Here is a 71,888-nt window from a genome sequence, read left to right as displayed (position 1 = left end):
GCATGCACGGACTAATTGCTTCCTCCTGTTTGCATATAATCAATCACTTCCAGAGTTTGGAACCACTGGCCAGCAGCAGAATGGAGCGGGAAGATGACAAGATTGGGACGCGCCTCAAAGGTCTGGGCTGCTCAATCCTTCATGCTCAAGTCTTTCCTGTCCTGAAAAAACAGGACCAACCCTTCCTTTATCCCTCATCCCCCTTGCCCATCCCTCTCTCCTCCCCTTCCCAGCAAACTTCTTGAAGGAATCATCTGTCCTCACGGGCTCTATTTTTTTCCTCTCTGTTTCTCTTTGTCCATTATCACCTCCACGGTCCCCCGAACACCCCCTGCCCAGATCCACACTCCGTGATTCTCTGTCCCACGCCTGGTCCTTGTCCGACACCACCATCCACCCAGTTGTATGTGTCAGGAACATGAGCTTCATCCGCCTTCCTCCTTCTCCATCAGCTGTGTACCCAGGACATCCCTATGTCCTTTGATTTTACCACTCAAATGTATCTCGACTCCATCTGCCCCTCACTATGGCCAGCAGCCAGGCCTGAACCCCATCAGCTCCAACCGCGACAACTGCGGGGGCCACATCACTGGCCCCCGTGCACACTCTCTAAGCCCCTTCAGCCGTGCACCACACTGCAGCCAGAAAGACTGGTCCGTGCAAAACATGGCCGGGTCCTGCCCCGTGCCCTCCCCTCCCCTGATTAGAACCTTTCCAGAGCCTTCCACTACTCTGCTAGATAAAGACCCCAATCCTTACCATGCCTGCAAGGCCCTGTCCAGGTGGTCTGGACTCTGTCACCTCTCCAGGCACCACCGCCTCCCTGTCTGCACTTCCTCGAATGTGCGGTGGTGGTGCGCCCTCCCATGCACAGCCTTTGCCTCTGCAACTCTGTCTTTATGACGCCCCCCGCCCCACCTCTAGTACCCGCTGCTCGTCCTCACGGAAGCCATTCCTGAGCCCTGGCCCAAGTCAGCTCTCTTGCAGAACCTCCACACCCTGGCTCAGTTAGGAAACTCACCTGCACCTTCCTGTGAGAGCAGGGACCACCTCTGCTCTTGCTGGGCTCCAAATCCTCAATATCCAGTATGTGACCACCTCCATAAGGACTTTTGCCTTGGTCCTGGCACCTTTTGGGGGCCTGGCCCAGACCTGGAACGGGGCTGGATCCTCTTTGCCACTACCTGCCTGTGTGACTCCAGGCAAATGCCGTTACCTCTCTGGGGCGCTGCTCAGCGTGGGGGAGGCCTCCAGGGGCTTCTCAACATCAAGGATGATGTGGCAGAGTGTTCACTATTCTTATTAATCTTAATAACAGCCCTCGAAATAAGTTCTATTATTATCTACACTTTATAAATGAGGAGAATCAGGTGGGGGTGGTGGGGACGTGATTTGTCCACGATGCCCCAGCTACAAAGCGGCAGACCCAGGATTCAAACCCAGATCTGTGGTTCCAGAGCCCTTGGGCTTCATCTTGAGGCAGCTGGGAGAGGGGAGAGAGGGGGTACTCAGATGAGTGGGAGGTCCAGACTCGGGGCTGGTTGGCAACGAGGGAGAGCAGATGCCATACTGGGCAACAATTTGTGGGTTATCCCTGGGGGCGTGCTGGCCCTTCCCTGAGCTGTGTGTCTTTGGGAGGTCACTTCACCCTTCTGAGCCTCAGGTCCCGGTCTGAAAAATGGGACACCACCGCCTGCTCTTTAAGGGGTGTGGTGATTAAAAGGGTGCCTGGCACACAGGAGGCCCTCATGCATCACAGCCTTTTACCCACTGTTCTCCACCCGGCCCCAGGACCTTCCTCAGGGAGGAGGAGGGATCGGGCTGGGGCTCATTTTCAGAAAGAGGAGCATTAATATCCCCGATATTAAAAAATAACCTTATCATCGTTCTGCCTGTCGGGAGGAGATGAGCCCACATCAGCGCTCTGACAGATGGGAGCAGCTCTCTGTGTTTGCGGGTGTTTGCGGGAGAGAGTCAGACAGAGAAGGAGGGAGGGAGAGAGACGCAGGGAGACACAGAGAGACACACACACACACAGAGACCCTGTGTGTGTGTGTGTGTGTGTGTGTGTGTGTAGGAGAATGAGAGTGTCTGGGTGACATGACTTGCCGGGGTTGGGTGTGAGTGTGGGGCTAGGGGTGGGTGGGTAGTGATGGCACCTCTCCAGAGCAGGAATAGCTGTAGGAGGGTGACTTGGTGATACCCAACACTGAATGTATTGACATGCTAAGGAGCTCTAAAGATCTGTGTCTGACTTTCATTAAGGCCGCTGAGGCAGAGGGTGTGACGGGAGGGGCAGGGCTCCCTCACTGCCTGGGAAGGTCTGATTACAGGAGGCCGAGCCAGGGTCGTGACCAGCACCGAGGCCTCTCTCACCCGCACCACGGCTGCCACGACCGCTGCCTTCACCACCGTCACCGCAGCACGGGGGCAGCCCTGGCCCCACCTTGCTTGGTCACTGAGCAGCCTCAGTCACTGCTCCTCCAAACTGAAGGGTGCCCCGCAGTGCTGCACCAGGCCTCCTTCCTGGGCCCACGTGCTCCTCTGTCATACGGGCAAGGAACCTGGTGCACTTTCATCCCATTCTCTCCACCCAATTTTCTGAGGCCCAGAAGTGTTAGGATGGGGAGTGCTGTGCTGCATGCTGGGGGGGGGTGCACACCAACGGCGCTGAGGGAACTGCTTGTCTTCCAGTACAGAGAGACCTAGAATAGATCCTTTCATGGCCATGGTGGCAACACTGACAAGCTACTTAAGAGCCCAAAGGAGGGAGAGCTAAACAGGGCGGTAATGATGTGCACATGGGGAGGAGGGGGGAGGCGTCACAGGCCCAGAGAAGGCAAATGATTTCCCCAAGGTCACACAGCCAGCAGCAAATCTGGGACCAGAACCCAATCTCCTGGCTCTTTGTCCAGTGCTATGGCCCTCACAGGAGTGGTGTGCTCTCACCACAGAGCAGCCAGGACATGGAGAGGGGACCAGGCCGTGGGTTTGCTCACATGCCAGCCTCAGGGAGAGGTGGGGTGGATCTATGTGCTGCTTCTCAGTGGCGGGGGAAATGAGCAGCAGGAAGGGGTCATCATCTATGAGGTGCCAGCTGGGGGCTGGATGCTTTGCAGTTCCCCTCTCCAGTCACCCCACACCGAGCTTGCAGGGGTATCATACCATTTACTTTAGGTTCCCTGGAGGCTCGGAGAGGGAGAGCAAGCTGTCCAAGGTCACCCAGCCAGGAAGTAGCCGAAATGAGATGTGAACCCAAGGATATCTGACGCTCAAACCAGTGTATGTCACTCTCAGCCAGACGACTCCCTGGGGCGGGGTTCTTGGGAAGGAGACAGAGTGTAACTCGGAAGCTGGAGACCCATCTGTGTCTGGGGTCACTTAGAAGGAGCTCCCAAGAGTCCAGTTTAGTTTGTAATTGTCCCAGATGCAGATTTACTCCCTGGGATGTGACTGGAAGAGCCCAGGGCTGCTGGAGGCCCAGGCTGTTTGAATTCCGGCCAAGCTGTTCCCAACCCTGGCCCAAGGTCATTTGTTCGGGGAAGAAAGACAGCTTCTCAGCCCTGTGCGCCCTGCCCTCCCTGCTCTGAGCTGGGAGCTGGGGGAGGCTGAAGGACAATGTTCCTGGTGAAAGCAGATTACCCAGTGAGGGGCCGGCTGGGCGGGATGGCACTGTGGTGACAGGTCCATCAGGGCCTCTCCAGGGGGATATTTCCTGGGGCTGCCGGTGACAGGCCTGGGCTGCGGAGGGAGTGCTGATGAGGGGGAGACAGGCCGGCCCCTCGCCTGGAGACAGCGATGGGCAGGGGCTCAGCCTCTCTGAGCCTCCTCCCCAGACGCCCAAGGAATCGCCCAGCCACCGTCCCTGTTCTGGTTTGGGACCACCCAGTGAATCCATCCCCCTCTTGAACTCCATCACCTCCCTCTCTCCTTGCCACTCCTCCAGTCCCGCTTCCACCTGCAGGCAGGGTAATCTTTCTAAAGTGCGACACTCCCCTGATTACCACCTGCAGCCATCCCACTGCCCCAGGAGAAAGCCCTGGCTCCTTGGGCTGAGCAGCGAAGCCCTTCATGGCCTGGCTTCTGCTCTTTGTGGTCACACCCTGCACTCTTCTCCTATTTGCGCTGGGCCTTTGCACACGCCTCTGTCTCCTAACACCCACCCCTCGCCCTGCCACTTCCCCAGGGGGCCTAATTCTTCTTCTCCAGTAGGTCTCAGCTTGGACATCGCCTCCTGCTTGAAGCCTTCTCTGAATTGAAGCCCAGAAGTCTGCGTTAGGTGCCCCCCTCCCAGTGTCCCTGGCACTCACCCCTTAATCATCCTTGTCATCCTAACAGCTCACGGGGGTAAATTCTCAAGCTGTGCAGGGTGTGCGCTAAGTGTTGTGTCCATGTTGCTTCATTCCATCCTGGCAGCCACCAGAGTGGGGTAGATGCCTGTTTGTCTGTCTCATCCACCTTATGATCACCCACTTTATAAAGGAGGAAATGGGGGCTCCAGGTGGGAATGATGTGCTCAAAGGTACCAGCTGCTGAGTGGCTGCTGTGAGCCAAGAATTCAAGGATCCTGATTACCTACGTTCTATCTTACATCCTACCCTCGGTATCTCGGCTTCTGGGGGCTGGTCCCGAGCTCTAGCTGGAAGTAGCCCTGGTAAGTCAGACTGTAGCCAGGGCCACCCCTCCCAGCAGCCCTGGGCTTCTGGGCCCTGACAGATCTGAGCAGCTTCTAGCTGGCGGCAGGAAGGGGCCGCTTTGCCCAGTGCGGCTGGGAATTCACAGCCCACTCCTCGGACTCTCTCAGCTCCATTTCTGCAACCCCTCAGCTGACTCTGGAGTTCCTGACCTCACCCAGCTGTGACCTCCTGGCTTCCAGATCGGATCTCGTCTCCCGCTTGGCCCGGATCCCCATCTCCACACTCAGATCTGCCTCTGGCCCAGCCCACCTCCAGCCTGCTGGCTCTGTGCCAGCAGCTGGGGTTCCCACCCAAGGCCCTGCCCCACCACCGCTGTCAGTCTGGCTTTGAACCCCAACGTGGGAGCTCAGCGCTCTGACCCCACCTCCTCTCCCCACCACTGCCGAGGGGCTGGGGTGCTGGGGATGATGAAGTTGTCTCCGAAGGAGGAAGCTAAAGGTGTGACGAGCCCGTGAAATCCCAGATGACAGCCGTGCCCACTGTGGCCATTACACACAGAGCTTTAACGCCCCCGAAATACACCCGGGGCACTTGTCAGCAGCTGCTGCTCGTCACACGTGCACATGCGAGCCGTGCACACGTGTGCAAATGCGTGCACGCACACAGGCTCAGCGAGCAGCCCGGAAGGGTAGGATAGGGAACCCCGGCAGATGGTTTCAGCAGTCCCCTTGGCCTCAGGATGGGGAGAAAGGGGTGCAGGGTGGGTCCCAGGCCTCTTTCCATAGTCTGCATCCCTCGCGGTCTCTTCCTCTTTCAGATAGCACTTTATATTTGCATAGCACTCCCTCATCCCCTGCATCCTTCTGAAACGGCTTTGATGTGGGTCAGATGCGATCTAATATCCCCCCCTCCCCCCGCTTGTCCCACAGCACAGCCTCCGAATACGCAGCACAGTGCCCGGCACACGGCAGGCACCGGGAGGTGTGTGTTGGCTGAGTGCATTCAGTTGCTGCAGCCATCAGGGAGATTCCTAACCGAGACCCTATTGCGCTTGGTCTGAGGCTCATTTGGTTGAGTTGAAAGCCCTGGATGGGGAGTCTGGGCTCTGAGTTCTGGCCTTGACACTAACTCCTGTGTGACCTTGGCTTCTTGTATGACCAAGGCGTCCCCCTTTTTGGTGTCAGTTTCCTTATCTGAAAAGTCCTTGTCCTGCCCTGGTCATCGGCGCATCCGTGATGGTTGTCTGAATCACGTGGTGAATACTGGCTGGCCTGTGGCCCCTGCAGCCTGGCCTCAGGGCCGAGGAGGCTCTTTGAGGGGTGTTTCCTCGGTTGACAATCATCTTTGTTCACGTAGCGCTAAGCACGCTGCACGTAGTAGATACTCAGGGAAGTCTGGCTAGTCTGAACTCAGCCACCAAATCCTGCAAGAGTGAATTTTTAAGAAGCGTTCAGAAATCCCTTCTTCTGTGTCAGTTCCCCACACAGAGAGTTCTGTGGCCTGGCTCTTGCTTACCTCTTCAGCCGCAGGTCTCACCACTCCTCTGTCCCCACACGAAGCAGTAACCACACTGAACTTCAGTTTCCGCAGTCTGCCGTGGCTCCCCAGCGCCCCTCCGCCAGTCCCTCGGCTGGCACACTCCTCTTCCCCTTGCCCTATCCCTTCGCCTGGTGAACTCAACTTCAAACTACTCAAACTTCAGGTGTCCAAAACGCCTTCCCTGGTTCCCCGCCCTGGGTGGGCGCGTCCTCAGGCTGCTCAGCCTCCTGAACTTCTGCCATCACAGAACTCACCTCTGTGACATGTCCGTTGCTGGGCGCCTTCTCCAGCCACCTTGAACTTGGGAGAGCTGGGGTGGTGTCCTCTCCAAGGGAAACTCAGGGTTGGGGGGGTTCTGGCATACACCCATGTCCCCCCACTGGTTCCCACTGCATGATTTGAGTGCCCTCCTGGCTCTTCAGGCAGCCGAGGGCCTGCCACATGTGGCCATTTCTGGGGCCAAGACCCCTCCACGGGACTGCTTGCCCAGTGGGCTCCACCCCTATGCCAGAGCCACATGCAGCTGGGGACTGTCCTTCTACAGTGCCAGGCACAGGGCCGGTGCCCAAATGTCAGCCATGCCCTCCTGGGTGCCTTTTCCAAACACAGCGGGTCCCTCTCACATTCCCAAGGGCCTCGGGGCTCAATCTTCCCATCTCAGTCTCATGACTTTTGCCCGTTTCAGGGATCATCTTGCAGCCATAACGGGAAGAAGAGTCCAAGGACTTTTCAAGTTCCTGAGCAGAAAACTTCCTGTCCTTGCCGGTGGTAGCTTGTGTCAAGACCAAACTCAAAGGATTATCTGCAGTGGGAAAGGTCAGACGGGTGGGGGAACAGCAATGGTGGAAAAGCAGGCAGGCCCGGCGGGCAGGGAGGGTGCTCCAGGCAGGCGGCGGGAATAGCGAGGGGCCCGCAGACACCTCGCGTCACAAGGGCGGGCGGAAGGCTGCCAGGGAAACTGAAGTGCAGGCCACCGGCGAAGGGCAGGCTCGGGACAGAGCTCCAGACCCTGGGATCGGACACGCAGGAGGGCCGGCGGACGAGGGTGTGGGAGAGCCGCTGGGGAGGAAACTGAGCTGCTTAATAACTCTGTCAAATGGGGGTAATCCCAGCAGCTTCGTCCCAGGGTTGTTCTGAGGATGGAATGAGTGGACGTAGACACAGCTCTGAGAGGCAGGCCTGGTGTGTAAGTCGGTGAAGATGCTGGTGACTACCCACGCTTTTGCTCTTACTGTTGAAGTGACGGTGGTTATTTATCGAGCAGTGTGCTGGCCCCAGTCATGGGATGGCTCCTTTCATCCTTGCCACACCGTGTGGGTAAATACTCTCACCCCGGGCGTGGAGGAAACCCCGAGAGGTGGAGTCAGCTGCCAGGGAGCAGCAGAGGGAAGGGGCCCTGGAAGAAGAATCTGTGCGGAGCCCGCATCACACCTCCTCCCAGGGCCTCAGGCTCTCCGTCCAGGACTCCTTCCTCTGTTTCTTGCTGCCTCTCCACAAGTCCATGGCAGACTGATCCCCTGGGGAGAGGTGGGGAGCCCATGGGGCAGTGGGATCTCAGCCTGGTGAGGCTGGCGGCTGACCCAGGGAGCCCCCAGGGGGGACCATGTGACAGGGCATGTCTGGGGGTGGCCTGGCAGGGAGGGGCCCCCACTCCAGGCCCGGGGATGGTGGCCCTGCCCAAACCCTCTGCCCAGCCCTCATTTCCAACAGAGACTCATTTAAGAGCAATGACCAGCTTGCGAGGGGACTTCAAAGATAGTATTTGATGTGTTTTAGCAGCTTCAGCAAAACTCTAATTTGAATTTCAGGCGCTGGTGTGTGATTTCCTTGGTGACAGCTCCGAGGGAGGCTTGGGCTCGGCTGTCATCCAGCAGCGGGGCCTCTCGCTGGCTGCCGCTGCCGCCACCCACATTCCCGGGGAGGAGAAACAGGAGGCTGAGAGGAGCTGGGGCTCCACTGAAGCTCAGGGAGGAGAAGAATAAACAAGTGACAGGGAGAGAGGGGAAGGGGGTGGCGAGAGCAGATGCAGAGGAGCAGAGACGGGGGAGGAGAAGGGGGAAGAGGAAGAGGAGGCTGGAGAGGATGAGGCTGAGGCCAGAGACCTTGGGAGAGACAGAGCCCCAGAGATCAACCCTGACAGGAGGGGAAAGAGGAAGACCCAGAGGGAACAAGGCGAGAGAAGGAGAGAGGGAGAGTCAGAAAGGGGCAGAGAGACAGGCTGAGGGAGCCAGCGAGAGAGCCTCACACAGAGCCCAAGGACGGAGGTGGAGACAGGGATGCAAGGACAGGGGAGGGCAGGAAAGAGACAGGAGGGCAGGATGAACAGACAGATGAGAGCCCTGGGATGATGCTCTTTCACGAAGCGCCCAGGGCCAGGCCCGGGGCCCTGGGGTCCCAGCAAACACGTGGGGTGCCGGATCCCGGGTGTGGGGAGGGGCGTAGCTCAGGGCACTGGGTGGGGCAGGAGAAGAAAGTTCTCCCTCCCCCTCACACCTTAGCTGAGCTGAGGGAGCTAAGTGTGTCTCCAGATCCCAGAGTACTGCTGTGAACCCATCCTCCCTCCACTGCCCCGACCCCCAGCAAAGGGGCAGCTTGCAAGCAGGAATGATAATGCCTAATCCCAAGGCAGTGTGTGTGTCCCAGGGAGATTGTGGTCCCCTCTACCCCAACAAAGACAAACTCGCACATACGCGTGATGGCCGGGAAGGAGAGGGAAAGGGAGAGGCAGAATGAGAGAGGGTTCAAGGCGCAAGGAAAAGAGTCACTTCATCTCTCTGAGCCTCAGTTTCCTCCTGTGGGAAAAATCAGGATCAGAATATCACACATCCCCCCGGGCTCTTGGGAGGGTAAATGCGATGATTCATGTAAAGGGTTTAGCCCAGCACCTGGCTCAGTTGAAGGGACACACACTCAGAAATGGAACCCGGGTCCTGAGATCTATTTTCCCCATGACACCACCCCCTCCTGGGGACGAGGAAGGCAGTGCCCTTCTCCCCTCCGTCCTCTCTTCCCATGCTGGGCAGAGAGAAGCCTTACAGGGCTGCATGTACCTTGAAGCCCTCGTAGGACTCCCCCAGCCTCAGAGGGAGCTCTTGGTGTCACAGGCCCTATAGCTGCTGTCCAGACTGGCTCTCAGCAGGTGGGGAGGGATGGGGAGAGAGAAGGCAGCCCACAGACCCAGGCGGGGGCCACAGCTCTCCTGGATGCGTGAGAGCAGAGGCTGGGGGTCAGGACAAGGTGAGAACTCCAGCCCAGCACCATCCAATATGGCAGCCACTAGTCCCACGTGGCTACTGATCACTTGAAAAGTAGATAGTCTGAACTGAGATGATTTAGTACGAAAAAAAGGTCAAATATCTCATTAGTATTTTTACATTGATTACACATTAAGATGAAAATAATTTGGATGTATTGGGTTAAATAAAATATATTGTTAAATTAATTTCACCTGTTTTTTTCTTACCCTTTTCACATGGCTGATAGAAAATTTAAAATGACACTTGTGGCTTGTATCGTATTTCTATTGGTTTCAGAACATCTGAGCTGGAAGAACCACTAGACGTCCTAGAAGGGAAGGGACTTGTTCCAGGTCACACAGCCAGAAAGGAGTGTCCAGAAGGTGGAACTTAGGTCTCAGGGACAGAATTGGAAAGACAAACACTAGTCTCCTCTGGTGTCACCTGGGCCACTGGACGGGATGAGAAGGCAAAACTTCCGAGAGTTCTAACAACTGCGAGGTGGATTAGCGGCTTGAAAATGCTCCAACTACGGCCATCAGAAGATCTTGACCCGAGGCTCTCACCAAGGATGGGGACCAGAGGGTTAATGATGCCACAGCCACTGAAGGGGGTGCTCATTTAAAGAGGTGGGAAAAAAAGGCAAAGCTGAACTCTGGGCAATTGTGAAGGCTGCAGTCTTTACCTGCTTAATAAAAGGCAGAGTGGAAGTACTGCAAATAGGACCTGCTCTGGGCCTCAGGCCCCAGGGACCCAGCAGAGGGCTGGGCGGAGAACAAAGCCAGTGTCTCCAGGCAGCAGACCGGGGCCAGTCCGTTAGCCTCTCTGGTGCCAGCTTCCTCGTTTCTGGCCTAGTGTCCAAGAGTGCAGCCTTTGGAATCCCATGGACCTGGATGGACACTGGCTACCCTATCAGAGGCCCTGAGCAAATTACTACTGAATGACTCTGAGGCCCCACTTCCTCTTTGAAAAACTGTGCCTAGCTCCTAACTTCAAGGATTGCTGGGAGGATGGGTGGGTGGCAGCTGTGAAGGGCTCAGGCCCTCTGGGCAGATGGGCATGGGAAGTATTCATTTGCTCAGCAAGCACTTTCTGGGCTCCTGCCCTGTCATAGGCGCTGGGAATCCAACAGTGAGCTACACAGGCCAGGTCCCTGCCCCTATGCTGCCTATAGCGTAGGTGAGGAGACAGACCAATGAGTAGAGACATTTATAAAAATGTGGATGGAGACAAGTGCGATGAAAACGACTAAAGGAGAGTGAAAGGATGGAGAGTGATATGGGACCGTTTTAGGCAGCGTGGACAGGGGAGGCTCTCTGGGAAGGTGACACTGAGCTACAATTAATATTATTAGAATCCGAGAACCCTGGTGCTGGGAAGGTCCACAGAGGCTACGGGGCTCCCCCTGCCCCCACCAGGAAGGGGTGCTCTTCCTGCACAGCTGAGATGGCAGCTCTGGCATTGGACTTCTGGGTTACAACCCCAGTTCCACCTCCTAGTAGCTGTGTGACCTTGGCTAAGTGCCTCCATTTCTTCCCCTGTGCAATGGGGATGATAACACAGAACGAGGCTGTGCTGGCCTCCTGTGAGAGCCAGCGAGGCAGTTGGTCCACCTGCAGATCCGGACTCTGGCCCGGCCCTGTCCGGCAAGGCAGACCCAGAGACAGCGGCCCCTGGGGTCAGGGAAAGGCTAGGTTGCAACAGAGGCATGAAGGAGGGCTTCCTGAAAAAGCTGCCATCTGAGTCACAGCTCGGAATGCCTTCCAGCGGAAGCAGGAGTCGGCCAGGGAAAGGGGAAGGACAGGCACTCTGGCCTTCGGGACAGCACAAACAGAGGCTCAGGGAGCGGGGGGCCGTTCTTCCTTCTTGCCCCAGTAGCGGGGTCAGGCACAGTGCGTTTGGGGCTACTGGCAGTTTGAAAACGTGGAGAGTGAGGTTTGAGGCCGGGAATCGTGAGTGATGAGGCTGGAGAGGCTGGCCAAGGTCAGGTTGCAGAGAGCCCTGTCCGCCCAGCTGAGTCGCCAGGACTTCATCTTGGGCTCTCTTGGGGGTTGGAGCCAGGGCACGATGTGACCCCATCCATGTCCTAAGCAGATCCCTCTGATAGTTGCAGGTCTGTGAAGACAGCTGTATGGCCCCGTGGGCCTTCCTTTTTCCAGCCTGGGATCTCCAGGGCCTCCGGCTGCCCCAAGCCCACCTCTTCAGCGGGTGCTCTGCTTGTAAACGGCGCCCAGAGAGTGAGGGATCGTGGCTCTCAGACGGACGTCCCAGGGCCGCCCTGGCTGAGCATCCAGCGCATCTGCCTCCCTAAACCCACCCCTGTCTGTGTCTTCTCACGCCCCACCCATGCCTGTTTTCAGCCAGTGGGTTCAAATCTTGGCTCCCCCACTAACTACCTGTGTGGCCTTGGCAAGTGACTAACTTCTCTGTGCCTCAGTCTCCTCACCTAAAAAATGGGGAGGAATCTCCTCACCACGGGGGCGGAGGTGTGAGTAGATGAGCTCATGTGTCTGTAGGCTGAGACTGGCGGCTCCTATGTGTTTTCCCATATCCATCGCCCTTGTGAAGTAGGCGGGGGAAGAGATTGTACTTATCTCCCGTTTTAGAGATAGAGGATGCTGACTCAGTACATCAGGGGCACTGCTGGGACCAAGAGTCAGGTATTTTGGCACCTGGTCTGGAATTCTTTCTACCATATCTGCTTGTCATCAAGAGCAGTATTTCAAGTTGAGGGATGGAGCTCTAGTGGGAGGATTCCAGGCATCTTCCCGTGGTGATGTTATTTTTGAGCTGAGGGTCTGAAAGAAAGAAGTTCTCAGCCTGCCCTCAACCCACTCTTCACCCCGTTTACCCTGCTCACTCGGCCCCTGGACGGGGAGCTGGGATCCAGCAGGCTGCCCTTGCCCAGAGCTACCTAGTCACCTGTCCAGCCCTGCTTGGCCCTGTCTTTGGAGCCTTCCTGATGCTAGAGCCCCATCCCCACTCCTACCCCTGGCCCCAGCACGGCACTTGTCATTGGGTATAATGATTGCCTAGTTTCTTGCCTGTCCTACACTAGATTGTAGCTTAAGGGCAGTGTCTCTGAGCTTGGCCACCTCTGTCCCCAGCACCAGGACTGAGCCCTGTTATTGTGTGGCCAAATGAGTGTGTGCTCCAAGCCCTTACCCTCCCTCCCTCCCTCTCTTAACCAGTGTGAGGGGTACACTGGTCTTTTGGCTGTGCCATGCGGCTTGTGGGACCTTAGTTCCCTGACTGGGGATCGAACCCAGGCCACGGCAGTGAAAGTGCCGTGTCCTAACCACTGAGCTGCCAGGGGCCTCCCCTAACTCTCTTTTTCATTATTGTTCCCCAAGGAGCCTTTTAAGACATCCTCTCCCCTAATCTCCATGCTCATGAAATTTTAATACCACAGATACACTGTATCTGTATATTTGTGTATGTAATTTTCACATATCTGCGCTTTATACGTAAAAAAGAGTAAGATTTTTTTCACTCTCCAGTTGCCAATTATCATCCCCCTTAACCTTAACCCACGTCACTCGTGAGTCCTGTGGACTCCAAACCACACTGGCTAGATTGACTTAATTGCTTCCCCACAGTCAATCACTTCTTGGTGGAAGATGAACACAGCAAAATTTGGGTTAGGGCCCATTTGCTGGTCAGATGGGTGCTATGGGAACAGGAAGCCAACGTGGACCCCAACCCCAGCTCCATCCACCCCAGCTGTGGGGCCCAGCTCAGGGGAGGCCGAGGGAAAGTTGGCCTCAAGAGTTTACGGGAGGTCTGAGTTGGTTGAGCGCTTCAAGATTGTCTGGTCTGAACTCATTTTCCCAAAGGAGAGATTGAGGCCAAGGGAGGCATGGGGGAGTGGGAGGCCTGGAGAATTTATAACCGGACTGTGAGCCTGATGACGGGGGGACATGTCTTACTAATTCCTGTATCCCCAGCACCTGACACCATGTCTGACACAGGTTAGATGTGCAGGGCATGGTGGATAAACAGGTGAACGGGTGGATGGATGGATGGATGGATGAATGGGTGGATGGATGGATGCATGGATGGATGGATGGACGGACAGGTGGAAAGATGCACAAAGGAAGGGCAGATTGTGACACCTGGGTCTCTGGAAAGCTCTGGTGATGCTAGGTGCCACCTGGGCCTCAGAAAACAAAATAAGAATGCTGGACAAGGTGATCACTAACGTCCCTGACTCCAGACCCATGTTTCAACTGCCTACTCTGCAACTCTCCTTGGATGTTTAACTGAAATCTCACTTAACATGTCCCCAAGTGAATTCCTTATTTTTCCTCCAAAACCTGCCCCTCACTCTTCTCCCCTCCACAGCATATGGCAACTTCATGCTCCCACTTTCAGACCAAAAATCTTGGGAATCATCCTTAAGTCCTCTTTTTTCCCCTCAGATCCCACGTCTAATCCATCAGCAAACCCTGTCTGCTCTACTTTCAGCATCTGACCACTCCTCACCAGCACCCTGGTCCAAGCCAACATCATTTTCCTTCCTTGGCTAACAAATGAGCCACTCGGAAACTTATTTAGGTTGCAGCCCCATTTTAATTTTTTATCTTTACGAAATTCTTCTGTGACGCAATATTGCAATAACCCCTAAGTAATCTCCCAGCACCCACCCTCTCTCCCTGTTTATTCTCTACACAGCAGCCGCAGCACTCGATCAGACCCTCACAACGCCCTAGAAGGTCCTGTGGAGTCTGGGCCTGACTCCTTTTCTAACTTGATCTCCTACTACTCTCTCCCTGGCCCACTCTGCTCCAGCCCACTGGCCTCCTCTGTACCCCTCACACTGGCCACGTGCCCTCGCCTCAGAGCCCTTGCATGGGCTGTTCCCACTGCTGGGGATGCTCTCCCCTAGACATTCACACGGCCAGGCTCTCAAAGCCATCAGGTCTTTGCTGGAATCATGTAATAAGTGAGGCCTTTCCCAGCCCCCTATCTAAACCTCTGCCATGCCTCCTGCCCCCGCTGCCAATTTAATTTTTCTCTTTGACGCTCAGCAATGCCCAGCAGACTATATATATACTCATCTATTGTCTGTCTCTTCTACTAAAATATGAGCTCCACGAGAGCAGGGGTTTTATTCTGTTCTGTCCACTGAGGTGTCTCCAGCACCTAGAACCCTGTCTCAGCTACAGTGAGTGCTTGATAGATGCCTGTCATCAAATGACTGAATTCTAGGAGGTTAGTGCTGTGAGGGGCATGGCAGGGGACCAGGCCTGTCTCAGGAAGCCTTAGGCATCACCTTTGTTCTTTTGCACCTTCATTTGCCGCTTTTACTCAGTCGCTCAGTAGAGGCACAGGGCTCTATGGAGGGTTAAGACATGAACACAGACAGATACTGCATAATTCCACCTCTGTGAGAAACTTAGACTAGCCAGAGTCAGAGACAGGAAGCAGAATAGAATGGTGGCTTCCAGGAGGAGTGGGGAATGGGGGGGTGACGCTAACAGGAACGGGGCTTCCTTCAGGGGTGATGAAAATGTTCAATGGGGACACAGTTTCAGTATGAAATGATGAGAAAGTTCTGGAGATGGACAGTGGTGATGGTGGCACAACAATGTGAATGTAGTTCACACTGAACTTTACACTTAAAAATGGCTAAAATGGGGCTTCCCTGGTGGCGCAGTGGTTGAGAGTCCGCCTGCTGATGCAGGGGACACGGGTTTGTGCCCTGGTCCGGGAAGATCCCACATGCCGCAGAGCGGCTGGGCCCGTGAGCCACGGCCACTGAGCCTGCGCATCCGGAGCCTGTGCTCCACGACGGGAGAGGCCGCAGCAGTGAGAGGCCCATGTACTGCCAAAAAAAAAAAGGCTAAAATGATAAGTGTTATGTATATTTTGCCACAAAAAAAAGTTTTTAAAAAAAAGACATGAACACAAATTACCATATGATCAATATTGTGGGTCATACAGGGTATCAGAAAAGTCCAAGGGAAGACAATTTTGGCTGAGGTAACTGAAGGAAACTTTCTGGAGTGAGAGACATTTGGGCTGGGCCTTGAAGGATAGGGAAAAGCTGGGTGGAAAAGGCTGGCAGGGGGCATGGGTGGGTGATGGGGACAGCTTGGGCCAAGGCCTGCAGGTAAGCTTGCCCCTGAGCGTGTATGCTTGGCTGGGGTACACAGGGCTCCATGCTGGGAATCTTGAATCCCTGTCACTTCTCCCTTCCACCCGGCAGTCTGTGCATGAGCCCCCAGTAAGGTTCGTGGGGAAGCTTCTGACCAGAAGATGGGGGCAACCTGTGGAGTCCAGGGGATCCTATCTCCTCAGGCCTCCTTAGTGGTGGGTTGAGGAACCCCCCATAAACCTGGGGTTCTGGTCTCAGTTGCCCAGCCAGCCAGCCAGGCCTCTCCCTGTTAGTGCTAAGGCCACAGTCTAACTAAGGTCAGGGGTGGAACTCCTAGCAGGACTCCCTCCTCCTGTTACCCTGTGGGCATCAGAGTCTAGACTATGAAGCACAGTCTCCTGCAACAGCTGGCCTTTCTGGGGTCGGGTCCAGGGAAGCTAATAATAACCGCTTATGGAGTCCCTTCTCTGCCTGGCACATAACGGCCTTCACGGGTGTAATTTTATAATCCTAAGAGGCAGGCAAGGACTATTATCCTTCCCATTTCATAGATAAGGACAGTAAGGCTCAGAGAGGTTAAGTGCTTTGCCCAGAGCCAGAGAGCTGGGCAGTGGCAGGGCTGACATTAGACCACATGACTCCACAGCCCTGACTCTCAGCCCTTGGGCTACCCCAAGCCCTAGGCTTGCTTCAGACCAGGGCTCGCAGGGCCACTGTGCTGATGGCCCTCTAATCCTGGGGCGGCTCCTCCCCACAAGCTCCAGGAAGCTTCCCTCTCCCAGGCCTAGATGCTTTTGTTGCCTGTCCCTGCCAGCTCCTCCCCGCTGTGCCAGAGGTCCCTCCTACGGTGAGGAGAGGCAGGGCTGTACCAGCTGGATGACGCCACAGGAGGCTCTCTTTGGTATAGCTCTTGGCACCTGCGCCAGCGTCTTGGCCCAAAGAGGACACGTTCCCCTTCTTCCAACCTCTCTTCCTTGAGAGCAGGGTAACAAGGTACTGCTGGGTGTTGTGCGTGCAGCCCCGAAGCCCATCAGGGCCTTCCCTGCGCACTCGCCACGTGGCAGCCCCTTGCCCAGCTCAGGCCTCACGGCACTGTGCGGGCAGCACCAGGACAGGTGAGGAACCAGAGGTTCAGAGGTAAGTCACACAATGTGAAAGCAGTAGGGTCAGGCCCAGATCCTGATTTCTCTACTACTTGTGCCATATAAGGAATCATAGGACACTGGAGAAGGGCCCTCAGAGGTCACCTAATCCACTCGCTGGGGTGGGTGGGGCTGAAGAGACCTGTCCAAGGTCACGCAGCTCGTGAGTGACCAGGAATTTAGTTTTCCCATGACTCTCATTATAAACGTGCTGGCACGTTGCCACATATCTTATTAGCTCCAAGAGAAACAAAACTTGCATTTAAGATTGTGGTAGGCTTTTTAAAAAATGTGTTTGAGGCCAGTGCCTTCCACTACAATAGTTGTCAGAAAGCCACAGACACACAAAGGTGAGCCTGTCCCCCCAAAGCATGCGTGGCCCCTGGCGCCCACCTCCTGTGCGGACAGTGTCTGGTGCCCAGGCAGCGTGCTCAGTGCAATGTCTTCTCAAGGACAGGACAGGGAGAGGGCTTCCTGGCTGCCCCCATGGCACCTTCTAACTTCAGTTTAGCTCTGGTCTAGAGCCGGAGAGAAACAGGAGTAAGAACTGGGCATTTTGTATTTATACCAGCGTGTCTCTTCCAGCAGGAGGTTACCAGCTTGGACGAGTTTCTCAACCCTTTTGAGCATCAACGTGCTCGTCTGTGGAATGGGGTAACAGTAACAGCAGGATCAGTCACGATGGTGTAGAGCCCCTGGTACGATAAACGGTGGAGACGACGACGAGGATGAAGATGGGGGGCACAGAGCAGCGATGGCACTGACCATACGAGTGTAAAGCAAGGGACAGCCCTATTGAACGAAACTAAGTGTTCTGAGCCCCGCAGCCAGTGTCTACCACTCACTCACGTGCACCTCCCTCCTGACACGGCACGGGGGGAAGGTCATGGGTGTTGGAGCCTGACAGACCTGGGTTTGAATTTAGGCTCAGCCACTTGCCATATGACGCTCATCCCTGGCCCTCCAGCTAGTTCTATGCCATCCAGACGATAACCACCAGCCACACACGACTATTTAAATTAAAACGTAAAATTCAGCTTCTCAGTCACACTGGCCATGTTTCAAGTGCTCAAAGCCACATCTGACTAGTGGCTCCCGCATGGCACGGTGCAGAGAAGACCGCTTCCCTCATCACAGGGAGTCCTCCTGGACAGTGCTCACCTGTGCCCTGAACGTGGACGTGGCGCCTGCACGGGGGATGCTGCACACATGGCCTGGCAGGGCAGAGGGCCACAAGGGGCGCTCAGCCCGTCCCTGCTGCGAGCACTCTGGCTGAGCCCTGAGTCTCCTCCCTCACCTGGCCTCAGTTGTGCTCTTTCTTGCAGCGCGGATGTAATGCTGGGCCCAGCTGCTCTGACTGCATTTCTGCTACTGACTTACCACGTGACCAAGTGACATCACCTCCTGGAACTTCAATTTCTTCATTTGCAAACTAATAATTCATACCCCTCCAGTCTCAGAGCAATGTTGCCGGTCAAGCAAGTAAATGATTGCAAGTGCTCTGAAACGTGCGGACTATAGAGTCTCAGGGACAGCACAGTGAGATGGGGAACGCCTCCATCTGGTGTCAAAACTGGACTGCAATCCCACCTATCACTAGCTAAGGACCCTTAAGTCTTCAGAGGAGGCTGCGTCTAAACGCCTTCACTGTAAAAGGGTAACAATGAAGATACTGTAAACTTTCACATTACTGAGAGGATCAATGATGTATCTGAAAGCAGCAGAGTGGTACTCAAGAGCAAGGCATTATGGGACCACTGCTCCTGTACGAAACGAGGGAGGCCCAGCTGAGCCAAGCATCTGGCACCTCCACTCCTTTCTGTGCTCCACTTGCCAGAGAGCCCTGCTCCCACCAGGTGAAACCTCTCCTGCTCCAAGCCAAGAGACCAGGTTGGGACAGAAATGGGGGCACCAAATGGGTCAAGACAGCCTGTTCTGCTGATGCCAGAAAAAGACACCAAGCCCGCTTGGGCCACACGGCTAGGTCACATCTATGAAGTCCGCTTCCATCTGTGACGTGTCCCTTGGGCTGCAGGATCTCGCTCCAGGTGGCTCCGGGGTCCCAGGCCTCCAGAGCCCAGCGCTGCTCCTGGGTTTGCTGCTCAGCAGTCATAGAGCAGGTGTTCCCTGGACACCAGACAGGTGCCAGACACCAAGGAAATGGGGGATGGAGAGACGGCTAATACCGGGCCCTGCCCTCGAGGGACTCTGTCTGGCTGGCCCTCTTTTTCAGCTTCCACTCCCTCACAGAAGTCCACCCTACCTGAGATTCAGAAGCACCCAGTGGGGTCTCTACACTGGGACAGGGACCACCCGAGGCTTTGGGTCCCTTGATAACATGAGTGGTATCATTTTTATTGAGCACTTCCTACATGCTATGATCTACACCAGAGTCTTACACGTGTTCCTTTTAATTTCCACAATTCTTAGAGTTTTTATTACCTCCAATTTACAGATAAGAAAAAAAAAAAATCAAGGAAGAGAAGAGTTAACGTGCCCAAAGCACACATCTAACAAGGGATAGAGCAGGGATTTGAACTCAGATCTGAATACTCTAAAACAGGACCCTGAACCACTGCATTTTATATTGTCTTCTGATCCTGTATTCTCCAATGAAATGATTGCTCTTCTAGAAAACGTTTTTTCCTTCAGGAGCCCAGGATAAGAGGAGAGACGGGCAAGGTAAAGAGGCCAAGATGCTTCCCTGAGCTGCCTGGTGGGGAACCACCCTCACCCAGTTGGGCCAGGCCCAGTGCTGGGCTCGGTGGGAGCCGAGGCAGGACCTGTAGCTGTCCTCTGACTCTAAGGAAGAGCCCCGCCCGAGCCGTCAAGGGTCGACTGAGGATGGGTGACACTGTGAGGGGCAGTGGGGCCCCTAAAAGTGACAGTTCCCAGGCCACAAACAATCTAGTCCCCAAACAAGGCAAAGAACACGACTCTTGGTGCTACTGGACACATTTCCAGCTGAGAAAAGCAGAGTTTCAGGCCTGGTGGGCTGTCTCAGGCAGGATGGATAGAGGGGAAGAGGAAGGAGAGAGGAGGCTGGGAGACGTGGTAGGTCCATGACAACAGCCCAGGTGGCACAGACCCGTGGCTGAAGGACTGGGAAGTATGGCTGCCTAGGTATTTTCTGGCTACCTGAGTATTAAGCAAGAAATGCTTGAACGTAGCTTGGTATTTAAGCGCAAGCTCACTGGTCCCCTAACTGTCAAGTGGCTGTTCTGGTGCAGGTTTCCTTGCCTGTAACGTGGGGCAACGGTACCTACATCATGGTGCTGGTGAAATAAAAATTACATAAAGCTCTTTGCCCTGTATCCAACACGTAGTAAGCACCTAATAACATTAATTATTAATTATGAGACTGTTTCTCAAAAATATTAATCCTCCCCCCCCAAAAAAAAGACAAAAATAAAAAAGAAACCCAGCATTTATAGGTATTTAGGTTGTGCGTTTGGACTCGCATGGTGCTTTTTTTTTTTTTTTAATATTTATTTATTTGGTTGTGCCAGGTCTTAGTTGCATTAGGCAGGCTCCTTAGTTGCGGCACACGGGCTCCTTAGTTGTGGCCTGCGAACTCTTAGTCGTGGCTTGCATGTGGGATCTAGTTCCCTGACTAGGATTGAATCTGGGCCCCCTGCATTGGGAGCACAGAGTCTTCTCCATTGCGCCACCAGGGAAGTCCCTGGAATGGTGTTTTTGGTACTTGTTTCTCATATACAACCCTTGCCTAGCCAACCAGGTTAACAGTCCCCTAGAAGCAGACATCACACACTATTTTAGCCCGATACGGCCCCAACCTCTACAGCATTGGGCATGGGTCCACGCACATAATAGGACCTCAGAGACTCCAGAACTTCAGGACTAAAAGACACCTTCTGTGCCGGGCTAACCGCGCGCGCGTGTGTGTGTGTGTGTGTGTGTGTGTGTTAACTAAAAGGATAACGCACAGTTCTTGGCCTTGAAAGGGTCACAGTTTAGCGAGGGAGGATCTTAAATCATCCTGTGACAATCTAATAATCCCATGCTCCCAAACCCACACGCACTCTTACCTGACATCTCTCACCCCGCCAGAGTCATGCATGCGTGCACATTTCCCCTCAGTTCCCTGGGCTCACAGGCAGCTCTAGCCCTGGCCTCTCTGGAAATGCTAGCTTTGGTCTGGACCCTGCGTGGAGCACAGAGGTTTCAACCTTAAATGGAGTGAAAAGCCGTTTGGCCCTGTGCCAGCCTCATGGGTCCCCTTCCCCACCCCCTGCCCATTTTTATCAGACCTCCTGATGGCAGGTCTATGAAGTCTCCCCTGGAGAGGGCTGTGGGTCCCTGGACTGATGTGTTTGATCAGATGTTTCTGGTCTGCGCTGGGGGAACCAGTGCAAGAAGAGCCGGCAGGAGTGGTGTTTGATCAGAAAAGCTGGGAAGCTCTGGGCCCAACTAGCTGCTGTTAACCTTCTGCTACGCTCTCCTCAGAGGACAAAGCAAGGAGGATGTTCTGATGGACCAGCCCACAGGGAACTTGGGAACCTGCTCGCTGGCCAGGGTGAGAGGTGGAAGCTGGGCTCTGCCTAAGCGCATGAGGGCTGGCGGGAGCAGCACTGCCCGCTCCTGGCTGAACGGCAGCAACACCTGCCAAGCTCCCTAGGCTCGCTGCCTGGTGCCAGGTATGTCAGGGAGACAAGCGTCTAGTGGACGTGGGACCTCTGCTCTGGGAGCACTGTGTGACAGAGCAGAGGACGGGACAGATGCACAAGGAAAAGCCTGGAGAACATTCACCAGAAGGTGAGCGCAGCTTCCAAGCCCATGTCCTGGATCCTCTCTTCTCAGTGAAAGCTTGATTCCTGGAGTGTTTCCCAACAAAGGTCTAGGACGAGTCCACATTGAGCCATAAGCTATTTCTCTTTTTTCACCCAAACATGCACCCGAGTACCAGCTCATGGAGGGGAAGGTAAACAATGAATCTGAAAGCTCCAGAGGCAAGGTAGGAAGGCCAGAAATCATCACAAACGTAGTGGTTCCATTTCCCTCGCTCTCACTGGATGTGCTCCCGCCTGACATCCAGTCTGTGTCTTTCCTCGGACATGACCCCTCAGCTGTGGCACCAAGGAGCTCTGAGAGTCTGGCTCCAACCCAGGAGGTCCTGTCCCCCCTCTTATCACCATCCACCCTGGCCTGGGACAGAGGCTCTGGATTATTATATATAATGCAGCCCAGAGAGCTCCATCTGACCTTGGTCTGGGGCTCCCCTAGCCTCCACCCCAGGCCCTCTATCTTAGGATACATCAGGCATCCTCCTTTCCTGCCCTTCTCTGCCCTCTTCCCTCAGGTTCTTTCGAAGTGTTAGAAACACTAACACACACCATCTACAAAGCATCTATACTGTTAGCCATTTTACAAATGTTGCCTGTCCTCCTCACTGTCATCATTAGGGATGACTATCCCAAGGTCACAGTCTGTTTAGGGGGGGGGCTGGGAAGCTCCCCAGCCCGTGCACTTTGCACCACGCTGCTCTGCCTCTTGCAGCCGGCCCCCTGGCCCAGGCTTAAGGTAACTACACCACCAGGGAATCGCTCGGCCCATTTCCTACCTTTGCTCAATCACTCCTGACCCACAGCAGCACTTCACCTCTGTACACACACACTTTCATGGCCGGAGCCCAGCTGCCTGGGACACTCAGGATTATTGCTCCAGATGCGACACTCCAGCCCCTCTCCAAAGACATCACTTAGGCAGAAAGGCATACTTCCTAAAGGCCCTGTGGGATCTGGGCAAGGGTTAGGACTGTCCCAGGAGAAGTGAGCAGTCGCCCCCAGCCCTGCCTCAGGGCGGACCTGAGCCTAGGGGCTGCAGTATATGACGCCCCGCCCCTGGCCTTACCTGCAGGACTCTTACTGCAGAAATTATGCACATCCTATCCGTGTGTCTGCCTCTCTTGTCTCTTTGTTGGCTGTCAGCAACACGACATTTTCAGCTGTTCACCATGAAAAGTTTCTGCTTATTTTTACAGTTATCTGCTGAGCACTTTGTGCTTTGGGGGCAGTTGAGATTCAAGAGATAAACGAAAAGTGCTGTTATAAAGATCCCTAAGGATGCAGACAGAGAGAGGAAGATGAGAGACACGTAAAGGTATAGGAATGAACAAGGCACGTAAAGGTGCAGGAATGAACAATCTTCCCAGTGCTAGAAAGTGTAGGGAATGGCTGACCTGTATGTGAAGGACTCTATTAATTACAACTAAAATTTTCAACACCAAATTTCAAACACCAAACATTAAATCTAGGCTTTTGACTAGTACTACAATTCTGTGGGGTAAATACAATAATTTCCTCCATTTGTGAACGGGAGCTGGAAGGAGGGAGCTCAGAGAGGACAAGTATCTCACCAAGGTCACACAGTCATAAAGTGGCACAGCTGGGATGTACCCAGGTTGGACACCAAAGCCTGTCTCTGAAACCCTGCACCACACTTGCTCCCTGGGAACGAGGGTTTAGAAAAATGAGACTCCACACGGCAGGAGAGTTTTCTGTCCTTCCCAGGCCATGCTAACAAGGCCTGCAGGTACACAATAGCCCCTAGGAAACCAGGCCTATCAAGCCTGGTCCCATCTGACAGCTGCCCAGAACCAAAGAGAAAACAGGTTTATAGCATCACAGTCCATTTGAAACTCATGCAGCATAATTTTTTTCAAAGTACATATTTTATTTACATAGAGTAGTGCAAGGTGAACACGGACAATGGTTTGTAATCCAATTTAAACAGCCATCGTGTGCTGGCTGACCTGGCCTGACATGTGCACCCTGTCCTGACCGTGGGTGGTAGCAGGTGTGACTGGCCTTTGTAAGGGAAATGATGCAACATTTCCATGATTTGGAAGCAATCTAAATTAGCTGATGGGATAATTTTTTTTTTTTTTTTCCAACAATGTAATCCCCGAAGCACAGCAACTTCTCCCTTCCTTACAGGCCAAGTCATAGGTGTAGCAAGTTTCTGAGTTCTGGCTGTGCTTCTGAGCTTTTGGCCCAAGTCCTACCAGCCCCAAGGTTTTCCATGGCAACAAAATTCTCCCCTCAACCCCTAATTTTTCTTTCACTCCCACTTTCTCCCTACTTCCCAAGTATCCCTGCAATACACTAGGCCAAGTGGAGCAGGGCAGGGGCTGCTGAAGTCTTCCTTTGGGAGGACTGATTAAAGCATCCCAGGATTTTCTCCACCACTGTCCAACTTCCTAGTCCCAACTGAATAGAAATATTGCTTGTCCCCTAGGACCATGCTAGGTAAGGCTGGCAGCTCCTCCAACCCTTAGTCAATTCTTAGATCTCAGGCACGTGAGAGTTAAATCCCCCACCCCATATTATTAATAAGTAATCAGCCTTTGGTGACTGCAGCATCACCTAGGGTAGAGAAACTCTTTGGGCCCATCTCATCTTTCTCCTCGATTTACACCATGAGCAGAGAACAGGGCCCTTGTCTCCCCATTTACCCCTGTTTGACTGGATCTATTTCACCCTCAGTCCGTGACTCTCAGGGCTCTTCCCTGGGGGATGAAGCTGAAATACATTCCATGGCTGGTGGGAGGGGAGAGTCAGACAGCTTCCTCAGAGAGGACATGAATGACCAGGGAACCTGGCATTCACACTGTAGACTGTGGCACTTGCTGGACTCAGGCTTTATAAAATAAACAAGTCTCTGCCCCTTTGCTGCCCCTCAGGCTCTGCTCACACACTTGCACAGTCCCATCTTCCCAGAGCGATCCTCGCTCTTGAGCCATCTATTTGCTGTCTGTCTCACTCATCAGGGATGGGCAAATGCCGTTCCGTAAGTGATCCCCACGGAATCAGACTCCAGCTTGGAATCTGTCTGCCCTTTCCTCCTCACCAGGTGTTTCATAAGCTCTGGAGGCAGAGAAGAGTTGGGGTCTTACTGAATAAATATGCGTTCCAAGAAGTCCACAGACTCCTCTACACCACTGCCAGTGCCCCCAGGGTTCAGCCCTGAGGCCACAAGGGCAGCACCACGGCAACAAGGCAGAGACCACCACTGCCACATGAGAGCAAGTGATGTGGACAAGGGGACCCTGGTGACATGTCCTCCATGGCAGCAATGCAGAAGGTCTCTTGGGCAGAAGTGGGAGAAAAGAATAAAATGGCCAAGTAGGGCTAGAAATAGTCTTCCTACAATAAAATCCAGGCTTGGGCGTCTCTAGGGAGCAGCGCTGTAAAAGCGCTGTTGGCGCAGCAGCTTGCCGAGGCCCACTCGGAGCAGAGACGAAATTCGGGGCGGACCTTTCGCTCATGTTGACCAGAACCAGCACAGGCCTCGTGCTCCTGCTGGCTGTGCCACAGGGTGAGCGTGCAGCCGGCAGCATATCCCACTGCTCTGTCTGCTCTTGGCAAAGCGAGTTGTGAGTCTGGTGATTCTGAAGAAAACGAGTGTCCTGCCACGATCTGGGTCTCCACCAGCAACCTGAGGAAGGGTGCCTCAGTACTTGAAAGGATCTGGAAGTTGGGTTTAAAGCTTATAGCTTTCTTTATTCAGAAGACTTTTTAAAAAGAAAAATCACTTTCCCCTACAGGTCCTCAGCAATTAATTTTTAAATTTATTTTGTTTTTTTGGCTGGAAGAAGTTTTGATAACGCTGCGGCCACCCACGCACTCTTATCTGCCGGCCTTGGCCTCCATGCCCTGAAGCAGGGCTGCTCCACTCTTTCAATGGGTTTGATCTGGTGCCAAGGGGAGATTCGGTGCCATCTCATCACTTGCTGATCAACAGCAATCCCGGTCTGACAGCTCACAGAACTGAAAACCCTTAAGAAGACGGAGACAGCCTTGGCAGAAGCAGTGAGGGCCTCACAGGGAGGCAAAGTCTTAAAGGTTTGAGCACCATCTTCTGGTCAGTTATTAGCCTCTGGAAACTTCATTTACTTCAGAATGGGACGATCCCTGAGCCGACTAGCTCAAGTGATTTGCACATAAAATGAGCACACAACTGGAGGCGGGGTGAGCTGGCCCAGCTGCCTGCACAGAGCAGGATGGATGCCAGCAGACACACTGGCAGTGTTAAGGTCCCACCTTCTGCCCTTCCAGCAACGTGTGATGGCGACAGAAGTAGCGACCATGACCCAGATCGACCCCTCCCCTGCTGGTACCTGGTGATGTGAAATGTGCTTAGAAAGAAGGGGTGGCCTTGTCTTCTGCCAGCCTGTATTTTGAGGGTGAGTGATCAAACTGGGCAGTACCTTCCACAGGGGGTCAACCACACAAGGTGGCAGGGAGCCGTGCTGGGTGTGTAAACACTGCCCTAGCAGACTTCAACCTTCTGCCATCAGGGAAAGGAAGATAAATGCTAGTCATTCCTTCCATCTAATTGCACTTCATAATGGATTCCATAAACCATTAATTATCAGATTATATTTTAGGAATTGAAGATGAAAAAGCTTTGTAAAATTCAGACTCCAAAGGATCACTGACCTGCGGTCACAGTGGCAGCTGGAAAGAGCTCAGGGGCCACCACGGGTGCTACTCCACCTGGCGCTGGTTCACTGCTACGTTACATGTATCACGTGCTCCTCAGGGAGGGGACGAGGCTTCCAGGTTGGGTAGAAGCTTTAGGCTTTGATTAGGGAAAGGGGATTGAGGACACCACAGAAAAGCTATGGGAACCAGCCTCAGGTGCAGAATACCATGAAGAGTTTCCTGGTAAGGCAGAGACAGTTTGCAGCTAGATGGCCTCACACTGAACACTCCCAGAAGAAACACTCCAAAGGCTTTGTTTTGGGAATGGCTGACTATACTGACAAGGTGGGACTCAGCATGGAAATGAAGCCTTCCTGTGTCAGCATGCTGCTACCTGTCCTACTGCCACCATGTGAGGAGGCTGGAAGGATGACAGACGTGAGGGAGGTGCTGAGTGTGCTCAAGGCTGGGAACCCCCAGATGGTCTGATGGTGCTTTTCTCTCTCTTTTTTTTTTTTTGCGGTACGTGGGCCTCTCACTGTTGTGGCCTCTCCCGTTGCGGAGCACAGGCTCTGGACGCGCAGGCTCAGCGGCCATGGCTCACGGGCCCAGCCGCTCCACGGCATGTGGGATCTTCCCGGACCGGGGCACGAACCCGTGTCCCCTGTATCGGCAGGCGGACTCTCAACCACTGCGCCACCAGGGAAGCCCCCTATTTTCCCTCATTTTTAAATGGCCAGAAGGCACTGGCAGCACCTGCAGCCCCACTCTGTGGGGCCACTGTCCTGCACTGAGCTGCTGCTCTGCATGCTGAGGGCTGCCAGCACATCACACCGCTCTGGTTACTCTGGTCACCAGCTCTTATTCCACTGCTCTTTCAGGCTCTATTTCAGAAGCTATACTCCACTTGGGGATGGACAGTGTCAGAGAGGCCACAGCAGCAGGCCTGTGAGGAACAGGCCTGCCTGCTACGGAGGGCGGTCACGTTGGTGTTGATGACTCAGACTTGGTTTTATGAGAACCGTGATGCTTCTGTCCGTTTCCCAAGTGAGACCACTTAGGTTGGTGCTAAGCTAAGATGCTCAATACTCAGGACATCAAGGGAGGAAGGGCAAAAGGCAAGTGTGGAGCATTCTCTCTATTGCAAACGTAGGACCCTCCACGATGAGCAGCCACTCACTTGGCCTCCCCACAGATTAGGGTCACGGTACCGTCTAGCAAGTCCTCCACGGTCACTGCCACAAGCTCAGAGCTGGTCTGGGATGTCTGCGAATCTGGCAATGTCACAAACACCTGTGAACCAGCAAGCTGGGTCTCCTCCAAAGTGATCACCTGCTCCGTCTGGGCCACCGGCTCTGGGGTTTGGATCACCTGAAAGGGAAAGACCGTGAGGCTGCTCTGGGCAGTGTCCACAGTTGGCTCCCCAGAACTTACATGGTTTTCATCTCACGCTGTAATGATGATATTTATGTTTTCACCAGAGGAGAGCAGTTACATGTGCTTAATGGGAAGAGGCAAGTCTAACACACCAGTGATGCAAAAGAGAAGGCAGGCAAACAAGTAACTCTGTGCCAAATTGCTGTGATTTAGCTCCGTACGCCACCTCAGGGTGCCTGGAACTCTGATTACACACCAGTGAACGCGGGCTCAGTTTCTCACACTGGGTTTTCCTGTCTTGAGGATTACACAGCAGAAGTGCGTGCCGTGTGAAAGGAATGCTACTGAATCAGTGGTTCGTGTCATGCTTGAACCATGGAAATGGGAGTGGTTTACCAGAAGCCTCGGGTTGTCAAAGGTGGCATGTCTGTACCTTGATCAGGCTAAGAGCCTTACTTGGAGGCTACGTGGCTACAGAGCTAATGGCTATAGGAAGAAGAACAGGTAGACAAAACGTGGCTTCTGGCAGCTCCCTCACGCAGCTCACCAGGCTGGAGGGCACTGGCTTCTCTCCTCCACAGGCCACACACACCCCTTCCAAATCTGCAGCATCTGTTAAAGATGACTTTCCCATCTCAGGAAGAACTAGTCTGGTTAAGTACACTCAGTTCTTGCCTGAACCTCCGAGTTGATGTTTCTGAGCCATGGAGCTCGGAACAGCTGGATGTTTTCAATACAGAGCGCCCGCAGAGGGCACAGCAACCCTGGATCTCGAGAGCTGCCGAGAGCAGAAAGTGCTTTCCACTAGACCTGAGTGGGCAGAAATGGAGATGCCAAGCTCAGCCATGTCTCTGCTGTAGGAGTGAAGAGACCAGTTGTGATGTTCAATAAAAAATCATCTAGGACAGCAGTTTTCAAACTGTTTTTCTTTCTTTTTCTTTTAGCAATGGAATCTTTTTTCACCCCAAAGGACATCTTACCCAGAATCCTAATATATAAAAAAGATAATAGCAGCGCTGTTCTCATTGAAATGGCAGCAGGATTGGCACCCAGAGGCCTGGCCGCCTGACTTGCCCTCTGCTCCCCACAGAGGCCTGTAAGAACACGGCTATAAGGGGCTGCTCTAAGGGACAGGACGGGGGGCGGCCCAGCCAGCTCACAGTTCCTCTCCCGTCCATTCACAAATTACTGTCAATCAACAGAATGGAGTTTCTTTTCCCTTCCTGCCCACCCTTTCTGGAGAAGACGGGAAGGCAGTAATAGAACTAGAGACACAAAGAGGGGCTGGAGCAAGCACAGCCTTGAAATATCAGAAGAGGGGGGCTTTACACCCTGGTAAAGGTGAGAAGCCCAGACGTTCAAATGTGCCCTGTGCCCAGCCCAGAGGAGTTACCAAAGCATTTCAGCTGAAGGTGGTCTCAACAAAGAGCTCATCTACCCTCCTCCAAGTTTCCTGCAACTCTCACCACATCCCATGGTGTTCTGCAGAAGGTGAGGGAGTGTGTGAATTGGGAGGAGAGGCCAATGTCATTCTGCTTTTGAAAATTCTTGTTCCAGCTTCCCTCTACTCAGGGGCCGTCTCACATGTAGTCACCAGGAGGCTAGAATTTTCTGTTCTGTTTGGTAAGAGGTCCAGAGAGACTCTTCTGCAAGATCCTCTTGGTCATGAATGCATCACTCACGGGGCCCTCTGAGAGCCCCGGGGAGAAAGGCTAGGTGTCGTGATGGGACTGCCTCCAGAGAAGCCTCAGGGACCCCGTGTCAGCACCCTCATATCTGATGGCCCCAGAATCACCTGCACCATCTGTGAGGCGGCCACTTGGCTTTCAGTGCCCGTCACCTTTGGGTGTTCAGACTCCAAGTGACAGTCCAGCTGGGCCTGGGAGGTGAAGAGCTCCCCGCAGAGCTCACAGGGGAAGGTGCTCTCCGACTGCTTGAAGTGCTCAGTGGTGACGTGGTGCTGCAGCGCCCCGGGGAAGCGGAAAGTGGCTGCACAGTACAGACACCGGAACGGCTGTGACCCTGGAGGAGGGGGACAGAGGGAGTGACTGAGGGAAACGAGAGGAGGGAGGGGAGAGCAAGGTGCAAGGGGGGGCGAGGAGCACAGGCAGGTCCAGAGGCAGCTCTTCAGCTCCTGTGGGGCCTGGAGCGTGTACAATTTGGGGAGCCCTCTCTAGGAAGACTGATACAAAATTACACATACAGGATTAGGGGCAGATCTTTGGAAGGGTCCCACCAAGTGCTAGGCTCCAAGGCACAGCTTCATTAGCATCACATGCAGGCTGAATCTGCCTCTGCCAAAGTCCGTTATTCATTCAACTGGAATGATGCTGACAATGTTTATTTCGTCAATTCTAAGAAGCACCTTTTAACGTCTCTGAAATGGGATCGATGGCATCTCACTACTGTTACAGGCCACGGAGGTGGGTGTAATTGTCAACAAGTGCACTTGCACAGACATCTAAAGGGGCAGCATCAAGACTTGCAGAATGCATGTCCACAGTCTGAAAGAAAAGCCCTAAGACAGGAGCAGTGCATGTTTTAAACTCACAGGAAACAAATGGTTCAGAGGGAGGAGGTAAGGGTTGGATGTTCAGCTACACTCCCAAAGCAGGAATCAGAAGACTAGCTTTGCTAATGCTCGAGAGACCAAAACCACCTTACCGTGCTCTCCATCACCAATGCTCTTGACGGTGGAGGGCAACACCACGTGGAATAACACTCACGCCAACAATCTGAACTGAGAGCTACTCTGGGAAGCTGAATTCTTACGTTGATCAACTTATTTCTTACGTTTCCTTTTTTTATGTACGCATACAAGAGTGCATAAAATCTACATCAAATTAAGTCCAAAGCAGCACTTAGGATAACCTGCAAACTCTAAGTGATAAGAAAGCACAGTTTAACTGGAAGCAGTTTTTCTTTCTTAATGGTTCATTAAAAATGGTGCCTCTTATAGAACTGGCATTTTAGATTTGATAAGGTACAGCAGGAACAATGATAATCATGGGTAACGCCTACGAGATGCTTACTGGTGCCAGGCCTTAAGTGTTTTCTGTGTACTAACGTATTCAACTCTCACGGTTCCCCTATGAAGTAGGTACTGCAAGCGTCCCGGTTTTGTAGGTGAAGAAACTGAGGCACAAGTTAGTTGCTACTTAGCCTGGGTCGCGCAGCTGTAGGTGGTGGAGACGAGGCCCGTCCTGGGCAATGCAGCTCAGGGGCATCTTGGAAGGGGCGCTGACCTGAATGCTGGCACTTGATGTGAACCTGCAGCAAAGCTGGCGTGGGGAAGAGCTCCTTGCACTGGCCACATTCATGGAACTTCATATCTGAGAAGCACGCGAGCAAAGAGGTGGTGGGAAAGAACAAAAGGAGATTCTCTGAGCCTGGGGAGTAACAGGGCTGGGGGGGTGGGTGACGGCTCACACTTAGCGAGCGTCTACGAAGTGCCAGGAACCTGATACCTATGCTACATTAGTGCAATCTGTGGTAAAGAGCACCAGATCTGGATCCAAGTGCCCGGATGCAAAGAGGGTTGTTGTGAGAATTAAAGGAGAAACACACGTGGGCGCTGAGCACAGGGCCGTGCACTCAGGAGACACTTCATAACTGCGAGCTGTTGTGATCATCCCCCAGTTTAACTGTAACACAGGTATGAATAATTGACTTTCTGAAGAAAAGGAAACAGGTTCAGAAAGAGAAGTCACTTGCCAAGGTCACACAGCTAGAGTTAGGATTCCCACCCTGGCCTGTGTGCCACCCTTCCCATGTGCCACGACCAGTCACCACCGAGGCTGGTAGGAGTCACACTGCTCTAGGTCTCCAGTTGCAAGAACTACTGCTACTCAAGCTAGTGTTACTGACGGACTGACGTGGCACCTGCCGGTGTGCTGGGGAGGAAGGGGTGTCACTGCAGCACACCACACTCTAGCACTAGAAGTAGGGATTTAGGGCTGGAACCCAGGATGCTACGTCACCAAGCGCCTTCCACTCCTCAGCCCCCACTCCCAGTCCAGGGCACCCCAGTTCACCTGCGTGCTCTGCTTTGATGTGCTTCTTGTGTTCAATGGTGTTGGGAAAGGTTTTGTCACAGGAGCTGCACTGGAGTGACGAGAACTTGGAAGACCGATGGTTCTGAGCAGCAAACACGTCAGGGTGGTGGGTCCGATTGTGGTACCACAAACCAGACAATTGCTAAAAGGAATGTGGCAGATGTTAGGTCTTGGATGTTCTAGCAAGCTGGAGAGTTCACAAAGCCTCATGAGAGAAAGGCGCTCCCAGGGAAGTTTATGGACCTGGAGTCACACTCTTACCCACCACAGTAAGTGCTGACATGCGAGGGGACGCTGGTGCTCATGGGAACAAGGCACCTGTGTATTCACTGAGGTCACCACAGGGCAGGGCCGCGGCCTTCAGAAACCCATTCCTCACAAGCTTAGGAGGGAGGTGTTAGGCTCTTTCCAGTGACGTGGAAGCTGAGGCACAGAGGGGTGACTTGCCCAAGGTCACATGATCAGTAAACAGGAGGACCAGGATTCACACCCTGGCCTTCTGAATGGAGAATCTGCGCTTCACCACCGAGCTGTCTTGCTGCCTGTCAGAGGCCCAGGGCGCAGCAGGGAAACCTGCTGGAGAGGGGCAGGTGCCATCCCTACTCTGTAAGCCAGTGCCCCCTTCTTCCCGGGTTCCAGAGCAGCGCTGCGACACTCTCTGTACAATTCCATGGTTTCCTAGAGACCAAGCCCAGGTTTTACCCAGCTCTGTAACCCTAACGTCACAGCACAAGGCTTGGAACAAAGTTAGCTCTCAATTTCTGTTGAGCTGAAATTAGCTGCTGGGTTTCTCTCTCTGTACCCAAATGCTATAGATGCCAGCGAGGGCCATTCTTTTCTCTGTGGTCTTAGAGTTTCTCAAAGAAGTGGTTTCTTTTCAGATCTGTATGGGGTTTCCCTTCAATTACATAGCAAACTCTAAGGTAAAAAAGCAGAGCTCTTCCCCAGGAGTTAAAAAAATCCTCCACAAAACACCAATAATTGTGCTAAACAAGATAATTCCAGGTAGTGTTACACACCCCAGTGTCATTCTCACATCCCTCAACACATGGGATCAATAGGTTCTAAAGAATGTAAATATCCAGGGAAAATGCAGGATTCAGTTCAGGACAAGGCTGAAATCTAAGAGAAGAAGTGCAAGAACTCTTGGCTCCAATTAAAGCTTCCCCACTGACCCCACTCTGACCAGGTCACCACAGAGGATCTGAATAACCTATCGGCTGCATTCTTCATGAGAACCGGCCAAATGGTCATATCCTGGAGACAAGAGGTGTTCTGCAAGCCACAAACATGGGGGCCAAGGGAGACCAAAGGGAGAGTGGATGAGGGCCCGGGAAAGGTGCCTGCAGAAGCTGAGCTCACCTGGTAGGCCTTGTTGCAGATCCCACAGCTGAAGGGCTTCCCTCCGACGTGGGTCACCATGTGCCGCTCCAGCATCGAAGGGGCGCTGAAGATCTTCCCACACGTGGGGCAGGGGTGGTACTCCTTGGAGTGCACCTCGTGGATATGCTTTCGGTGATCCTGCAGAGTGGGGAAGCTCATCCTGCATTTCTTGCAGTCATATGGATCTTCTATGTCTGGTTCCATGAGGGGAGGGAGGGAGACACCACAGGCAACAATCAGTGACAAGTGGTTTTCTGTGTGCAGCTCCAGAAGCCAGACTGTTTAGAGGTCATGCAGGGTGACAGACTCGAAGGACCAGAAATCACTGCATCCATCACCTAACTACCTCCTACTTTCATCCTGGGAGGTGGGGTTCCTCTGAGGCTTCTGGATTAACCACCTCTGAGCATGAGTTTACCTCAATTCCTCATCTTACAAGTTAAATTCCATCTTACTACTTTCCAGGGAGTATCACCTTTGCTCTTCCCCTGCCTACAGTGGGTGTTTTGGGGTTTTCTAATTCTCTGTAGAGATTCCCCACATACTCCCCAAAGCATCACGATTTCCTTTTTGGTCAGTAGTACAATGCAGAGGATGAATGCTTCCTTGATCCCCACTTTAGATTCAACAACAAAAACATTTTCATAAGTAATGTTTATTAAGTGACATGCGTGTTTTAAGTGCCTACATATATTAAATCACTTAAAACTTCCAATAACCCTATGTGTAGGTTCTACTACCAGTCCTATTTTATAGATTAGGAAAATCAAGGTTTAGAGAGTGCCCAACGGCACAAGTGTGATATTGCTGGGCTGGGTAACAATCCCAGCTTTCACTCCCAAGGTCATGCTCTGAGCTGCATGCTGAATTGGACAAGGCAACTCCTCAGTGGGACCTCAAAAACAAGAACTAGCACTGATGAAGAATACATTTGCCATCCCTGTGGCAGGAAAGTTCAGTCTTTTTCTGAAGGTAACAGAAAGTAAAACGTTTGAATAATAAAATCCTTTGCCCACAGAAAGGCCCAGCCCATCAGCCAATCTTATGTGTGTGCTGATCCAGGCTAATTCAGGGATTCTGACACGCAGCAGCACTCGGCATCATTAACTAGTATCCCTGCGGACGTGAGCTCTTGAGATCTCAGTTTCACACTATCTTTTAAGATACTCGGAAGGAATTCTCCGTAAGCAATGATGTGATCCTATGAAACAGACAAGGAACAGTCAGTGAGAGAGGGGCCTGGATGCTGGGCCTGCTTTGGGTGATCCGCTCCAAGTCATGGCAAAGTTTTTCGGGTCTTCTCTATTCTGAAAATTGATAATGTCTTCTCCTTTCCTGACTTCATGTGATGCTACTGGGAAAAGGAGACTAAAGCAGAATGTCATTTAAAGAGATTGAGAGGACTTCAAAGTTGTGGCACTGGATCCAAGCCAAATCCCACTCACCTGGAAGTCTACTGCAACTGGATTTGCTGGACAACCTTGTAAACTCCTCGGGGGGAGTGGGGGGCAGCACTTTATGTTTTCCTGTATTGCCCAGTGCCCAGCCACATGCTGGGCACACACAAGCTCTGGCGAAGTGCCTTGTTGGCTGGCTGACAACAGACTTGAATGTGTTGACAGAAAGCACATGTTTGTGAGATACTGTATTTGCCAACAGTTAGAAACTGGTGTGTGGGGAACAAAGGTAGGGAGGGGAAAAGGGAAGAAGGGTATGCAAGGTGCATGGCATGAAAAAAAAAAGGCAGGCTCTTATGGTGACAGATGGCACTGGAGAAGGCTGCTCTTGTCACCAATACTCTCTAGCATTTATTGAGCATTTTCTATGTGGCAGGTATGGAGCTTCATGCTTTATGTGTGATATCTCTTTTATTCTCACAACAGCCCAATGTGGTAGTGTTACTATTTTCTCTACCTTACAGAAGGGGCATAAGAGGCTTAAAAAGGTAAAGAAATTTGTCTAAGGCCTAAAAGAAGTAAATGGCAGAGTACTCAAGATTCAAGCCCAGGCCCGTGTGATTTCAGAGCCCAAGCTCTTAACCACCCTGCTGGGCTGTGCTGATCACATGACTGCTACAACAAGAGCAGCTGAAGATGATGTGACGTGACCAGCGGATGCCTCCTTGGCGATTTCCTGATGATGTGATGAGGAGTCATAAAATCTCCTCTTCCTCCCCTGTGTGTGTTGAATGGAAGTGTGTTTTTGTCTGTATCCGTTCTAGTAGAAGGGGACAAAGATGGGGGCAGACCCTACTAACTGGGTAAATACAAGGCATTTGGAAGAGAATGCTGGGCAGAAGGCTTTTAAGGGAACATGACTAGGGACCACTCACAGTGGTACACATTAACTCAGAAAGCGTCCAGGCTGCTCCTATGGGGAAAGGCAGGTTACGACCATAAGATGAGAGTGGGAGTAGGAAAACGAAGCTCAGCGGACAAATGGAAATATTCTGGTGCTCTGCGAGCCTGTCTGTTATAAAGACTCTTTCCTTCAAACATAATGGGCCTCTGTCAGCCAAAAAGAGCCAGGTGGGCTAAAACGGAAGACAAGGAAACAGCCTGGACAGAGAATCACACAATGACACGTTAAAATGGGATTCTTCTTGAAATAGGAATGAGGGACTCTGGCTTTTGCAAGAGAATAGGAGAGGGGAAGGCACTGAACGGGGCCCAGCTCTAGTGGAGTAATGACTTCTGTTATGACTGCTGTGTGCCTTCCCAGCGCCAGGCCTGGTGCTGAGTGCCTAATATCCACAATCTCAGTACATACTGTGAAAGGTGTGCAGGTGGATGGAGAGGCCATTGGCTTGCCGGAAGCCCTTGCCACAATCTCTGCAGACATATGGCTTGTCCCCGGTGTGGGTCCTCACGTGGCGGGACAGCTCAATGGACTGGGCAAACACAGCATCACAGTACTGGCATGCATACATTTTTCCTGGAAATAAACATGAGTTTATTAGAGGCAGCACTAAACATTTAGGGCATTCATAAAAACAAAATCACATTCTAAGGCACACAACAGGGAAATATAATCTGGGAGATGACAGTAAAACATGAGGCAATTTGTAATACACTGGGTGAGAGGTCTGAGCCATCCTATCAGATGGTACCTCACAAACACAGTTGACCACACAGGGAGGGTATCAGTGTCTCCCTACCCTGAGGGATAAGGACAGAGTTCTCATCACACAAGACTAGCCATCTGTTAATCTGGCCACTACAAGTACGTAAGAGCTCATTCCATTCCCAGGAAACAGATATATCCTTGAGCCCAGAAAGACGTGAGCCTGGATCCCTTGAAAAACATACAGGGCAGAAATGCAACTGCACATAAAAATGACAGACATGGACTCAGAAAAGAATGACAGCCTTCTGCCAGCGACTTGCTATAAAGATTCTCTTGGCTTCTCTATTTCCTCATGCACTAATGAAAATACAATGACCAGACTGCCAGAGAGCATTAGAAAATACCAGTAAAGAGCAAGTCTGGAAAATTGGCATTTGTAAAAAAATGCTAGACCAAATGTACCTTTAGTCTCCCTTATGGGCTAATAGAGAAATGGGAAAATCAATAAGGTGAGGGTCCAGACAGCCCAGATCCTAGGGGTGACTTCAACTAGGGCAATCCACCTCATTTTCATTTTTTATATGTTACACTTTGGAACAAGATTTTGTTAAGAAAAAAAGGGTTTCTTACCATTTCCTCTAAGATCAGAACAAGACAAGGGTGCCCACTCTCACCACTATTATTCAACATAGTTTTGAAAGTTTTAGCCATGGCAATCAGAGAAGAAAAAGAAATAAGGAATCCAAATTGGAAAAGAAGTAAAACTGTCACTGTTTGCAGATGACATGATACGATACATAGAGAATCCTGAAGATGCTACCAGAAAACTACTAGAGCTAATCAATGAACTTGGTAAAGGATACAAAATTAACGCACAGAATTCTCTTGCATTCCTATACACTAACAACGAAAAATCTGAAAGAGAAATTAAGGAAACACTCCCATTTACCATTGCAACAAAGAGAATAAAATACCTAGGAATAAACCTACCTAAGGAGACAAAAGACCTGTATTCAGAAAGCTATAAGACACTGATGAAAGAAATCAAAGATGATACAAACAGATGGAGAGATATACCATGTTCTTGGATGGGAAGAATCAACATTGTGAAAATGCCTATACTACCCAAAGCAATCTACAGATTCAGTGCAATCCCTATCAAACTACCAATGGCATTTTTCACAGAACTAGAACAAAAAAATCTTACAATTTGTATGGAAACACAAAAGACCCCGAATAGCCAAAGTAACCCTGAGAAAGAAAAACGGAGCTGGAGGAATCAGGCTCCCTGACTTCAGATTATACTACAAAGCTACAGTAATCAAGACAGTATGGTACTGGCACAGAAACAGAAATATAGCTCAATGGAACAGGACAGAAAGCCCAGAGATAAACCCACGCACATATGGTCACCTTATCTTTGATAAGGGAGGCAAGAATATACAAAGGAGAAAAGACAGCCTCTTCAGTAAGTGGTGCTGGGAAAACTGGACAGCAACATGTTAAAGAATGAAATTAGAACACCCCCTAATACCATATACAAAAATAAACTCAAAATGGATTAAAAACCTAAATGTAAGGCCAGACACTATGAAACTCTTAGAGGAAAACATAGGTAGAACACTCTATGACATAAATCACAGCAAGATCCTTTTTGACCCACCTTCTAGCGTAATGGAAATAAAAACAAAAATAAACAAATGGGACCTAATGAAACTTAAAAGCTTTTGCACGGCAAAGGAAACCACAAACAAGACGAAAAGACAACCCTCAGAATGGGAGAAAATATTTGCAAACGAAGCAACTGACAAAGGATTAATCTCCCAAATACACAAGCAGCTCATGCAGCTCAGTATCAAAAAAACAAACAACCCACTCCAAAAACTGGCAGAAGACCTAAATAGACATTTCTCCAAAGAAGATATACAGATTGCCAACGAACACATGCAAGGATGCTCAACATCACTAATCATTAAAGAAATGCAAATCAAAACCGCAACGAGGTATCACCTCACACCAGTCAGAATGGCCATCATCAAAACATCTACAAACAAAAAATGCTGGAGAGGGTGTGGAGAAAAGGAAACCCTCTTGCACTGTTGGTGGGAATGTAAATTGATACAGCCACTATGGAGAACAGTATGGAGGTTCCTTCAAAAACTAAAAACAGAACTACCATATGACCCAGCAATCCCACTATTGGGCATATACCCTGAGAAAACCATAGTTCAAAAAGAGTCATGTCCCACAGTGTTCATTGCAGCACTATTTACAATAGCCAGGACATAGAAGCAACCTAAGTGTCCATCAACAGACGAATGGATAAAGAAGATGTGGCACATATATACAATGGAATATTACTGAGCCATAAAAAGAAACAAAACTGAGTTATTTGTAGTGAGGTGGATGGACCTAGAGTCTGTCATACAGAGTGAAGTAAGTCAGAAGGAGAAAAAAAATACCATATGGTAACACATATATATGGAATCTAAAAAAAAATGGTTCTGATGAACCTAGGGGCAGGACAGGAATAAATACACAGACGTAGAGAATGGACTTGAGGACACCAGGGGGCTGGGAGGGGAAGCTGGGACGAAGTGAGAGAGTGGCAATGGACATATATACACTACCAGATGTAAAATAGCTAGCTAGTGGGAAGCAGCCACATAGCATAGGGAGATCAGCTCGGTGCTCTCTGACTACCTAGAGGGGTGGGAAAGGGAGGGTGGGAGGGAGAGAGACGCAAGAGGGAGGGGATATGGGGATATATGTATACGTAGAGCTGATTCGCGTTGTTATACAGCAGAAACTAACACAATATTGTAAAGCAATTATACTCTTAATTAAGATGTAAAAAATAAATAAATAAATAAAGTAACAGTACAGCAGGGAAAAAAAAAATAGAAAAATAGGGTTTCTTGAATCAAGAGTTGAAATTATTGAGAAGCCCAGGACTCAGCCTTTGGCCTTCTTCTCTGTCTCCACTTTCTAGATGATCTTATCTCAGAGCCTTACATTCTACCTGTACATTGCTAGCTCCCACATTCTCTCTAGCTCCCACATTTACTTCTCTATCTCCCAGCTGTCCCTAGAACTTCAGACTTATATCCACTGCCTATCAGCCTAGTTGTCCAGCTGGAGGTCCGAGTAGCTCAAATTTACCACCATGCCAAAATAGAGTTCCTGAGTCCACCGCCACCACCCCCGCAACCCACCCACCTATAAATACACACACACTCCAGTTTCTCCCGTTTCAGTAAATGGCAGCATCATTTACCTGGCTGCTCATGCTAAAACCCCCAAAGCCACCCTTAATTCCTCTCTTTCCCTCATATCCCACATCTAATCCATTATCAGTCCTGTCACTTCCACTTTCAACAACATATCCCCAAACTTGAACATTTTTTTACAACTCCTCCAACACAGCTTCGTAAGACCCATTCTGGATTTTTAACCTCCAAAGTGATGAGACAATACATTTGCGATGTTTTAAGCCACTGCTCCTGGTAATTTTTTACAGCAGCAATAGAAACGAACACACCTCACATAAAAACCAAAGTCCTTACCTTGGCTTAGAAGATCCTATAAGATCTGGCCTTTTGGTTTCTTTTTTTTTAAAATAAATTTATTTATTTTTATTTATTTTTGGGTCTTTGTTGCTGAGCGCGGGCTTCCTCTAGTTGCGGCGAGCGGGGGCTACTCTTCATTGTGGTGCACGGGCTTCTCATTGCGGTGGCATCTCTTGTTGCAGATGACTTCTCTTGTTGCAGAGCATGGGCTCTAGGCACGTGGGCTTCAGTAGTTGTGGCACGTGGGCTCAGTAGTTGTGACTTGCGGGCTCTAGAGCGCAAGCTCAGTAGTTGTGGCGCACGGGTTTAGTTGCCCCACAGCGTGTGGGATCTTCCTGGACCAGGGCTCGAAGCCATGTCCCCTGCATTGGCAGGCGGATTCTTAACCACTGTGCCAACAGGGAAGTCCCAAGTTCTGCCCTTTGGTGACCTCTCTGACCTTAGCTCTCAACACTTTTCCCTCACTTACTGTGCTTTAGCCCCTTCTACTTTTCTTCGGTCCCTCAAACAGGTAAGTCTCATTCGTTCCCACTTGGAGAGGGGGTGCTCTGCACTCGTGATGTTCTTCTCCTAGATCTTCCATTGGTTCTGTCTTTCACTGTGTTCAGGTTTCTATTCAAATCTCCTCTGCTCTCTCTGATGATACAAATATTAATAAATAGTTCCCAATCCCCACCCCTGCTGCTTATTCTGCTTTATTTTTCCTCATGCAGTGACTACTATCTGAATTTATATTACACTTATATATATGGCCTGTTTTACCCACTGGAATGTTAGCTCCGTGGGCTTGTGTATAGTTACACTATCCCTAGTGCCTGGAATAATGCTCAAGAAATTCATTCACTCAGTAACTGTTTATTGAGGACCTCCTATTGCTAAGTACTATTCTAAGTTCCACAGATACATCAGAGGGAAGGAAAAAAAAAGACTAAGAGCTTTACCCTCATGGAGCTTGTATTCTAACAGGGGGAGACTAACTATAAACAAAATAAATTAATACGTAGATGATGGATCCTATGATAAGTGAGAGGGAGAAAAAGAATGCAGGGGAACTGGGGCTGGGGCACTGAGACTTTACACAGGGTGGTCAGGAAAGGCCTAAAGGAGAACGTGAGGTTTGTGTAAAGACTTGAAGGCGGTGAGGAAGTGAAGCCTCGAGGTGTCTGAAGGGAAAGCATTCCAAGCAGAGGTCAGAGGTCAGAGGCCTGCAGGTCAGAGGCCTTGCAAGGAAGCTGCAACAGGTAGAACAGGGCAAGTGAGGGGGAGAGTGGTAAGAGATAAGGTTGGAGAGGTATCGGGGACTTGATCATGCGGGGCCTGGTAGGCTACCCTTCAGATTTTACACTGAATGTGGTGAAAAGCTTTTGCAGGGTTTTGAGCAGAGAAGTGACCTAACGTGGTTTAGCTTTAGAAGGATCACTTGGGCCTGTGTACTGAGAACACTGTCCAGAGAAAGGGTGAGAGGAGGAGACTAGTTAGGAGGCTACAACAACAATCTAGGCGAGATGATGGTGGCATTTGTACTCACACATAAATGCTCCAAATGATGTACAGAATCCTCCGAGAAGCCTTCCCTGACAACACACCGCCCCCCACTCCAACTGGACTAGAAACCCCTACTTCATTCTTCCGTACCTCCCTGTAATGGTATTATTCCATATCACACCTCTGATGGATGACCCTGACCCTGCACGGTAACTGTCTCTATACTAGAGACACGCTGGACCGTCAGCTCTGTGATCCCAGGTATTCCAGGTAAGTCACTTAGTGTCTGCCATTGCCCGATCCACAGCAGATGCTCAACCAAGGGTTTTCTTATGCTTGAACTCCACCTCAAAGCCCAAAGAATTCCTGGCTTTATGTAAATTCTATAACTAGAAAGTCATAATATTATGTCAACCAGCTTCTCTTCAGAAACTCTCACCAAAAGCATTTTACATGTCTTTGCACATATGTATTTCCCAGCAACTGTGCACCTAGAGAGTCCACGTCTGTTTCTGTTTTTGATCTCTTTGAGATATATATCACGCCTAATCCCAAATGGGTTTTTAGGCAGCTCACAGTGTTAAAGTTTGTAGGAAAAGTGAAGGAATTCTCCAAGCCTTACCTTCTGAGTGCTTCTTCTTGGTGTGGTAGGCCAGGGCAGAGGCCTGGGTGAAGGTCATGAGGCAGTGCTTGCACATGAACGGACGGTCCCCAGTGTGAAGGCGAAGGTGGTTCTTCAGGGTAGAATTGGCCGCAAACTTTGCCCCACACTCCTCACAGGAGAATGGCTTCTCGTCAAAATGCTCCGTCAGTTTGTGGTACTGCATGCCTAGGGAAGCCACACCAGGGGCCAGAGATGCTAGTGATCAATGTTATGAATTCAGCAGGAGGATACACCCGAACACTGTCTCAGGCCAGGCCTCGAGAGGAAGCACAGCGTGAGCCACAGGACGCCAGGCCATGCTGCTCATCAGCCCGCCACCCAGCGCTCCAAGCCACCTTGGTCCCTTCCTGCCTGGGTCAGGCATCAAGTGTTCTGGGTTTATCTTGTCTATCTCCTCTCTCTCTCTCTCTTAAATAGGACCCAGTCACCCAGAAAGAGTGAAACAAAACTCACTTTTCTGTTTCATTAGGTTTGGGGCAAGGGAAAACAATTCAAATTCTACATCCCCTGGTTTCTAGGACTCTTGTTTACTATCAAGAAACAAGTGATACATGGAAACCTAAGAGTCAGGTGTGAAACAGCTGACTGTTATTATTAATAGTTATTATTATTATTATGAATAATAATAGCCACAATTTACTGAGTACTAACTCTATTGAAGGCACTGTACTAGGTGCTCAGCTACATTATCTTAAATCTTCATAGCAATTCAAAAAAGTAGGTGGTATCAGGGTGCCTATTTAACAGGGGGAAATTAAAGCTCAGGGAGCTGATTCCAAAGCTCATGCTCTTCTCAAAACATTACCCTGCCTCTGCTCTATTTTCTAAGCCTTTCCACAGCCCTTACTGCATACTGGAGGCAAGGCCTGGAATCCAAACTACAATATCTGAATTATCATCCTCTATTACTTCGCCTTCTTGAATGTACCTGAGGCATGAGCAAATTCTCTGCCACAGAGGTCACACGTCACTGGAAGCCTCTTCTTCTTCTTCTTGGGGACGTCAGGCTCTCCACCTGTACCATGGGCCTCCAGCTGGTGTTTCTCCAGCTCTTTCTTAGAGTCCTTGGTCTCGTTACACTCCTTACACTGCACCTGTTTGCTCTTGGCCACCCGACAGCGCTTCATGTGCACCTTGAGGCGGCAGTAGAAATGGAAGCTCTTGTCGCAGGCCTTACAGACGAAGCTCTTCTTGGCAGGGTCTGGGGAGACAGCTGTATCTTTCTCTTGTTGTTCTGGCAAGGAACCAGTCTCTCCTTGACCGTTCTGTTTCCCAGGCTGGCAGTTTTCTTCAGCTGGCTCAGCTGCCTTTTCATCTGCTTTGTCCTTGGCTTCAAGGTGAAATTTATTACTCACCATCCACCTTTCCTTCTCTCCCTTTTCTTCAGTAAGGAAACCTGCACAGGAGAGAGATCTGATGGCTCTGGGAATTTCCTATGTTTCTACTTTGCTTTCTAACTTTCCTTCTTAGGGGAGAATGGAGACTACTTGGGACTGTCATCTTTACTCTCTGATAAACACAGATAGCATCATTTTACATCTATGTCTATGACTTTTCTAAGTATTTGAGAGCATATAAAATAAAGCAGCGATGGGTGAACTCCTAAATGAACTGCTGCCTCTTCTCTCCAATAAGGAAACAACCTGGGGGCCTAACAGGACCCCACCCACCCTGTTTCTTACCGGCATACGCCAACTCCTGCATGACAGGCTGCAGGCCTGGGAAAGATCTGTGGATGCTGCACAGGAGCTGACATATTTCAATGGCCGAGATGGTTTTTTCCATGGCTCTGCTCAGCAATGCTCTCAGGGAAGCTTCAGGGCTGGCTGTCTCAGAGGAAATGCTCAGAATCTAAATGAATACCATGAGACAAAGGTTTGCGGTTAATATCAGCAGATTTTCTCCATGGTTTTCAACGTAGAAAACAAAGCTAGTTTCAGGGAGGCATTGCTCCATCTGTAACAAGTATACATTTCGTGCCATAAATATAGTGGAGAGCCCTTTTTCTCCAAGAATAGGGAAATTAACAAAATTTTAACAAGGAGGCACATATGAAGACAAATGTGCATATATAAAGGTGCAAGCAAGGAAGCATTGAGGATTTTCTGTGAGAAGTATCTTCTCAGAAACCAGGAGTCTCCCAAAGAACTTTTCTAGAGCTTAGTATTATATGCTTGGAAAGCTATAGGACTTGGTTGTTGGCATTTCTGTCTTGATGATCAAGATAATTTTTCGTAATATGTAACTGTTTCAATGTTGGGAAGTAATTCTGCACGATCAGTGGCTTCACGTTTTTAGATACTTAGGTGTACCCTTTAAAACATCATTTTCTTTCATAAAGAAACTCAGGTTGTTTTTTTTTTTTTGTTGTTGTTTTTTTGCGGTACGCGGGCCTCTCACTGCTGTGGCCTCTCGCCTTGCGGAGCACAGGTTCTGGACGCACAGGCTCAGCGGCCATGGCTCACGGGCCCAGCCGCTCTGCGGCATGTGGGATCTTCCTGGACCGGGGCACGAACCCGTGTCCCCTGCATCGGCAGGCGGACTCTCAACCACTGCGCCACCAGGGAAGCCCGAAACTCAGGTTTTTTTTTTTTTTAAAACAGATTTTTCTTTTTTCTTTTTTTTTTTTTAGTTTATTAATTAATTAATTAATTTTTGCTGTGTCGTGTCTTCGTTTCTGTGTGAGGGCTTTCTCTAGTTGTGGCAAGCAGGGGCCACTCTTCATCGCGGTGCGCGGGCCTCTCACTATCGCGGCCTCTGTTGGAGCACAGGCTCCAGATGTGCAGGCTCAGTAGTTGTGGCTCACGGGCCTAGTTGCTCCGTGGCATGTGGGATCCTCCCAGACCAGGGCTCGAACCTGTGTCCCCTGCATTAGCAGGCAGATTCTCAACCACTGTGCCACCAGGGAAGCCCAAAACTCAGGTTTTTAAAGAAGGTTCAAATTGGGGCTTTAAAGAGGCCAAGAATATTATTTCAAAGCCATCCTCTCAGAATGTTAGAGCTATCAGCAGAAAAGAGTCAGTACACTGAGAAAATAAAGCTAAACCATCCACAGATGGCCAAATAGAATTTTCATTTTGGAAGATATTTTATTTCTGCTCTTTTCAAGTCTATCTAAATAAACCTGATGTCCCTGGAGGCAGGCTTGAGACTAATTAGTGAGGCTAAAACTGATCAACGGCAGAAGCCCCATCTCTGAAGTGCGAGGCATGCTGGAGAGAGTCTAGCAGATGAATCTCTCCTCTGAAGCCCCACATAAATGTGTGCCATCTTCTGCCCATCTGAGAGTCAGACCAAGGTGGGGCTGTCACCTGTGTAGACAGAGTTAGGACAGCCTTTCTACACACCTTCCATGGCTACGTGGATCAAAAAGCACGACAGGTGAATCTGTAATTTAACTTTAAGCTCCTTTATGATTCTTTCCCACTCAAGATGCACATGATCCTGGGATGAACATCCGTGAATTCCCCCTGCAATCCCCACCTGGTTTTTCTGGGATGCTGGCCACACTGTGAGAAGCCTTACAGAAAATGTGTTGGCACTATTTGTTATCCCATATGGGCAAAAGCTTTGTTCTTTCTATGTTTATTTTGGCTCTTTCTAGAAGCCAGAATAGAGCATGTAATAAGACCAATTTTACTTTTCTTCCTCTGAAAAAAGTTGCTTCTTACAACATGTGAGAGACCAGTATCATGGTTCCCTTTGAGTTTTCCTAGGTTTAAACAAATGGAATAAATCTGGGTTTGAGTCACTTGAACCTGAGTTCCAGTCCTGGCTGCTTCTATGACTAGCTGGTACATCCTAGAAACATCATTGACCCCTCAGAACACGAGCTCCCTTATCTGTAAAATGTGGGTGGCATCACCTGTCATCCAGAGTTGGGAAGATTATAAGAGCAAAAGCATGACAAGTGTTGCTTAGCCTGGGCCTGCCCACAGCAGGTGCTCCAAGGAGCTGGTTCCTCCCTTAGGAGTGAAGACAGTCCCGGGCATCAATGCTGTAAAACTCCCCCAAACACTGTGTTGTTATCCCCACCACACCTCTTTCACAGTCTCTGCCAGGCGCTCTTCCTCTGACGCCAAGCACTTGAGTTCAGCCCTTTGCTGGATGGCCTCTAGGATCAACCTGTGATGCCTCAGGATGGTTTCGAAGGCAGCACTTTCTGGGGTCATCACTGAACAAAGAGGGATTGAAAACTCATTAGTAAAACTATGAGCACCATTTTTCCCTTTCATCTTTTCTCAACTCAGTTCTTCATAATGAGAATATACTTCATCTATCTCCCACCTGGAGTTGGGAGTGAAGAAGATGGCAAACATCACTGTAATCTGAGTATAATTAATATAAGCTTAGAAGAATTGCTGCACATTTTACTTTGAAAGGTTTACAAACTCCCATGTCCTTGAACAAAATTGCCAGTCCTTACTTCTACTGGTCAGGATGTGGAAGACTACCGTAAGAGAGCTGTTTCCTGCAAAGACTGACCATAATCTCTGGTGGGGGCAAAGCCAGCACAGAGGCCAGGCAACCTACCTGCCCGGAAGTAAGCGTCTGCGCCAGGCTCCCTTCGTATTTCCTCCGTGAGCAGGTTCAATGGGCAGGCCTTTGTCTCCTGAGCCACCAGCAGCAGTTGCCAAATGGCTGCTGCAGAGAGAGTCTGCTCTTCTAGAACTGCTGACATCAGAGAACTGAAACCACCTGAACCAGAGTCACGTTTCACAAGCTTCTCCATGACCTTCAAGATGCGGCACAAACATACACATAAGGGACTTTCTAGCCACTGGCCCAGCTGCAGAGCTGCAAGTCTGAGCACTGGGTCGTAGTGAACATATTTCTGGGGAGGAGTTTTTCAACATCCTTCACTTCTTTCAACCTGAGAGATGTTTATACACGAGAAGGTTCTTCATTCCTCCTTTTGAATGCTTTTCCTTATCACTGCAGAAATTACAACTATCCTACTTGTCACTCTTAGAAATTGAATCACCTACTATCTCCTTCTCTGCTGACCCCTTAGCATTTCTCAACATGGCTGCATGTGTGTATGTTTATATAAAATAGAAATACATTAAAAATATATATATGTTAATCTTTTTTCCTTCTTTCTCAATTTTGCCCACCCTTCCTCCCTCTCTCTCTTACCTCTCTTTCTCCAGGGGCTAAACTCTTCACATGTGGGATCATTTTTTGTAACATCTGGTTGTCTGTGAAAATCTCTGAGAGGTTTTCGTGATACCGCCTCAATAGTTCAATCCCATAATCATCAGGGCTTGCTTGGACTGTAAGGATATTAGCAAAACAACAACAACAAAACCTCCTTAAGGCCTTTTCTACACGACATGAGGGGAGTTACAAATGCGGACAGAAGAACAGATCAGCACAGCAGCTCTGTCTCTTCTGGAGCATAAGTGCAGCTCGTGGCGTGGGGCCTCACACATGTATGCTCACGTCTCCTCTGGTCTACACTTAATCACTCAGTGTTGCAGGGTCACAAAACCACCAATACTTTGAAAGTTAGCGCCCAGTGGTAGAAGCTAGTGATTGCTCAACCAGGGGGTAATTAGAAGGCTGCACTTGTAAGAGGTGCAGATGTAGAGATTCAAGGGATGTTATCTACCAGGCCTGAGGTAAAGGATCCATGCAGCGATCCAAAGTACAGGCAGGCACGAGTCAGGACGGCGGTAGCAAAGCTGACCCATTGTTCTTCTGTTTATATGCCCTCTCAGCCAATCTGTTAGTTACTCTCTTTTAAGAAAGGTTATATTTATTTGAAAGTAAAGAAAAATCAAAACTATCAGGCATTCCCATTAGCTTTGTAGATATTTAAAAATTTATTTTCCTCTCTGGCCCAGTAACTCCACTTCTGGGAATCTAGCCTTAAGAAATGATCTGAAGGCAAAAAAAAATCTGTGTACAAAGATATTTGCCACTGAGAAGCTTGTGATGATGATGATAACAGCTAATATTTACTGAGTGCGTATTATATTATGTGCTGAGCACTGTGCTCCATGTTTACATATATTATCTCAAAGTAGCCACAAAAATGAAGGTGGAAGGTACCATTCTTACCACCATCTCACAGGGGAGACAATGAGGTTCAGAAGGGTTAAGTCACTTACTCAGGGTCACAGAGCTACCAAAGAAGTCAGGATGTAAATCCCAGTAATCTTGATAGTCTTAACCATTATGCTACATGTGCCCCTAGACATGGGCATGAGTAAGACAGCATAAGTGTACTTATGATAGAAACTACACAGCCTTAAAAAAATAGAATTCTAGGGAGTGTTCTGAAATGTGGAGGAGAATGTTTATGTTATATTGGTAAGTGGGGGAAATGATAAAATATGGTAGAGTATCTCAACGTTGTAAAAATAATGTGATAGATAAAATATGTCAATGTGTTTAATACTGAAATTATCACGTGGTGGGATTTGAGGTTTTCTTCTTTATTTTTTAAACTGCTCAAGTTTGTATAAGTATATATTATTCTTACAAGCTAGTTAGAAAGTTCTCTCATTTCCCAAATAGCCTTCTTCTGAAAACCATTTCATTCTCAAACGTTCTGGGACGGGGGATGATTGGCTAGAATTGGGCTGTTTTTCAAAGGGATAGTCCCAAACTGGCTGGACACGAGGGGTGGTTAATTCTGGGCACTGCTGGGACCGAACAGCACTCCGGTGGGAGTGGGGACGTCAGGACCTGAGTTCCTGCTGCTCACACGTGTGAGCGCTGTGAGTCCATCCGCTCCACAGGCGTTCACAGGTGGCACGTGACAGCCCCAGGAAAGCCACACTTTTAGACCCTGAACCACGGGAACATCACGGGGGAGCTTAATGGAGAAGAAATGCTTAGATTTCCGATCCTAACTCCAGAGATATCGAGAATCACTGATTTGTGACAGCTAGTTTCTCTTTCACAATGGCTTTTCTTAACATTGTCTTATCTCCCCCGCCAGCAAGGAGCCAAAAGGGTGTTTTAAGCTATAATTTTCTGTAGGAGTGGTTCCAGTTCAGAGAGTCAATAATTAACGAATACCTGTGGTGCTCGGCAAAGCAGCTAATTTCTGCAAATTCTCCAGCAGAAGGCCCAAGTTTGGGAATGTCATCTTCACAGCCTGAAGGAGTTTTACCAAACTCTCAGCACTCAGGGTCTTCTCTTCAGTCATTCTGTGCAACAAATTTTCTATTGTCTCCTTGGGTGTTCCACCCTCACAGCAATTCAGAATCACCTGCAGTGGCAAGCAATCAACCCAACACCAGTTACTGGAAATTCTAAGTGCATTTGACACACCACTGGAAAGACCAGCAAGACAGCATTACAAACCGCCTCGACTCCAGGTCCTCTTCTGCTTGTCTCTAGCGCTAGTTTTGTCATAGTCTCTTCCTTATTCTGTTTCAATAAAAATCCAAACCATTCTCCAAACAAACAGCTCCATGAAAATCTTTCTTTCTCAATTGCGGGTCTGTGCATATTCTTTGCCTCTGACAGTTTGCATTTTGTGAAAATATTCTTACGCTAGGCCTACATGATAGAGCAAGCAGCTTACATCTAAGCTTTAGATTGAGTTTGTTCAGACACTAAGATTGCAAAACTGACTGGCAATTAATAAATACAGTTACAGTGTTTTTCATCTCTGTTCAGTCAAGTACATGACAGTGGCAGAGGCTACAAGTTCAGAGCAATTCTATTACTTTACTTCCTTTTACTTTATTTGCATTGCAATTTGAATACCCGGATACTTCATACATTTGTCTGTGGCCTCCAAAATAATAGATTTAAAGTGCTCTTCAGGATAATTTTTCTAGCAGATTCCTCATTATCTAGCCCTCTCCTCCCCAGTGGCCACATGCACCAGCTCCAGTTATCATCCCACAGTTCTACCCACTTGTTCTTCCCTGGTATGCTAGAGGGTTTTCTGAGTCAAGAGGGCACAGGCCTCCAGCAAAAGGTTGAAAAATCAAACACCTGACAGTTATTTTAAAGATATTTTCCAATCACAATAGAACTAGCCTTAATGGACTGCAATTAAATATGTACAACTCAGCTCTTGTGGATAATGCAGGGGATTATTTCAATACATGTAATCTACAGTAACTGAATTTTGAATTTTCCTTTGGGAAAATGCCAGCTCTCCGGAGCAAGAGTCAAGCAGATGGTCACGGTAGCATGCCAGAGGACGCTATTATCAAATTACTTCTGTTTTAAAATAATAAATTTAGCTATAAAGCCAAATTGGTTTTATATATGTAAAAGAAATATCTATATTACATATATGAAAGGCATGTGTATATTATAAATAAAGTTGTCACATACCTTGTCCATACAGAACATAGTCTTTCTCTTTGTTTAAGGTCTAATATATATTAGATTTCTACTAAATGAGCTAAAATTTAAAACTTAAGGGCTTGTATCTAAAAATCATACTGCTTTTTGTGCTATCTCTTAGCTCGTAAACAATAACCTGATACAAAACAAGGCAGCCAGATACTGTAAAGAGTGGGTATGAACTTTAAAGCTGGACAGGCCTAGTTTGAAATCCAGTTCTAAAATGTATGGCCTGTGTGACCTTGGGCAAGTTATTTAAGTCTTTAAACCTTATTCTTCTCATCTGCAAAAGAAGATAACAATACCAATTCTTGCACTGTCAGTATGACAATTCTCTAAAATGAAGTTGCCATTTGTAGAGCTGAGCAAAACTCCTAGGACATATGTGATTGTTAATAAATGATAGTGGTTATTGATATCATTAGGAAGCAGGTGCACAGTGGGTAAGAGATGTGCTTTGTTTAGAAGTCTGGGTTCCAATGCTGGCCCCAAGCAGCTGCGCCTTTGGGTACGCTGCTTACCATTCTTAGCTTCTGTTTCTTCATCTTTAAAGTTAGGGTATTAACCATAACTTCATAGAGTTGCTGCGGGGGTAGAATTTAGTAATGCTTTAAAGGTCCTCAGTACGTTACTTGGCACACAGTAAACAATAAATAAATAAATAAATGGCAGCTATAGCAATTACTATTCTTGTATCTGTTTCCAATCCTGAAGTGAAAAAATGCCTATTTACCCCCAGAACCCAACCCTTCTGTTTACAGAAGGGCCATGGTACCTATGATTAGCATCATTCCATAAGAGAAAAAGTTCCAAAAGGCCTGAGAGCATGTTCCACATGGTGTAAAAACCCTGTGCCTATGCGATCAACATTCACCTCTACACTCCTGCTTTATTATTTTGCTTCAGTTTTCATGAGAAAGAGTAGCCTAATGAAGCTCTGGTGGAACCCCAATCCTAAGAAGTGTTTTTGTGATTTACAATTAATTTAAGTTCTTCTGCTTCAGCCCTTTCTGTCAAGTAAACTGAAAGTGACAGAAGAAAATGACAGCATGGTCTGCCTGGCTGCAGGGAATGGGGCTGAGCTTGGGCTCTACCTATAAATGCTATTTTATCAAGATAATGAAACAGTTCAAAGGACACATTCAATCTAGCTAATAAGGAAAAAGTCTGAATGAGTAATTGAATGAAATCGCTAAACGAGGAATGAGATATTTCTAGAGCTATAAGCAACTTACTTAAACTGAGTGCCTGAAATTAAACTTAATCTGAAGCCTAAGGAGAAAACAGGGGTTTAATCTTATTCTTTTCATATATTATCTTTCTCAAGAAGTGCAAAGGAGTTAAACTTTTAAAAACATAATTTGCAAAATATAATTTTGAGATTAAAGGTTTTCCCATTTTATATGAAAAAAAGAGCAATATAAGATCGAGAAGAAGAAAATCTAGGATCCAGTCCTCACTATCAATCCAGTACGCAGCCATCACACCAGTGGTTTCTACACATTTTCTCTCCTGAACATTTAAGCCACTTCCCACAGTTTGATACCACAAAAGTTCTCTGTCCCTATTCCTTCTTTCCAGATATAAAAATATTTTTAGCACAAAGTTGAAATCAATAACACCAACAAATACAGTTATCTAGTTGATTTGAGAAGTCATGCCAGCAGTTTTATGAGGATTTTAGCAGCTGGCTGGTGGGAGTATAAATTGGTACAACCTTCCTGAAGGGCAATTTGGCAATATATATCAAACACTTGAAAAATTTTACTCTCTATTCCAAAATCTCACTTCTTGGAAATTATCCTGAGAAAATAATCTGAGAAGTATGCAACAATTTGTGTGTAAAATGTTCCCCTGTAACATTATTTATAATAGCAAAATATTGAATAGCAAAAACTAAGAAACAAATGCCCCAAAATAATTAATGAATTATGGTATATCCATTAGACAATACAATGCAGCTACCAAAATCCTTATGTGGGTATGGAAATATATTCACAATATATTCAATTAAAAAATAAAGTTACAAAGCTATATGATAATCCCATCCCAGGATGATTCAAATGAGAAAAAGTGGGAGCTCATGTTCCAAAATGTTAGTAGTGATCATCTCTGGGTGGTGAGACGGTGGAAGATTTGGACTTTTTTCTTTCTGCTTGTTTTCCCAATTTTCTAAAGATGAACAGTGTATCATTTCTGTAAAAAGTGTCATAACAATTAGAAATGTGCCTAAACACTTTAATTCTTGGGGCAAATGTTTTATATCAAAATCCCACGGAGTCAGAGCAGGAATATCCATCCGTCCATGCATCTAAAGATGTAATGTCTGACTATAGTATGCAAGGCACTCAGCAAGCTGGTGCAGGGGATACACGGAGGTATAAAGCAGGAACCTGAGCTTCAAGGTGCTTACTATGTAGTATGTGAAGAAATACTGCAAGGTAAAAAGTGCTCGGTGTCACAAAAGAGGTTTAAGACAAAGTGCCGCAGAAAGGAGGAAGAGATACTCGACAGTTACCCTTTTCTCAGAGCCAGTCAGGAATTCCTCCTCGCCCGTTTCCAGGAACTCCAAAATAGGTCTCAGCTGTGTTACACACCGGATCAGGTCCTCTTTGTGTTCTAGTAACAGAACAGACAAGGTCTTTCCCTCCTCTGTGCTCCCTGGGGGAGAAAGAGCTAGAGACGAAAAAGAGAAGCTCGTCAATTTGAAGAAAATGACAGCATGGTTTGTCAAGAGAGATCTAACAGAATAGTAAAGTGATTCTCAGCCAATTCTGAGCACCCGAATGCAGAATCTCTTTTTGGAGAGGAAAATGCTTTATTATTCTGTTTAAACTCTATGAAAGGAAAAATGTTTCATGTATCTGTCGAAACACAAAGCTGTAAAGCCAGCCAGAGGTTAACCTCTGGTTGGCAAGGCCACTGCTTTGTATCTAACCCAAACGAGAGAAACTTCAGCCTTTAAGTGCTATCAGCAAACCAGTTCACCGTGGGCACTCAAAACACTGATTTGGATGTGTGGCTTTCTGAAGGGCAGGAGAACACTGATGGTATTCTCCAACTCCAAGGTGTCAGATTAGTTAACTAGGGGGTAGAAATGAAGACTCAAGTTCAGTTTGTATATATTAACATGCAGTCTCTGGAACTACAGGTAGAATTTATGTGAAAATCATTTTAACAATAACTAAGCCATTGAAGAAATGTATCACTGGACCAAGCTTTACAGCATCTTCGTAGAATAAAATTCAGTCACTCAGGTGGATAAGGTTTCTCGTACCTTTTGGCTGCACTGCTTCTACAGCCTCTGGCTGTCTGTCTAACAGTGTTGTCTTTACCGCAGGATTAGAATCTTGGAACAGCCTCAACAGGGACACGACAGTCTGAACATCCAGGCTCTCACTTCTTACTTTATCCAGGATTCTCTGGAATGCTGACTGTCCTTCTTCACCCACAAGACATCCCATTATGGTCTGTAGAACACAAGTGCCCAGAAAGACAGATTAGCCAGCCACAAGAACTCCATGCTCCTTGGATTTGGCAAGTGGGCCCTCAACAGTTTGATCCCCACCTACTTGACCTTTCTATGGCATTTGACGGTACTATCACCTCTGCAGCACAATTCTCCTCTGACTTCTTGACACTGAAGCATTTTGGGTAAGAACTCACCTTTCTGACCACTCTTTTTCTGCCTTCCTCACTGGCTCTTCTTCCAAATCCATAAGCAAAAGCAGTACCTAAGACTGGTTTCAACTCTTTATTTTTTCTCACTTTATATACTCTCCTTTTGAAAAGCTCTCACACATATAGCTTTAACTATCACCTTTATGAAGACAACCCTGAAAATCAGTGCACTAATCTTGAACTCTGTCTCAATCCAGAGCCACAGTGTCTGTTAGATGTGCCTTATCCTCCAGGGGTCTCAGCACCATATGCCTAAAACCCAACTCCCTTCATGACTTTTCAAAACCTAGAGCATTAAAATATCAACAACTCCAGGGGTAAAATAAACAACATTAGCATTCCTTTCTTCGGTCTGACAGAGCATCTCTCACACAAATGGGAGGAATGCCAACTGGAAGGCAGAATTAATATCTCTATTTCAGCAATGATGAAAAATCTGGTAATTGAAACTTAATTTCATGAGTATAGTCTTATGTATAATCTTTATATTTCTACTTGGCAAAACTACAACTTACCTCTGATGTTTTTTAGTGTCGATACTATAAAAGAAAATATTTTCTCATGAGAGTCTTTAGAGAGCAAAAAGGTTTTCTAGACACACACATGCACACACAGCCACACACACAACACAAAAGGACCTCTTCAACATGCACACTGGCAAAGTTCACCCAGACAGTTATTATATATTCTGACAGTAATTATATGTTTAAAATTGTTGTTTAGAGGGACTTTATCTCCTTCTCTCCTCCCAAATAAACAGGATTATAAATGAGTTAGACTTTGTATTTCTTGAGTTTGTTCTAGCTTGGTTCCTGATCAGAGAGCTAAGTTAAACTTAAAAAAAAGGTTCCTATGAAGTTTGGTCATCTCCAAAAGTAAACATAGATAAAACACAATTTAATAATCCTTATTAAGTTTTTATTGGAATAAGTAACTTCCATGAACATAAGATAAACTCATTTTGTCTCTATTTTAAAAATAATAAACAAATGAGATAAAAATGTAAGTTGAATGCTTAATTCTCTTTGGTCACATTTATTCATCCTTTCTTGCTTTTATTAGTTGGCCTAAAATCTCTTTAGAATGCCTCTTCCCTGACAGCAGTAGGGAACTGAGTAGGCAGCCTGGGGTTCCCAGTATGCCTCCAGGTTTTCATGCCCTTGAGCTGAACCTAATGACTTGCTTCTAAGGAAAAGAATATGGCAAAAGTAATGGGACACCACTTGTGAGGCTAGGTTACTGTGACTTCCATCTTGCCCATGTGTGGACTCCCTCAGTGTCTTTCCTCTATGGGATGCAAGCTGCCATGTTGAGAGGTACCCTATAGAGAGGCCCATGTGACAAGAAACTCACATCCCCGGTCAACAGTCAGTGAGTGAGCTTAGAAAGAGACACTTCCCCAGCTGAGCATCGACATGTCTGCAGCCCAGGCTGACACCCTGAGTACAGCCCTGTGACAGACCCTGAGCCAGGGACTCAGGTAAGCTATGCCTGGATTTCTGACCCACAGAAACTGTGAGGTCATAAACGTTTGTTCTTTTAAGCTGCTAAATTTTAAGACTAATTTGTTCAACATAGGAGTAGGTATCTTATAAAGACCCACTATTGCTAATGCCCTTAGTTTTAAACCTGTTTCTTCCTCTTTATTCTCCATTTCTACTCCCTCCCTCCCTCCCTCTTGTGCACTTAACTGATACAACATACAGCTATCTCATTCTATCCTAGGCCAGTTTTCTTCCCCCCCAAGCTCTCTGAATACCCCAGATCCACCTCTCTCAGTATCCAATTTGTCTGGCATTATCATTTGAGCCAGTGGGGAAGAGAAGCTTTCATCAATGGTGGCATCTGATGCGCTTCTCATTATCCTCTCTGCTGTTTCCTCCTCTGCAGAACTGCTCAGCAGTGAAATTAAAACATTTGTTAACTTCATTGCTCAGCAGTGACACCAGGGTGACCATCTGGGAAGAGAAGCGGGGGTAGGCTGATGAAAGGGCCAGAAGGGAGCAGACAGCTGCCTGGAAAGCCCTGCTCTCTGCTCTTTCTTCCAGTACCTACTGGGGACCTGCACCAGAGCCAGTGCTGTAGCTTACTCTACCAGCCCCCTAAGCTGCCTGGGGTTCCACAGTGGAGTGAGCCCTTTTCTGAAATAGGGGATCTGACTAAACAGAAGGGTGTCACATATTGCAACAGGCTGGAATTCACTGATTGCTATCACATAACAGAACTCTAAGAAATGGACCAAAACAGAGTTTTATTCTTTAACCAGACATTTGGAACTCCTTTGATTCTTAGAGTTAAAGGTACTTCAATAAATTTGTATCAATTCACGGTCACAGAAGTACTCAAAGTACTTTTATCTATGAGTGAAATATAGGTCAATATGTTTAAAGATGGGACAGTTTTCTTTCCCTCTGTTATATGTGAAAAAACCATTTAATCTTTCCCTTACACTCAGATCTTTTAATTGTATTTACTTATTTTCCCAACCATTTGCCTACTGCCTTCGGATTTGTCTTTGTTACACTATATTCTTGTTCGCATATGCCTTCCTGAATGCTGAGGACCAGGCAATGGCAATAATGAGACAGACCACAACAGCTCAATACCATCCCAGATACCGTGCATACTTGCCATCTACTTTACTACTTACATCAGATCCTGGAGGCATTACTACGACTACTTAAAGGAGAGTCAGGGAGGTGAAGTAACTTGCCCAAGTTTGCATGGCTAGTGAGCAGAATACCCTGATGAAACACTGAGCTCATTCCAATGATCTGGAACACCTTTCACCCAGTTCCATCTCTCAAACTTCGAGTGTAACCAAATCCATTTCACTGGATTTTATTGGACTTACTAGAATCAACATCACTTGAACACTGGGTAGCATCTAGACAATCTGTACCATTCCTCCTGGTCTCACTGATTAGTGAAGAGACTCGTATACAATAGGTGCTTAATAAATGTTTGTTTAACTGAATGAAATTCCCTTCCCATAAGACCACTAGCCCTTCTAGCTATAGCTGCATATCTTAGATTTAATAATTAGCAGAGAGGAGATCTGAAAAAAACAACTTAAGTTCATCTCTCATAGACCTGTAAAGTGAACCCTATCCACTCACTTCTCAAGAAGGTTACCCTATACTGTGTCAGTGAACACAGTCCACAAAACACAGACCTACAGGTCTTGACAAACCTCTGAAGTAGTAACACAGATGAAAACATCAGATTCACATAAGAGCCTTCACTGTTGTTTGCCTTTGAAACAAAGTTGAAGGAAAAAAGGATGCTACCAGGTCTTCAGCTTTGGGAGTCTTTCTAGAACTTTAGGTGAAAAGTGGATCAAACAGCAAGGAAATCAATAGTAGAAAAAGTTATCTCCTTACTCTAGTCAAACACTCACCTTGCTATCTACAAAATTAATTAAAAGCAGGGACACGGCTAGGAATAAAGCAAGTAGACAATTAAAAGTTCTAGCATAAAAGGTGAAAAAAGTATAAGTTTGCCTTTAAATACAGGTTTTACTCAGCTCAGCCAGAAAGCCTCTTAGGTCAGTATCAGCTTTTTCTAATGGTAAGAGATACTACACTGAGATAGAGACAAGGGGAAGCCACTTTCCCATCCCGGCACCCAAGAGATTTCTCCTTAATCAGTTTTGGCTTTGGTTTCAGCAATTCAAGCTGCCCAGGTTCTTCTCATATTGCTGCAATCACTGCTCAGGGAATGGCTTTGCCACCTTTCATCATTTATCTCAGGAAATAAAATAATCAGGACACTGGTTCATGATGTCCTCCCTTAACACAATCCAGGTCAGGTACATACCTCATATCTGTTTTTAAGAAAAGGAACAGGCTGGTCCATCTGTTCTCAATCAGAACATGACTCACAAGCCTTAACAGGCCTCAAAATTACACACCTAAGTGTAGATTATAGTTAACGTTGAGTCATCTTTTTAATTTATGATGATGAACCAAATAACAGCCAACAACAACAAAAAACATTCAAAGCTCTCTGGGAGCTAAAGATGTATAAACAGAACAGTGACAAACAAAACCCCCAAACAACCTTTACAACCGTAGCTGAAATGCAGAATGATGTTCCAAGTGAACAGTTCTAATAAATACATTCGACACTGAAGTCTTTTGGGGATTCCTGTAGTTGGGTGACTTCTGTATACACTTCCCAAAAAATTACATACGCGGCAGGATTTCTTTGCTGTCAAGACATTCTATAAGGATAGGGATCCAGTCTTATTTATGTTTATTTTCCTAGCAACCAGGTCAATGCCTGGCACATACCAGTTGCTCAGTAAATATTTGCTGAATCAAGGAGAAAGCAAAGAATAACACTTGGGAAATGCGTATTCAGCAGCTACCCAAAACACTGAGAGCTGTTAGCGTAGACGCTGTGACATCTGCCATCATACATTAAGAATTTTGTTAAGTCATTAACTTCTCCAGCAATGCTTCTCAAAATGTAGTCTAGAGATACCAAAAAAGCAGTCCATGGGGAACTTGTTAAAGATGGAGATTCCCAAGCTCTACCACAACGTAAGAATCAGACTCTGGAAATGCGGTCTGGAGGTGTACATTTTAACAAATCCACCATTTTAACAAGTGCATCATTTTAATATATACTGAACTGCTGTTCTAGAGACTGATGGCTTTGTATGAGACACTACACCTGCAGTTCAGGAAGCTACTTCCAAGGGTAATGGTATCTATCTGAAAGCATGACTTAAGCAAACTAAGCTTAAAACATCAACAGCAAACCATCTCATGTCAGAGTAAGTGACCACGGCACTAGGATATTATAAGGCATTAAGTGAAAAAGGAGTTTCAAGACTGACTGAGTCTAAAAATGACTTTTTTTTAAATGACTTTTTAATTTTTAATATTTTTAAAATTTTAATCACTTTATTTTATTATTTTTTTCTTCCTCTCTTCCTTTTCTCCCTTTTCTTCTGAGCCGTGTGGCTGACAGGGTCTTGGTGCTCCAGCCGGGTGTCAGGCCTGAGCCTCTCAGGTGGGAGAGCTGAGTTCAGGATATTGGACCACCAGAGACCTCCTGGCCCCACGTAATAGCAAACGGCAAAAGCTCCCCCAGAGATCTCCATCTCAATGCTAAGACACAGCTCCACTCAACGACCAGCAAGCTACAGTGCTGGACACCCTATGCCAAACAACTAGCAAGACAAGAACACAACCCCGCCCATTAGCAGAGAGGCTGCCTAAAATCATAATACGGTCACAGACACCCCAAAACACACCACCAGACACGGTCCTGCCCACCAGAAAGATCCAGCTTCATCCACCAGAACACAGGCACTAGTCCCCTCCCCCAGGAAGCCTACACAACCCACTGAACCAACCTTAGCCACTGGGGACAGACACCAAAAACAACGGGAACTACAAACCTGCAGCCTGCGACAAGGAGACCCCAAACACAGTAAGTCAATCAAAATGAGAAGACAGAGAAACACACAGCAGATGAAGGAGCAAGGTAAAAACCCACCAGACCAAACAAACGAAGAGGAAATAGGCAGTCTACCTGAAAAAGAATTCAGAGTAATGATAGTAAAGATGATCCAAAATCTTGGAAATACAATGGAGAAAATACAAGAAATGTTTAACAAGGACCTAGAAGAACTAAAGAGCATAAAACAATGATGAACACCACAATAAATGAAATCAAAAATTCTCTAGAAGGAATCAATAGCAGAATAACTGAGGCAGAAGAACAGGTAAGTGACATGGAAGATAAAACAGTGGAAATAACTACCACAGAGCAGAATAAAGAAAAAAGATGGAAAAGAATTGAGGACAGTCTCAGAGACCTCTGGGGCAACATTAAATGCACCAACATTCGAATTATAGGGGTCCCAGAAGAAGAAGAGAAAAAGAAAGGGACTGAGAAAATATTTCACAAGATTATAGTTGAAAACTTCCCTAATATGGGAAAGGAAATAATCAATCAAGTCCAGGAAGCATAGAGAGTCCCATACAGGATAAATCCAAGGAGAAACATGCCGAGACACATATTCATCAAACTATCAAAAATTAAATACAAATAAAAAATATTAAAAGCAGCAAGGGAAAAGCAACAAATAACATACAAGGGAATACCCATAAGGTTAACAGCTGATCTTTCAGCAGAAACTCTGCAAGCCAGAAGGGAGTGGCAAGACATATTTAAAGTGATGAAAGGGAAAAACCTACAACCAAGATTACTCTACCCAGCAAGGATCTCATTCAGATTTGACGGAGAAATTAAAACCTTTACAGACAAACAAAAACTAAGAGAATTCAGCACCACCAAATCAGCTTTACAACAAATGCTAAAGGAACTTCTCTAGGCAGGAAACACAAGAGAAGGAAAAGACCTACAATAACAAACCCAAAACATTTAAGAAAATGGTAATAGGAACATACATATCAATAATTACCTTAAATGTAAATGGATTAAATGCTCCAACCAAAATACACAGACTGGCTGAATGGATACAAAAACAAGACCCGTACATATGTTGTCTACAAGAGACCCACTTCAGGCCTAGGGACACATACAGACTGAAAGTGAGGGGATGGAAAAAGATATTCCATGCAAATGGAAATCAAAAGAAAGCTGGAGTAGCAATCCTCTTATCAGACAAAATAGACTTTAAAACAAAGACCAGGGCTTCCCTGGTGGCGCAGTGGTTGAGAGTCCGCCTGCCGATGTAGGGGACATGGGTCCGTGCCCCGGTCCGGGAAGATCCTGCAAGCCGCAGAGCGGCTGGGTCTGTGAGCCATGGCCGCTGAGCCTGCACGTCCGGAGCCTGTGCTCCGCAACAGGAGAGGCCACAACAGTGAGAGGCCCGCGTACCACAAAAAAACAAAAAACAAAAACAAAGACCATTACAAGAGACAAAGAAGGACACACATAATGATCAAGGGATCAATCCAAGAAGAAGATACAACAATTGTAAATATTTATGCACCCAACATAGAAGCACCTCAATATATAAGGCAAATGCTAACAGCCATAAAAGGGGAAATCGAAAAGTAACACAACAAGAGTAACACCCCACTTTCACCAATGGACAGATCATCCAAAATGAAAATAAATAAGGAAACAGAAGCTTTAAATGACACATTCAACGAGGTGGACTTAATTGATATTTATAGGACACTCCAGCCAAAAACAACAGAATACACTTTCTCTCAAGTGTTCATGGAACATTCTCCAGGATAGATCATATCTTGGGTCACAAATCAAGCCTTGATAAAATTAAGAAAATTGAAATCGTATCAAGTATCTTTTCTGACCACAGTGCTATGAGACTAGATATCAATTACAGGGAAAAATTTGTAAAAAATACAAACACATGGAGACTAAACAGTACACTACTAAATAACCAAGAGATCACTGAAGAAGTCAAAGAGGAAATCAAAAAATACCTAGAAACAAATGACAATGAAAACATGATGACCCAAAACCTATGGGATGCAGCAAAAGCAGTTCTAAGAGGGAAATTTATAGCAATACAATCCTACCGCAAGAAACAAGAAACATCTCAAATAAACAACCTAACCTTACACCTAAAGCAATTAGAGAAAGAAGAACAAAAAACCCCCAAAGTTAGCAGAAGGAAAGAAATCATAAAGATCAGATCAGAAATAAATGAAAAAGAAATGAAGAAAATGATAGCAAAGACCAATAAAACTAAAAGCTGGTTCTTTGAGAAGATGAACAAAATTGATAAACCATTAGCCAGACTCATCAAGAAAAAAAGGGAGAAGTCTCAAATCAACAGAATTAGAAATGAAAACGGAGAAGTAACAACTGACAGTGCAGAAATACAAAGGATCATGAGAGATTACTACAAGCAACTATATGCCAATAAAATGGACAACCTGGAAGAAATGGACAAATTCTTAGAAAAGCACAACCTTCAGAGACTGAACCAGGAAGAAACAGAAAATACAAACAGACCAATCACAAGCACTGAAATTGAAACTGTGATTAAAAATCTTCCAACAAACAAAAGCCCAGGACCAGATGGCTTCACAGGTGAATTCTATCAAACATTTAGGGAAGAGCTAACACCTATCCTTCTCAAACTCTTCCAAAATAGAGCAGAGTGAGGAACACTCCCAAACTCATTCTACGAGGCCACCATCACCTTCATACCAAAACCAGACAAAGATGTCACAAAAAAAGAAAACTACAGGCTAATATCACTGATGAACATAGATGCTAAAATCCTCAACAAAATACTAGCAAACAGAATCCAACAGCACATTAAAAGGATCATACACCATGATCAAGTGGGGTTTATCTCAGGAATGCAAGGATTCTTCAATATACGCAAATCAATCAATGTGATAAGCCATATTAACAAAGTGAAAGATAAAAATCATATGATCATCTCAACAGATGCAGAGAAAGCTTTTGACAAAATTCAACACCCATTTATGATAAAAACCCTCCAGAAAGTAGGCATAGAGGGAACTTACATCAACATAATAAAGGCCATATATGAGAAACCCACAGCCAGCATCATTCTCAATGATGAAAACCTGAAAACATTTCCACGAAGATCAGGAACAAGACAAGGTTGCCCACTCTCACCACTATTATTCAACATAGTTTTGGAAGTTTTAGCCACAGCAATCAGAGAAGAAAAAGAAATAAAAGGAATCCAAATTGGAAAAGAAGAAGTAAAGCTATCACTGTTTGCAGATGACATGATACTATACATAGAGAATCCTAAAGATGCTGCCAGAAAACTACTAGAGCTAATCAATGAATCCGGTAAAGTAGCAGGATACAAAATTAATGCACAGAAATCTCTTGCATGCCTATACACTAATGATGAAAAATCTGAAAGAGAAATTAAGGAAACACTCCCATTTACCAATGCAACAAAAAGAATAAAATACCTAGGAATAAATCTATCTAAGGAGACAAAAGACCTATATGCAGAAAACTATAAGACACTGATGAAAGAAATTAGAGATGATATAAACAGATGGCGAGATATACCATGTTCTTGGATTGGAAGAATCAACATTGTGAAAATGACTCTACTATCCAAAGCAATCTACAGATTCAATGCAATCCCTATCAAACTACCAATGGCATTTTTCACAGAACTAGAACAAAAAATTTCACAATTTGTATGGAAACACAAAAGACCCCGAATAGCCAAAGCAACCTTGAGAAAGAAAAATGGAGCTGGAGGAATCAGGCTCCCTGACTTCAGACTATACTACAAAGCTACAGTAATCAAGACAATATGGTACTGGCACAGAAACAGAAATATAGATCAACGGAACAGACAGAAAGCCCAGAGATAAACCCACGCACATATGGTCACCTTATCTTTGATAAAGGAGGCAAGAATATACAATGGAGAAAAGATAGCTTTTCGATAAGTGGTGCTGGGAAAACTGGACAGCTACATGTAAAAGAATGAAATTAGAACACTCCCTAATACCATACACAAAAATAAACTCAAAATGGATTAAAGACCTAAATGTAAGACTAGACACTGTAAGACTCTCAGAGGAAAACATAGGTAGAACACTCTATGACATAAATCACAGCAAAATCCTTTTTGATCCACCTCCTAGAGTAATGGAAATAAAAACAAAAATAAACAAATGGGACCTAATGAAACTTAAAAGCTTTTGCACAGCAAAGGAAACCATAAACAAGACGAAAAGACAATCCTCAGAATGGGAGAAAATATTTGCCAACGAAGGAACTGACAAAGGATTAATCTCTGCAATATACAAGCAGCTCATACAGCTCAATATCAAAGAAACAAATAACCCAATCCAAAAATGGGCAGAAGACCTAAACAGACATTTCTCCAAAGGAGATATACAGATTGCCAACAAACACATGAAAGGATGCTCAACATCACTAATCATTAGAGAAATGTAAATCAAAACTACAATGAGGTATCACCTCACACCAGTCAGAATGGCCATCATCAAAAAAATCTAGAAACAATAAATGCTGGAGAGGGTGTGGAGAAAAGGGAACACTCTTGCACTGTTGGTGGGAATGTAAATTGATACAGCCACTATGGAGAACAGCATGGAGGTTCCTTCAAAAACTAAAATCAGAACTACCATATGACCCAGCAATCCCACTACTGGGCATATACCCTGAGAAAACCATAATTCAAAAAGAGTCATGTACCACAATGTTCACTGTAACTCTATTTGCAATAGTCAGGAAATGGAAGCAACCTAAATGTCCATTGACAGATGAATGTATAAAGAAGATGTGGCACATATATACAATGGAATATTACTCAGCCATAAAAAGAAACAAAATTGAGTTATTTGTAGTGAGGTGGATGGACTTAGAGACTGTCATGCAGAGCGAAGTAAGTCCGAAAGAGAAAAACAAATACCGTATGCTGACACATAGATATGGAATCTGAAAAAAAATGGTTCTGAAGAACTTACAGGCAAGACAGGAATAAAGATGCAGGCATAGAGAATGGACTTGAGGACAAAGGGAGGGGGAAGGGTAGGCTGGGATGAAGTAAGAGAGTGGCATGGACATATATACACTACCAAATGTAAAATAGATAGCTAGTGGGAAGCAGCCACATAGCACAGGGAGATCACCTCAGTGCTCTGTGACCACCTAGAGGGGTGGGATAGGGAGGGTGGGAGGGAGACGCAAGAGGGAGGGGATATGGGGATATATGTATACATATAGCTGATTCACTTTGTTATAAAGCAGAAACTAACACACCATTGTAAAGCAATTATACTCCAACAAAGACGTTAAAAATAAATAAATAAATCAAAAATTAAAAAAAAATACTGAGTTAATGTATCAGCAAACAAAAGCAGTCGTCACCTACTGAGCTCCTTCTATGTGCCTGCCGTTTTAGTGTGAGTTTTACATAAATCTTAATTAATTTCACAATGACCCTATGATGTAGGTGATAACACTACCAAATTTTACAAATTAGGAAATTAAGGCTTTCAGGTATTAAGCTGCTGAAGCTAACAGTACTAGTAAATGGTAGAGCTGGATAAATAAATGGTATGTCCATACAATGGGACCCTGCTCAGCAATAAAAAGGAATGAACATGCAACAACTTGGGTGAACCTCAGAACAGTTATGCTGAATGCAAGAAGCCAGACCAAAAGGAATACAGATTATATGATTCCATTTATAAAATACTCTAGAAAAATGCACATTCATCTAGAGAGAGAGAAAGCAGACAAGTGTTACCTGGGGAATTGCAAGTGGAAAGGGGCAGGATGGACGGATTGCAAAGGGATGTGACAAGATTTTTAGGGGTGATGGATATGTTCACTATCTTGATTGTGATGATGATTTCAGGTTTCAAAACTTAGCAAACTATAACCTTTAAATATGTACAATTTGCTGTACATCAATCATACCTCAAGCTGTCTAAAATAAAGTGAGAGAGAAAGAGAGAAGTACAGGGCCTACATACAAAGCAGTACCTCCCCAACTCTATATTTAATTTAATCTTACGTTCTTAAAGTATTTTTCCCTTTTTCTTTCTGTAGCTGAACAATTTATTATAGAATAAAACAGAATCAGTTTTAAATACAGCTACCAAGTGATTTGTAGTGCTCTTACTCTGACCTCTAAAACCGAGGAAGAAATAACATAAGCCTATAATGATCACCAACAGTGAATCAGTGTTATTGCAAAGTACTATTAACGTTATTGCCATCAAATGATTAGGACAAGCAGTGGGGGGGAAATGTTGAATGAATCCCTGTACAGCAAACATTTCTTGAACACCTGTATGCGCCAGACACTTTTAGGTACACGTGTTGGGAAAAAAATGCGTAAGACACAGTTTAAGTTAGTACAGAGGTGACACTAATAATTTGAGTACTGCTGATCTAAGGAATGATGTTGCTCCTCTGTAACCAAAGTTAAGTGGAGAGGAAGTCTCAAGAGAGAAAATGAAGAGGTGTGTCTATAAGCTATCGGGGTAACAAACTAGTGACAAAATGATGGATTGAACAGTTAAGAGAACATCCAAGTGCAAAAATACAAAACCATAATGTCCTTCAGCATAATCAGTACAAAGGGTACCAAGGATTTACCACTTGAAACCTCCCCTAAGAGAGTCATCAGGGTCAGCCCAGTCTTGTAAACAGCTTATCTCTCAAAAAAACAATTTATAGCCAACTGTTGATAAACCATGGTTAAAGTAAATACTTGATCTTGAATTTGTTTTTTTAAAAAGTAACTTGCTATGAATCAGGGAACTATTTAAATAGTAGAAGGCATTTATTGCTTGGATTAATAGTAAATAACAGGGCTTCCCTGGTGGTGCAGTGGTTGAGAGTCTGCCTGCCAACGCAGGGGACATGGGTTCGAGCCTTGGTCTGGGAAGATCCCACGTGCCGCAGAGCAACTGAGCCCGCGAGCCACAATTACTGAGCCTGCGCGTCTAGAGCCTGTGCTCTGCAACAAGCGAGGCCACGATAGTGAGAGGCCCGCGCACTGCAATGAAGAGTGGCCCCCGCTTGCCACAACTAGAGAAAGCCCTCGCACAGAAACGAAGACCCAACGCAGCCATAAATAAATAATAAAAAAATTAAAATTGCAACCTCCCTTTAAAAAAAAAAAAGTAACTAACAGACACTAAATTGTCTACAGCAACATGGGAGGCCTCCCCACACTACCCCCTCAGTCAGATGAGCAAGCCTACAGGGGCAGTGCCCGCTCACTCTGCCAGCATCTCTCAGAATGGGAGGCATGGCCAGAAGAAAGGGGAAGCAAGGGAGTCCTAAAGTGGCAGTGCAGTCAACCCTACAGCATCAGGTGTGAGGAACTGGGTAGTGAGGGAGCCCACAGGTGGGGATGCACCTCACTGAGATAATGAAAAACCAGAAAATGTCAGCTAAGAAATAGAGCATGATAACCATTTGGCAGTTTTCTGTCAGGTGATGCCTATGTACGTTTATACATACATGACGTACACGCATCATTTTTATCCCTTTGGGAGGCAGTAACTCAATGTGTAAGAGGAGAGCTCTAAAGTCAGAATGCTTAGGTTTGAATTCTTGCTCAGAGCATAGTTTTATGAGCTCTGCAACCTTGGCCGAGTTACATCACCTCTTTGAGACAGTTCTTCTCATCCATAAAACAGTGATAAAAAATAATAAAATAGTATCCACCTCAATGATTTTTGTGAGGATTAGATGAGATAACATATGTACTGATACCAAGTGTATCAAGGTAAGTATTCAATAAATGTTCACCATTATTGTTTTTATGTCTGAAAATGACCACTGTATTCCTAAACACGATGCAATTTACTGTGTAAGTCCATATTAAATCCTTTTCGTACCATGTTTTGAGTATTTATTGTTGTTTGTTTTTTTGTTTTTATTACTATCTCTGATTTGGGGTTATCCATAACTACCTTCTGCCCCATTTTATTCCTGATTAATCAGGAGGAAATGGTAAGCTCAGTTAAGTATCCTGGATCAAAACCGGTTGTAAGCTGGGATCCACCTAGTGATCAAAATATAACTTCGTTTTGAAAGTCTCTTGCCTAGCACTTTTGCATGACTGTCCTTTAGGGGATAAATGTCAAAAAAAAAAAATTTAAAGTTTGAAAAAAATTGAGGTCCTGATAACTGATCTGCTATCCTGAGAACACTAAACCAGCAAACAAATAAAACTCATGGTACCTACCTCCTTCTGTGCACCTTTAATTTCTGAACATTCTTCTAGTCTTTTTAAAACATCCTGGGTAATCAAGAGTGCATCTGAGAAGATTTTTTCATTTTCTAGAAGAAAATTCAGCTGGTAATGTTTCCCCTCATACTCTGAATGTAAAACAAAACAAAATTTAAAAAATCAGTGATTGATTACTTGAAATAATTTTTAAAAGTTTAAGCTGTCTGAGAACCTTTAGGTCATGTACTGCATTTGTAAACAAAACAGCTAATGTATCAGTTATGAGTAATAGCAAACAGCATCTCTAATAGCTTCCTCCTTTGTGCCATCATCATCCTAGTTAAAATAACGGGTAAGAATCAAAGATGGTACATGGTTATTTCAATACTGCTTTTCTGCTCTGTGGTTCATCTTCAGGCTTGCAACACTCAAAACCACAAACACTTTTAAAAGAAGAATGTCCTAGTACAAGTATTGCATTGGATTTTGGTTTCCAATCTAACAGTGATCTTTGATAAATTTATCAATGAAACAAACAAACAAACAAAAAACTCATAAAGATCACTGAATCTAGTAATTGACAACAGAAGGACAGATTACAAAACAACTATTAAATGAATATTACCTGATTCTGGGCTTGCTTCCTTTGCCTCAGTAAAGGTTTGTACAACAGGAGAAGGGGAAAAATCTTCAGCTGTCAGAGGAGTCTCCACTGGGGTGTCTGCATTCCCCTGAATCCCCTGGGCAGCGGAAGGATCCACACTCATCTCTTGCACAACCGTCTGGATCACTTCCCCCACCTCAGCTTTCACAGGGCCCCCTGGAGGGGTGGAAACCTCCGGGGAAGAATGAAGCTCTCCAGCACCCTCGGAGGAAAGGATTTCTACTTCAGGCTTCTCCAACTCCTTCCTGGATGACTCTGAGGATGGTGTGGAGACATCCCTCACCACCTGACCCTGAACAGAGCAGTTTACAAGGCTAGTTAGAAGATTTTTACAACTAACAGCCACATCAAACATCTGTAGGCTGTCAGCTAAGGAGATGATTTTGGAGAAGTTGTGTTTGCCCACAGGTAGTTTGCCAGTGTACATCATTTCTAACAAGAGGGCAAACTCCTCAGGGCTCACGACAGATGCATCGATGGAGATGGTGTCTGTGTTGTCCAGCAGGGTTTTGAACAGGAGGCTGGCAGCAGCCAGGACAAGTTTGTGGGCCCTGAAGTAAATGGTACCAATGGAAATGGTGCAGTCACAGAACTGCTGCTCCTTGCACAGCGTGTAGAGCTGCTGCAGCAGCTGCCGGCTATAGTTGGGGAGCTCCATTGCACCAGCTCTGTCTGAGGACTTCCTTTCCTCTCTTCTTCCAGAATCACTTTGTGAGGATCAGCACTAGATCCTGGAAAAACCCCAAAAATGCCATGTTAATACTTCATAAGCACACAGGGAAATGCCCTGAATGAAATATGAAAATGAACAGGCAATTCGCTGGTTCATTCAGCAAATGCTGCTGAACAGGAAGGGGTACTGTGCCAGGTATACTGAATTAATCATGATAATAACTGGCATGGGTTTAACTGCATGAACAGGACTATGCTTAGTGTGTCATCTGGATGATCTCATTTGATCCTCACAAAAACTCACTGGAAAAGTACTGTATCCTCCCCATTTTATACGTAAGACTGAAGCTCAAAGAGACTGAGAGAACCAGCTTAAGGAAAAACAGCCATTAAGTGGCATGCCCATGTCTCACTGATTTCAAAGCTGTAAGTAACTACATTGCTAAATGCATTCTGCTCTCAAGTTCTCAGCCAAATAAAGGAGACATATATATATAGATAGATAGATGGATAGATAGATATAAACAGATTTATAATACAATGTCCTCATATTACTTGACCTATCTGCAGCACTGAATACAGGTCGTCATTCCCTCCCCTTTAAAATGCATTTTTCACTTGATCCTGCGCTCTCTGGTTCCTTTGCTGGGTTCTCTGCATCACTTTGGCCTCTAAAGTTTGCTGTGCTCCAGGACTGTCATCTCACTTCTTCTCTCTCATCTGATTCCATACCTTTGAAATATCTAAATGTTGAGAGCTTTTAGATTTATATTTCCAGCTCAGCCCTTTCCTCTGAACTGCAGACGCACACTTCCAACTACCTATTGAACATCTCTAATTGGAGGCCTGTTAGGTTTCTTAAACTTAAATCCAAACTCCCCTGCCATCTTCCCCACTTCACAGCAATTCTGTCCCTTCTAGTTGTTCAGACCAAAAACCTAGAAATCATCCTTGACTCCTGTTTTTTCTCATATACCTTACCCAATCCTTTATAAATCCTGTTGGCTCTACCATCAAAATATATCCAAAATCCAATCACTTACTACTACCTCCACTGCTTCTACTCTGGTCAGCCCAAGCCACCATCACCTTTTATTTGGATATTGCAACAATGTCCTAACTGGGCCCCCATGCCTCCACCCCTTCCTAGCCCTACCCCTACCCTACTCTAACTTCAACCCAGTAGTCAGAGAGATCTTTTTAGCACATAGCCATATATGTCACTTTGCACAAAAGTCTCCATGGTTCCTGGTCTCAGAGTAAAAGCCAAAAGCCAAAATTCTTACTCTGGCTGTCATTAGCTCTAAAACCTCATCTTCTGCCTCGCTCCCCCTCACCCATTCTGCTGTAAGCACCACGCCTTCCTTGCTGATTGTGGAACACACTAAGCATATTCACCCGTAGGTTTCTTCACATGTGTGCATGGCTCACTCTCTCACTCCCATCAGGACTCTGCTCAATGGCCACATGATCAACGAGGTCTTCCCTGATCATGTTCTTTATTTTTTTTTTAATGATTTAGAACATTTAATCAAATCTGACCATGTTCTTTAAATAGCAACCTCCTCTCCAACCACAGAACATTCCATCCCTCTTACTCTATTTTTTTTTTTTGCAGTACGTGGGCCTCTCACTGTTGTGGCCTCTCCCATTGCAGAGCACAGGCTCAGCGAGCCCGCTCCGTGGCACGTGGGATCCTCCCAGACTGGGGCACGAACCCGTGTCCCCTGCATTGGCAGGCAGACTCTCAACCACTGCGCCACCAGGGAAGCCCCCTCTTACTCTATTTTTTATCATAGCCTACTGACACATATTTTTACTTACTTATCATGTACCCCCCTTTACTATATAAACTCCATTAGGGAAGGAACTTTTTTTTTTCATCATCTGCTGCATCCCAGTGCTTAAAATTCTGCCTAACACAAACACTGTTGGTTAGTTGGTGGAATGAATAAATGAATGGCAGGAAATGTAATGATAGAGATTTGTACTTAGAAGCCCAGTTTGGGGAATAGGGATATCCAAGAGTTAAGAGTAAGGTTTTTGTGGAGGAGCTAACAGCTAACCTGCCTTAATAAGTGAGCAGGCACTGATGAGGTGAAAAGAGTGGGAGAAAAAGGCACTCCAAGCAGGGAAGCCTGCGTGAGGCACACAAATAAGAAAACATCACATGGCAGGAAGGAGGTTTAGGAGGGGGGATTATAAGGAGTTCAGTGATACTGAACATATAGAAAGGGACAGGGAGTGTCAGGAGATGAATCTGGAAAGGCAGGCAGAGGCTCTGGTCACAGAAAGATACATGGGCCATGCTTAGGAGCTTGGATTTATCCTAAAGACAATGAGGAGTCAATGAAGGGTTTGAAGGGCTTTAAGCAGGAAAGTCACATGGTCTTTGACATTTGTCAAAATAACATTGGTTGCCTTTGTTACCTTTCCACTCCACCACTATTCCTTATTTTCCCACATTTGAAACTGACAAATGAAAATATTTCCAAGTTCTGGTTTCCAGGTTTCTGGTCTGGCATGGAAGGAGCTTAAAAGTCACCATTCTAACTTGACAGGTAAAAAGGCAAACAGACAGAAAAATCAACAACTCTTCTTAGCTCTGTCAGAGAAGTGAGGTCACAGGGCAAAACTACTGCTCCCAAAATTGGAGAGACTGGCAGAGAATCACAACTTCTCAGAGCAGAAACCCACCAAAAGAAATCCATGGGAAGCAGTGCCAGAATAGGAAAACTAAACCTAAGTTAACGAATTGATGGAGGCTCAGGGTGGACAAGTCTAAGAGTTAAAAAATCCAGAGGGACAGAGTCATAATTTTGTGAGTTTTAACTCCAGGAGCTCTACTGGGTACTCACAGTGAATACTGGGGGGAAATTCCCTTCTGCTTCTGGCAGGAGGAAGGAGAAAGTAACCATTTAAAAATATGACAGAGGATTCTGTTCTTCTCAACAAGGCCTAGAATCAGAAGAAACTATTTTACCAGAGTCTAACCTAACTGGAGGAAAGGAAATACCCAACGTCAGCCCACTCTAGCCATCCTGTACCACTTAAGGAGGTGGGGAGGGGGAGACTGAAAAGTATCAGTGAAGTTCACAGTCCAGGGGCACAGACTTACCAAAAGACTGAGACCTAATGATAGGTCTATAAAACACAC

At 47.1% G+C, this 71,888-nt stretch overlaps 1 protein-coding gene across 2 annotated transcripts; it reads right to left on the bottom strand.

Annotated features, from left to right (window-relative positions):
* Window positions 1–27,182: 27,182 nt before the first annotated feature.
* On the bottom strand, window positions 27,183–68,717 carry ZBTB40 (zinc finger and BTB domain containing 40). Of its 2 annotated transcripts, XM_065880651.1 has the most exons (17): window positions 68,021–68,717; window positions 67,411–67,544; window positions 53,299–53,491; window positions 52,540–52,682; window positions 48,732–48,924; window positions 46,839–46,975; window positions 46,233–46,434; window positions 45,740–45,873; window positions 43,382–43,550; window positions 42,628–43,095; window positions 41,658–41,864; window positions 35,685–35,849; window positions 32,895–33,109; window positions 31,512–31,674; window positions 30,723–30,809; window positions 29,273–29,499; window positions 27,183–27,471 (listed from the first exon to the last, which is right to left on the bottom strand). In XM_065880651.1, exons 1-17 carry the CDS (start codon window positions 68,715–68,717, stop codon window positions 27,277–27,279), a joined length of 3,729 nt encoding a protein of 1,242 aa, XP_065736723.1. In that variant the 3' UTR covers window positions 27,183–27,276. The 2 variants fall into 2 exon arrangements, with proteins under 2 accessions (XP_065736723.1, XP_065736732.1); XM_065880660.1 differs by lacking the exons at window positions 52,540–52,682; window positions 53,299–53,491 and having other exon boundaries at window positions 27,277–27,471.
* Between the last annotated feature and the right edge of the window lie 3,171 nt (window positions 68,718–71,888).

This window comes from Phocoena phocoena, chromosome 1, assembly GCF_963924675.1.
Source record: "Phocoena phocoena chromosome 1, mPhoPho1.1, whole genome shotgun sequence".
Classification (NCBI taxonomy): domain Eukaryota; kingdom Metazoa; phylum Chordata; class Mammalia; order Artiodactyla; family Phocoenidae; genus Phocoena; species Phocoena phocoena.
This window is presented reverse-complemented; position numbering and strand designations above follow the sequence as displayed.

Excerpts from the sequence above, each read along its gene's own strand:
- ZBTB40 (XM_065880651.1), bottom strand. The coding sequence starts at position 68,717 with ATGGAGCTCCCCAACTATAGCCGGCAGCTGCTGCAGCAGCTCTACACG. Across the intron at positions 46,435-46,838 it reads TAGCCCCTGGAGAAAGAGAG|GTCATGGAGAAGCTTGTGAA; the intron begins GTAAGAGAGAGA and ends CGCATCTTGAAG. Across the intron at positions 33,110-35,684 it reads CCACCTGCACACCTTTCACA|ACATAGAAGATCCATATGAC; the intron begins GTATGTACTGAG and ends TCATGGAACCAG.